The sequence below is a fragment of the Micromys minutus genome, assembly GCF_963924665.1.
Source record: "Micromys minutus genome assembly, chromosome: 9".
In the NCBI taxonomy this organism is placed as follows: Eukaryota; Metazoa; Chordata; class Mammalia; order Rodentia; family Muridae; genus Micromys; species Micromys minutus.
Genome location: NC_137978.1, coordinates 17,595,934 through 17,668,022, shown reverse-complemented (window position 1 = coordinate 17,668,022; position 72,089 = coordinate 17,595,934).

Here is a 72,089-nt window from a genome sequence, read left to right as displayed (position 1 = left end):
CTCCAGGCCTAGAATGGCTTCCAGGGATTTGACAACTGATAAAAATTAAAGCCAGATGAACCTTGATTACAATCTCTTTAGTCTATAGATTTTCCTTGCTGCCCCCCCCCCCCTCCGTAAATCCTCCTATTAGCTTAAGGCTTTTATTTTTGTTTATTTTTTAATCCTTTGCTCACATTTTTACCTTTTGTTGTTGTTGTTTTGGTTTTTTTGGTTCCTTGTCTGCCTGAGGTGATGTTTCCTCCCCTTCATGCTCTCGTTCTAAGCCCCACCAAGGTTCCCCAGTCAACACTGCTAGGGCCTGTGTTTTTATTTTTATTTTTCTTTATATTAGGGAACTTTCCTTTAAGATTAAATGTTTTCTTTTAGAAAAACATCTTTTTGTATTAAGCATTATTTACATATATTTAAAAGTCATTTTAACAACTAAGAGGATTCCTTCAGGTCATAAAAACAACTAAGTAGAAATGTTTACCTATCTTTAGAAAAACAGTGACTAGAAAAAATAAGGAACATTCTTCTCAATAAGTATTGAGTTCAAACCCCAGTTCCGTCTCTTCCAGGGATAGAGATTTCCACCGAGCCTCTGCTGCCTTTTTTCATAACCCCTTTAGCATTTGCGAGAGTTCTGGGGTTTTTTAATAATCGAAAGGAAGGTCTTTGTTTCAGCTGCTGACAACTTGAAATAAGGATATTCGTTATCAGAGAAAGGGATTGACTGGAAGGACCGGAAACCCCCACAGCAGCCATCCTTCTCTGGAGGAAGGAGGAGGAGTTGCTGTAGTGTACGGGCCTGAGGATGAACAGGCCAATCACAATCAGCTTTGCTTCCACAGCAACGGAAAGAGTACTGCCTCACAGATGTCTAACACTTCCCCTCAAACCGCTCATTTCTCAATGATGGCTGCCATGCTTTTAGGAGAGCCAAGTGAAGCCCCATGGTGCTTCATGCAGGAACTCACATTCATTCTGTTTTTTTAATCTTTTATTTTTATATAAAGTCCCCAAAATGTCATCACTAAGACGATACTCAAAGCATATGCACTCAATGGGAAATCTAATAGTTGTACCCAAAATGATCTGGTTCCATCTATCAAATCTTACCATCCTTTTATTGTTCTTATTGTTGTTGTTGTTAATTCGTTATTTTATTTATTTACATTTCAAATGTTGTCCCCCACTTCCTGGTCTTCCCCTCCTATTTGCTTCTAAGAAGGTGCTCACTCACCCACCCACCCACTCCTGGCTTAATTAATTAACCCCTTAATGCTGTTTTTAAAATATGAATTAATATTAAATTGATTTTAAAAGGAAACTAGTTGTGAGATGTAGATTTTAAACTTATCCTAATGGTGGAATTAAGTAGAGGAACCAAATTCCATACCTGGCTTTGCCAGACAGAGGTCTGGCCTTGAGCAAGTCCTAAACAGAGCACAACTATTGCCAAACAACCAACACAGTAAACCTGTTCTTCTCCATAAACTAGCAATGAAATGATAGCCAAAAAGGACATGACACAAAGCTAGGACCATAATAACATTAGACAACATTAACACAAAATTCTCAATAAATGTCCCAAGTGGGCATGATATTTTTCTCATGCATTGAACACCAAATCACTCATTTAACCAACAAACATTTGTTGAGCTCAAAACTTCTGAGCAATGAAAATGTAACAGTGGAGTGGCAGAGGACTATGGTCTCAAGGTGATGATGGTGGAACATGGACACCCTAGAAGGATTACTGTCTTAATCAGTGTTCATGTGAGGAGACACCATCACCAATGTAATGCTTAAGGGAAAAAAAAGCATTTAATTGGGGCCTTGCTTACAGTTTCTGGAGTTTAGTTTATTACCTCATCATAGCAGAAACCATGGTGGCACACAGGCACACATGGTTCTGGAGAGGTAGCTGAGAGTTCTACATCCAGATGTAGCAGGAGGAGAGAAAGAGAGAACCACTGTGTCTGGTTTAGGCTTCTGGAACCTCAAAACCTGCTCCCAGTGTCAAGCCTCCTCTAACAAGGGCACACCCACTCCAATAAGGCCAGACCTCTAATCTCTTCAAACAGTGGTACTCTCTGCTGATCAGGCATTCAACTCTAGATCCGTGGGGGTCATTCTTATTCAAACCACCATATCCTGCTTCCTGTAGGCTTGTAGCCATACCATAATGCAGAAGTGCATTCAGTTCAACTTGAAAAGTCCTCATAGTCTATAATAGTCTCAATACTGTTTAAAAGTCCAAAGTTCAAAGTCTTTCCTGAGACTCATGGAAATCTACCCACTAAGAATGCAAGTTTCACTTTTACTTCAACAAGGGGATCCAATGCCCACTTAGGAGCTTCCTGCACTACAGATATACATGTGTTGTGTAGACATATATGCAGGCAAAACACCCAAACATATAAAGTTAAATAAATATTTTTTGAATCAAAATTTAAAGCTAGGTCTTGTGGCACTTGTAGAATTAAAGCAGGAGTCACTAGAGTTTGAAGCTAACCAAATAATAAAACCCTGCGATACACACACACATACACACATACCAAGTCATATAGTCTTCAATATGCAACACATCTTGGCAAGCAAATCACATCTTTCTTTTTTCTAAGTGAAAAGCTGCAAATCTAACAGTAATTAAACATTATGAATTATAACTGCAAAGCCAGCATGAAGTTTCACTAAATTATCCATTTGTCTTAATATTTCAAATGCTTAAGATAACAAACAGGGTTGTAAAATTATCTTAATTTTTTCCTCAAAACATAAGAATTCAATTATGTTTCCTTTACTTCCATATGTCTTTGTATATAGTTGAATGCATTGCCAAAGTTACATCACTCCCCTACATCATAACAGTCAACTCGACTCTTAGGTGGATTTGTAACCCACACCAATGGATCAAATGGTAGAATACTATTTCAACCCACAAATACCAGCTCAAGAGACTGTAGATCACAAATGGGTCAGAGGGCATATATAAAAAGAAACATTTGTGAGGATAATCTAAATGTGTATATTACTCTTACTTACCATAATGAGTTCCTATTTGAATATCTCCTGTTTCAAAGGGAAACTGTCCAGACAAGGTGTGAGTGTTTGAGGTGAAAAGAGCAGAGGTCAGTAAATGGAATCACAAGACCATGGAGGCCAAAGTCCATACAAGCAGAAAGAACACCACAGCACTAAGAAGACTGCAGTGCTCCTATGAAAGCTAAAAGCTCTGAGGCCAGAATCAGAATAGCAACCAGAGCAAGGAACTTCTAACACAAAAGTTGCCGGTCCTTTTGAAGCCTCAGAAAGACTCTGCTCTAAGCTGAGGAGGAAAGTTTGAGGCTAATGAGTGAATTATAAACATTGCAACCCTCTTCAGAGAATATTCAGTTACACTCAGGATTGTACAAGTTCCCTTAGCAAAACCTTTCTAGGAGAATTACTGTTTACACACACACACACACACACACACACACACACACACACACACACACACACACACACACACACCACATGCACGCAGGCACGCACGCACACAGTGAGAGAGTGTGGACCAGTGTGATAGAGACCAAAGACTCACAGCCCAGAGTTCCTGCAGCAAATTCTTACAGAAGATAGCTTCAGGGATTTCAAAATGAGACCCTCAGGTTAAAAAGGCCTTAGAGTGTTACATAAAGTTTTGAGAATGGAGATCTAGAGATTAATGGAGGTGAGAATAGCTCAGCAGAGATGAAAAACCAGAAGAGTCTTATCAATAGTGTGACTAGATTCCTTTCCAGTCCCTTTGGATTTTTCCAGTAAGCCCAGAACTACACATTAATTTTGCTTGCTGGACTCCAAGCCTGTGAGAGCTGGGGTTATTCAGAAGTCAGGCTTTCCAAAGCGATTCACCGAGTTCTTATCTATAGAAAGGAGCTTTTCTGTTGCTTACACAAGTGCAGACATTAACTGTTTCCCCAACAGTCTGTCTGCCCTCCAAAAACTCATCATCTCCTTATATTCTTGGATGAGAAACCATCTGCCTTTTGTAAGTTTGCAAGCATCGTACAATGTGGGTTTCAAAGGAAAGCTAAAATGCCATCAACTGTATCCATTTATCTGATAATCCATTCATCAGACATCTGTTCGAAAGCCCCCATATGCCTAGCCCTGGAGGCCAAGGTCGGGAAGATAAAACTCAGATGCTTTCAAGAAACACAGCCAAATAGGAAAGATTACCTACATAGTATTCATCTTTGGAAATTTTAATTTAGCAAGGATTATCAATTACAAATTCTAGCAAGTTTGTTCTAAGAAATGCGACCCAATGAAATACTTAACTTAAAATCTGAACTCTCAATTACTCTGCTAAATGTCAGTGTAAATGTTCTTTCTGCCACTTGATAAACTATCACTTTGCTTATCTTGGATTTTGTTATCTGCAACACAGAGATAGCAGTTTTAGCAGACCATGAAGTCATTTATTTGTTAGCTGAAATAACAGAGAGAGGACTTGTCACTGTGTCTGGAACACAGAAGCAGCTTAATAAACAATGATGTATCCTCTTAAGTGAGAACCATAGAAAGGCTGCAATTGCCCCAAACCTGTAAGTACACGAATGAGGCTGAAAACGGTGTGCTCTGACTAAGTGGTTTTGTTAAGAGATATGAACATCAGATGGCATTTGTATTCTTAAACTTTTTAACCTAGTAAAGTGTTTCTCTGTGGATAAAGCACCATGCTTCAAATTCTAAAATACATTCATATTTTTATATGCCCTGAGCATGTGTTTGTTTGCTTTTTCCAGAAGCAAGGCATATTTTGAAATATCCTAAGAGAAGAACACTGTTTTTCTTTTCTTTTCTTTTGTCCATTAATAAATGAGATGAGTATTTAGTAACACTACTTTCTACTCTGCTATGAACTGAACATTTAATTGTCAAGGTTCTCCTATGATCCAAACTCTGGGATAAGGGTTTACAGAGAGGAGTGGGATATGTGATCCTGTATCCAAGAAGTTCTTTTTGCTTTTTATGGACAAATTAATTCATATCATAAGACAAGGAAATCCAAAGTGTTATGTTTCATGTTGCTCGGAAAGCTGGGAACAGAGGCATCTAAGGTCAGTTAGCAAAAGTTTCTGGAGGCTGCAGTGATCAACTAGGCGGCATCTAGGAATAGGAGGGGTAGACACGAAATAGCTGTATCCTCCCAAGCAGCAGGAAAAGGTCTGCGTGGTGGGTTAAATGGGAAAAATCCTTCACAAGCTCACATGTTTGAACCATGGTTTGAGGAGACTGATTGATTACAGGGTGGCACAGCCTTGCTAGAGAAAGGTGTCTTCTAGGGACAGTTTCTACAGTTGCAGCCCACTTTCAGTCACCTTTTACTGCTTCTCGCTTGCAGGTGAAGACTTCCTGGCTGTTTCCCATGCCCACCGCTTGCCACGCCTTCCTCGCCTTTACCGACTCTCACTCTAGAACCATTAGTCAAAATAAACTCCTCCTTTTATTTATAAGTGGTCATGGTATTCCACTCTCCGGAACTGACCTCTAAATTCATTAAGACGACTTCTTATTCATTTGTTTTTTGTTTGTGTCACAGCATCGTGCTCTTCCTGATTTAAGAACACATTAATTAGTGAAGAGCTCATATTCATGGTCATCATCTGACATCATTTTCCCATCAACCCCTTCACCATACGTCCTGCACCCCACCCTTTGTATCCCTCTGCAGTAAAGGAAGCATTTTAATCCCTCAAATGTCAGTGTTCCAGGCTCCACAGTTTCTTCATCTGCCTCCTTCCCTTCCCATTTGCCGCTCATCCCTAGGTGGGACTGGCTCCTCAGTTTGAATGCATGGAAAAGCCCAGAGCAGTCACAGGAAGAGGAAAAGGAGTCACTCTCTAGAAAGAGGACTGGTGAGCAGAGGATAATATAAGTGGGGTTTCCTGTGACCTGGGACAAACCAAAAAAAAAAAAAAAAAAAGAGGAACACTGATGAAAGACCAGAACATCCCTCACCTCCAGGAGAGGAGACCCTGAAGGCTCATACTCTCAGGAAACAATCAATCGCTGATCTTTGCCCTTCTGGCACCATTACAGGACCACCATGGGACCACACCCACCCTGGGCCCAAGCTGCTCTGAAATGGGATTGATGTGCTGGAGGGTGACTTTGAAGCCAGGAGTACATGGAGAACGCAGACATCTAAGGCAGAAAGGTGGTTTGTTGGAAGGAGAGCACACCATGGGGGTGCTAAACAGCTCTCTAGAACACGTTTTCTTAATTCTCCAGATTTTCTCCCATTTGGGGGAGGGGTAAATTTGACCCTGAAATTACTGCAAAGTAGCCACCATTTTGCTCACCCATTCCAGCCTCTCTCCAAAGGATCCAGAGTTAAGAAATGTAGGGAATTGGGGCGCTGCCAATGGCTATCTTACCGAGGCAAAAAGACAGATATCCCTGGGGTTTAAGGCACTGGTGACTAACTCCAGCTATAGTGCGTTCCTGCCCATCCTATATTTTTACCTTCTAACAAACTTCTTCACAGCCTTATGGGTTAGCAAGGGATATGGACTAATTGGGTATGCCTGATAAAGGGGTATGCTTCTGTAACTAAGAGGGATGCTCTGGTTTGAATGGAGAAATGTCCTACATGAGCTTATTGTTCAAACATTACCCCTACTTGATAGTGCTATTTGGGAAGGACCCTGAACCTTTAGGAGGTACGGATTTGCCATGGGAAGTATTTCACTGGGAGTGGACTTTGGAGATTTATAGCTCACTCTCTCCTTCTTGTGTGCTTATAAAATGTGGCAAGCTAGATGCCAGCTCCTGCCCACAAGCCATGGCTTTCCCTACCGCATCAGACTATCCTTCTGGATCCATAACACAGAACCAGCTTCCTCTTCCTAATTTGCTTAAGGTAATGTATCACAGCAGCAGCAACAACAACAACAATTACTATAAGACATGTCACTCTGACTAATAAATTCGAGGCTAAATGGAGTTACTTACCACACTGGATACAGGCCTGGTGTTGGGGTATAGAGCAGACAATGAGCATGTCAGAAATACCCTTGAATATCCTACAGGCCACCCACAAAGAATAACATATATGTTTTGTGTTAATAACCCCATTAGTTACTGTGTATCTATAAATGAATAATACATCAAGTAATGAAACCTATAATAAAAGGCTCACAGGTGAAGTAAAATGCAGGCATTGTCATCATGGTGGCTTTCAGATGTTAAGTATATGGTGTTTCTGCATCATAAACTTCACCTGGTTGTGTAATACAATCAAGAAGTCTGGGGCTTTTATAGACTGAAGACACAGATTCTGGCAAAGAAGGCATTAGGTTTGGAATTAGAAGACCTGGGTTCAGATCCTGCCACTGGCAAAGAATGCCTAAACATTTCTAAATCTCTAGTGATATCTTTGGCACCCAACACCTCATAATAGTATTTGTTAAGAATTCCAAAAATAGTCTTGAAATTTTGTTCTGTCTATACTTGGGATTTGATGTGTTCTAGCAGAGTTGGGAATCAGAGTCTTGGGTCACTTGGTCATCAGTCAGTCACTGGTTACAACCTTCAATCCTTTTGTTATATTTAACAGTAATATCCATAAAGAATCTCTGAATTCAAGGTCAGCCAGGGGTACACAGAGAAACCTGTTTTCATAAACAAAAACAAACACCCAGGAGCTTTCCATTCCCCTTAGCTACCTCCCCTTATTATCCGCTATTCAATAAAACATTTTTAGAGCTGACTATATTTAAGCAGTAAGGAGTGCTTGGTACCTAGCTGGTGGACTGTTAGGAAGAACTAGAGGTGTGGCCTTGTTGGAGAAGCTATGTTAATGGAGGTAGGCTTTGAGGTTTCAAATTAGAAAGCGCAGCCTCAGTCCCTTTCTGTCTGTGAGTGTCGATAAAATGTAAGCTACTGCTCCAGCACTATGCTTGCCTGGTGCCACAGTCCCCACGTGATCATCAAGGACTAACCCTCTGAAACTGTAAGCAAGCTCCTAATTACGTGCTTTCTTTTATAAGTTGCCTCAGCCACGGTGTCTCTTCACCACAATAGAACAATAACTAAGACATTCAAAACCAACAATAACTGAACCCAAACCTAAGGAACGGGGTAAAGAGCCAAGACTTTAGCCCATCTGTCAAAATTTATACTAAAATCAATCAAGAAAGAAAAAGACAGAGGGCCAAAGGACCAGGAGTCCCCCTGAGCTGTACAACCTGGAAGCTGCAGGAAGCCTGTGTGTAATCATTTTGGGGACCCACTCATCTGGGAAGCTTCCAGGATGCAGGAAAACCAGGAAACATTACTTTTCACCCTGGCTTCCGTCTGTGTTAAGAAAAGCCATCTTTTGTTTTGTTTTTTTTCTATAAATAGCAAAATTTCATTCTCCAAAGATAGTTGGTAAACTCTGCCCCGTTTGGGACTTCTGAGATATTCCGGGACTGTTTTTCAAATAACAGGCTCAGTAAAACTGTCAAACGTGCTCTGTCATTTGACTTCTTTTCAAATATGAGTAACTTAATCCATATGGTGCTCACTCATAAAAACCCCCACTCTACAGCTTCAGGTTTAACAGCCACTTGTCATTCCAGGAGGCGCTAGTCTCACTTAAGACTTTCCTAGGAACTGTCATAAATCCAGTTTTCAAATGGGCAGCTGTCTTTTCCCTGTGAACTCTGAATCCTGAGATGTGAGGTTGAGTTTGAGATGGGTCCCAAAATATTGCACTTGAGTTTTACCTGTGGGCTCTTTGGTGTTGGGCTCAGTGTTTGTGACAGTCCATCTCTATAAGGAACCGAAGGTCACGTGTTGGGGAAGACAATCTGGAGAACACAAGCAAGACGCATCCCAACGCATGGGAGTTTAAGAACCAGCCATCCTGGTCTATGATGGGGGCCCCTTTGTCCCATGGGAGAGTCCTCAGGGCAATGGGGTTCACCTACAAAATTTCTTCTTCTGGATTCTCTTTATTCTACTGTTCTAAACACTTACCTAACCTCTTGAAGACATCGTGGAACATGTCTATGTCCACAAGAAGAGTCTGCCCTGAATGGCTGAGGTTTCAGAGCAGGAGGTAGACGACCTTCTCCACGGCGCCTTTCTTTTTCTCCTTCTTTCTGTTTTCACTTCAGAACTTTTTTTTTATAAAATCTGCTTCAAGAACAGCATGGGAATCTGTCCTCACCCCCGAGGTTCCTGCCTCACACTCTCCGCTCTCTCCAGCCTGAAACCAATTGTATGAAGGAATGTATTGCTGCATGTTTACTTGCTATAGAAGCTGAGAATTCAGAGGCGGGGAAAACATCTTTGTGGGCCATGTCTCTTTTGGAAGTACAGTCAGTCTTTTAACAGACTTGGGGAGTGGATGTCGAAGCCCTCTAGGACTCAGAGGAAAGTAGCCTGAAACATGTGAAAGCCGGGCAAGCAGGTGGCATACATCACAGTCCCTGTACTACCTGGATGACCAGTCTGCCTGTGACAATACCCCCCTTAAGAGAGCATTGTAGCAGCGAATGAAACAGAGTCAGTGCAGGCGTTGGCATCCTAGAAAGCAGCAGAAAATGTCTCTTTACCACAACCTCTCCCTTCTGCCTAGCGTCCTTCTGGACTATCAGAAGTTCCTCAGATAATTCACAAACACTTGCCCCGAGAGACATCTGTGTATCTCTACCCGCTGTTTATTGCACAAATATCTGTGGAGCTCACTGTGTGCCAGGTACCGGACTAAGACAGAATTATTATTTCCTTCTCCCTAACACTGGCTTTTATCAGTTAACAACAAAGGAAACAGCAGCGCAGGAAGCCAAACGCCTCTGGCCCTGTGCAACTCTCCTCTAAAGCAGTGTGCTGAGGTTGGAGCCAAATTTGTCCCAAATGGTTCTCGCACACCAGAGAACCGTTAAATTAAAAGGCAGTGGCGCTTCTGGGAGAAACAGACTGGAGGCTTGGCTCTTGGCATGAACAGCTCCTCTTGGCAGGCCTAGCTCCTGACCCATCTAAGAAGCCCATTCAGCACAGAAAGCCCGAGATGCTGCGCAGAGCCACGTGGTGCCTTCCTCGCAGGCGCCCTGGGACCGACTGGAGCTGCTCATTAGTGGTAAATGGTAGCTGCGTGTGGAAATCCCAGCACATTGCAAAGAGAATGCAGCCCTAAGGAACCGTAAATCACCTGCATTGATTCGGAACTGACTGAGATGCGGCTAGAGAGTTGTTTGTTCAGAATTTAATTTGATTCACCAGCCATTGAGCAGGCCTTTATTCGGTGTTAAACTGCTACATTTCTAGCTACGGAAGCTGACTCAGGTGTTCCTGGACACTTTCGTCCTTTTTTCCCCCCTAGAATTATAGGCAAAGAGAGTGAATGCTTTCCACCCAACCCCTGCTCCATGCGATGAAGGCATTCAAACAAAGAGTGCGATGTGCTGACCCAGGAATGTGGGAGAGGGTGACATGACGCCAGCTGTAATTGACAAAGCCACAGCTGGACATAGCTGGGTAAGGGTTAGATTTAACATCTAGTGATGACCTTTCTATTCCCTTATAAATGCCAAGGCACAATGACAAATATAGGCCGAACGTTAGCAGTTATCAAGTAAGAATTCCATCTAGTAGGCGTATGATAACAACAGTAACAACCCTAGTGAATCTATTTATTCAGAATGTCTGGTCCTCCTGACTTTCCCACATCTCCTTCCGGGTTAACTATTCTCTTGCCGGTGTCAGCCTGAGATGCTCCACCTCTCTACCCTCCGCCTTGCCCTAAAACATTTCCCAGCTCCCTCAGAGATCATCCTTGTCCTGTTTCTCCACCCCCTGCCTCTACAGCCCAAGGCAAGCTTCTGGTTGCTTTTTGGCCTCCTGACCCAGCTTGAGCTCTCGGGTCAGCCGCCTTCAAGCAGCTTCATAAACTGTGCTCGTTCATTCCAATTCCAAGTTCATTTCCAAGACACGTTGGTGGTTGGATAGCAGCTCAGTGATGGAGCAGTTGTATGTACAAGTCTGGGTTCCACCCTCACTACCTCAAACAAACAAACAAAACTTCGTGTCTCTTCTGAGTCTGTTCTTGAATGCTGGAAGGAGGGCCTTGACTTAAATATCACCAATTATGAGCACACTCAGTCAGCCACTCCCAGGCTCTTCTCCAAAGCCTCCTTCTTAATGTCTGCTTAACTCAGTCTGATATGATTTCTTTCATCGATATGTTGCTATTTTTTCCATTTCATGGACCGAATAGTATTATTTACCTGCAAGATTATGACTCTCTTAAAGCAATGTCTGGTTATTTCAAGCTAACACCATTGCTTTGTGCCATGTTCTATGTGATTCTGTTGATTTAATTGAGACTGAGCAATCAGATTTTCATTTGGCAATTCTGCTAAGTTGTAGCGTTTATGCATTAGGCATTTATAAGCCAGTAATTGTATACATTGTATTTATGAGAGTTTATTCTACAATGCTCCCCAACATTATGGCTAAATTACACAGTCAAGGATGAAGAGGACAAACTCAAGGAACGTTCTAACAAGAAAAGGAATAGTAGTCTGGTAGCAAAGTTGAGAAGTCAATGAAGTTGGAGAAGGAAAATAAAAAATGTGAGAATTCACATGCCTCTAGGATGCAATTGGTTTGGGGGCAAGTCAGTAACAAGCTGGGGAATATAGGTGGGTTGAAAGAAGAGAAGAAGAGAATTTCTAGGGTTGTACCAGAAACTCCAGTTTTCTCATCAGATGACATGGATCCGAGGCAGTCCCATAGCCCACGTGTAGCAGTGTTAACCTTGTGGCTCTAGGTAGAAGGAAAAAGCCTGGAGTGACAAGCGGGCACCCCTTATTCTTTTCGTACCTAAAGAGGGGATCTATATATTCCCTCCTGTTTTAAGAGGAGGCTAAGCAGAGAGTTAGAGATGCAGCCCAGTGCAAGCTAAAGGGAAGCCCCTGTGTTCAGATCCAGAGATGAGACGAACTAACCCTTCTCACACATTTGACAACACTAGGTTGTAGGCAAACACATATGCAGTCATACCGAGACACGTAGATATAAAGTATACAAATAGTCCTGCAGGGAAAAGATTGATTTATTTTTCATTGCAGCTCGGATGCATGAACATGAAAAGACAGTGTAGACTGAAGGAACACGGATTAGACACACTGCTGGCTTGCGGAAGATGCTTGGGGCCTCTGTTTTAGTCCCCAGGAAAACCAATGACACCACTCTGACCATCACTGGTCCCTGTCAATCAAAAGCCTCGCCCTTTTACCAAATTGCCCAAGTTCAAGAAGTATTTACACAGGATTATAATAACGAAGTTGTTTAGTGGGATGCTGCAGAGGGTAAGATTTATCCTAGCAGTTTCTAACTGTTGCCCAGGTACCCCATCTTCCTCATTGTTACCTTTGTGCTCAAAATGTTCTATAGTTATCTATTACTGTGCTTATAATACAAAAGTTTCTCATTGCTGTGCAATACATCTTTAGTATTTTTTTAACCCGTGGAGGCCTTGCCATTCTAAAATTAAAAATGCCAAACCTTTCCTTCGACCCTAAGGTTGCCTTCTCTCTGCCACCACTCACAAAATCCCCTAACGGCTGTTCACATCCCCAATTCCTCTGTGTACTTCCTGGCTTTGCAGATATAGAAGCGAGAACAAAGCAAGCCAAACACCATGCTATGTGATAGCTGTGTGAACCTGGACCACATCTACAAATCAAATCATTTCGGTGGTACAGCACTGGTTGAAAATCAGCCTGGCTTGGCACACTGCAGGCAGTGATAAAAAGCCAGAGTCCCATACACATCTTTCCTCTGTCTTCTCTATGTCTTCCCTGGCTACCTTCTGCCTATATCCTCTCTCTTTTCTGTTGTTTCTAAATACTTGACTCCATAATTTTCTTCCTTCCCTCGGGGCGAATTTATACGCCTCCCTCAACATTTCCTCTGGATTATCTCCTGCCCTGATCTCTCCTACATTCAGTACATCTTCTTGGGCGATAACCATCTTAGCTTGTTCTATGCCTCAGCCTCAGCTTCCTATAACCTGGATAGCATCCTCACCATCTTCACATGGGAATTTTTTTTCACCCTTTTCCCCCCCTCTCACCAAGCAACACTTAAAACATCATGTCCTGTGCCCCACCCTAAGTGGACACCTAAGCTTCCACTTTTATCTCCATAGATCAATATATATATATATATATATATATATGTATATATCTTTTGATGATTTCACCCTACTAGCTATGAGCTCTGTAGCCACAGAAAATGGAATTAATATTATAGACATATCTGCTGCCACATCAAAGGCAACAGTCTCTAATGAATAAGGTCATCTTTAGCTGCCTTCTGATTCTGTGTGTGTCCATGAGCACAGAACAGTGGGGAGCAACTTACTCTGTAAGGACAGTGCCCACATAAGTATAGCTCTTCGGGGGGGATGCAGCTCCAGGCTTATGTGTGCCAACCTAGCAATGTGGCAAGACAGGTTTTTTGGAATGGGCATGGAGATGTGGTTCCCGTGGAGTCTGAGCTTGGTGAACTGAGAGCAGTGACTTATGGCAGGCAGAACAGCTGTTAGAAGGAAGTCTCCAATGCAACACCCCTCCAAGTCCATGGTCATAGGTGTAGAGCAACTCCCTCTCTAGCAGAACTCAGAGGTTCCCTAGGGTATATAATGTTCACCATGACACCACTCAGGTTCAGTACAAGCTGATAGATGCTCAGACATGGGGACAAATAGGTGATGTCTGATCCTGAGAACTAGCAATAGTTATTAAGGGGGACACCAAGGGTATTCCAGTATCTGGTTCAACTGACCTTAAAGAAAGTGGCTACCATTCATACAGAGCTGCCAGAGGCAGTCCTATTTCCAGGACTGTAAAATGATTGTGATCATGAGTTCTTCATTGTGCTATGGAGAAATACTTTCAGATACCAAGATTGGAAGAGAAGGCATTTGTAAATATTTCTTATCTGACCCATGTAAGGAACACATATTTATAGGGTAGATGAACTCTAGGAGCAGTTCACGGCCAGCTCGTGGCTATCCAGGAGCTCCGGTGACTCTAGGACTTCACTAACCCTGGGGATGCTCAGAGTACTATTTTCCTTTAGCATGGCTGTGCAACCTCTTTCCTCTGTTGGACTCACTGAAGAAGCAGATTTGGAGTTCATCCAGTGTGCTGTGTTAGAGATAAATGTTTGCCAACACCTTGCAAGGACGTCTTGCTCTTGGCCCTGGATGGGTCTCCACTGTTTCATTCTTATTCATGGCCCATGATAAGCAGCTTTGAGACGTGTTTTAGCCCATAAATTCTGGACGTTCGGTCACACATTCCTCAAGTCAAGCACTTTACGTTTCTACCTCTTGGGTTCAGATCTGGTCTCCACACTGGGTCTGCAGCATCCGCTAAAGCTGTCTTTCTGCCTCACCTATCTGAACCAGAGGTATGATGCTCCATGTAAGCGTGTGCTTACATGTAAGCATGTGTTCATATGCTAGCTCCATAACCCTATCAAGTTCAGGTCTATTGCTTCTAAAACTCTTGCTTTATTTTCACACACACACACACACACACACACACACACACACACACACACACACACCCCTAAAAGGCAGTTTTTATCAACAGTGCAATAGATGAAAAGAGACATGCCAATATGATGGATAAAGAAGGAAGGAACCCAAGAAAAGACAACCAGTCAATGGCCTGGATGTGAACCCTTTGTCAAACTCATTCTAAGTGACCTGGACTATAGCTACTGCCTGCCATACTCAAATCTGAGGCAACACAGGACAAAAACACAACAAAGAGAAAGAAAGCTGAACAAAGAATCACTAATATGCTCAAATTGCCTAGCTGTTACAAATAATTTCCCTGGGGGGGGGGTGGATAAAGCTCCTTTCTGTTTTTGTTTTCCTTGCCTTGCCCTGGTATTGGTCACCAGTATCTTGAGAGTTAATTATGCCAACCAGCTTGTCTTCCACAGGAGCTAGGAGAAGAATAGCCCAGCATCATTTGTTATAGCTATGGACTGCCAATTTTACTATTCTACCATTACAATTCCCACACATCACTAGCTGCATACATGATTATTTTCTGAATGCTATTCAAATAAATTAGTTTCCGAATTAGTAAGTGAACAGAGAAATCCCTCTATTCATTTCTATTCCTTTTTAAAGAACAGAAGTAGAGTCTGAATAAAGTAAAATGAGCTCAAAGTTGGTATTCTGAGAAGCAGAAATATATCAACATGGCCTGTGAATGACTTAGTGCAATGGCCATCAAAATGTCAGTATTTCTGCATACAACTGTGTGGATTGGTATATGATTCTGTGTGCACTATCCTGTCCCATCTATAAAATCAGAGCTACGTTGACTGTGAGTTCTCCTGATGAAAATACCATCTGCAGACTCTCCATGACACATGTCACAGCCCTTCTCTGCCACATAAGAAAGGAAAACAGAATCACGGGATAAAGTAGCACTTCACTGGATGTTAAAACAATATGACCAATCTATCTTTAAAAAAGCAAAGTCCTTGATTCTTTCTGCTTTTCACAAAGGGTCCTCGGAACTTCTCTGAAAACACAGTTCTCCAATGCCTTTGCTGTGAAGTTCCTGGCAGATAATCCGTGTCAAGGCTTCTGCCAGAAATGTAAACTGTACAATAATTCTTTTATGTCTTTAGACACCTTCAACAGAAACCTTAAACACCCAAGTGTCAAAATAAGACAGATAACCCAATAAATTTGCTAGTGTAGGGACAGGGAAAACAAACACAACCTTCTGTTACACGGATGTCTGTTAACTCGCTCTGACCACTAGCCTGAAACCTTAGTCTGCCACACATCTTTCCTGCCTGGCTGTTTATTTAGACTCCTGTAAAACCTCCTGGCACCCATTTTTAATTTTCAGCTTGGTTCTTGTCAGCTTTCTGAAAAGTATAGCAAGACACACTTTTTAACAAAACACACACAAATCAGGGAAGGACGAGATGGATGGTGGAGGGGTCTCCCAGCAAACTATGCATGGACCACATTCCTCATCCCATTTGTTTGTAACAGAGTGCAAGGGTTGCCAATGGGGTCGTTCCATCTTTCATGCTTGGGCTTAATATACTGCTGTCCTCATAGGCAAGGTTCTGCCTCTTTCAATGTTATTGTCTACAACCACTCATAAAACTCTGTGTAAATACTCTTTGGAAATTCTGAGAGGGTAAAGGGGTGGGGAAGAGGAGAGGAAAGAAAGAGTCTTTAGTTGTAGCTCATTTTATTCTGGTAGCTTCCTGTTCTTGATCCAACAACTTGAAAAGGCCTCAAGAAATCAAGCTTGTCCCTCCAAAGATGAAGATGTAGATTCAAGTTCAAAGATTATGATCAGATAATATTGCCTCACTTAAATCAACCCCAGTCATTCATCAGATGAATTATTTGTCCACTATGTAAAGTGCTAAGGCTGGATCAGTACCTATATGGACATATTCTGTGAATCAGTAACTGGAATTTGTGATTTTCTGTGAAATAGCTGGTAAGTTCTGACTCCAGAGGCCTTTGGAAGAGGGGGTGGGTGTTTCCAATCCTAGAGTTTAAGGTGTCTTGATAATATTGCAGAGGGGTAGACAGGGTTTGCTAAGGATGACTAAAGTGGGTTTGCTACTTTCCAGAGAAAGCTTACTCACTAGAGCAACATAACATTTCCCCCTCACACTTTCCTATTCTCATCCTCATGAAGTCAAGAGTAATGTTGTTTCTTCAGAGCCCATTAGATAATTATACTTTCATATTCATCAATTCCTACAGCGAATATTAATATATGATAAGATACAGTGACTTTAATAATAATGACAATAATAATAATAACAATTTGCTTTGTTGATTTCACTCAGAATGTATATGATTTATGTGTGTGTGTGTGTGTGTGTGTGTGTGTGTGTGTGTGTATAAAGGAAGAGGTGAAAAACCCATGTTGGTTAGCGAGAAGGTTCAGTGAATAAAAGCACTTGCCTGACAACTGGACCTTAATCCTTGGTTCTCATACTAGAAAAAGTGAGACTCAGTCTCCAAAAGTTGTCTTCTGACTATCCTGTCATTATATTAAATTTTTTTGATATTATTTTCTTGATAATTTTTGTATTTATATCTGAGCACATAAACGTATATATATATATAGTATATGAATAAATTCATTTGGTTTATATATATAATTCAAATATATTATATATGTTTAATATATCACTAAATATGTGCATTTTTATAAAGAAAGGCTCTCTTGAAAGAGCCAGAGCCAGCCCCCCCCGCCATCAGGACTCACAGCCTGCCTGCAGAATACTGAGTACTCAGAGGACCCTCAGGAGCACACTCCCTCTTAAGTGGGGTGTGTCCCCACTTTCTCTCCACTGACTATGTGGCGAGAGACTGCTGGAAACTATCGGGGCACAGGTAGCATGGTGCTGCCAGAAAACAAACTGTTCTGGCCTCCATCTGTGCCCAGAAGCAGAGCTGGCTAACCTCCATTGAAACTCACCGCCTACCCACAGAGAGATGAACACCCAGGAACAGTCTCCATCCTGAGCCCACAGGCCCACAGACACACAGGAGAGACAAGCTCCAGTCAGAGACAAGATCATCTAACATCACAGATAACAAGATGGCAAGAGACAAGCACAAGAACTTAAGCAACAAAAACCAAGACAACCTGGCAACATCAGAACCCAGTTCTCCAACCACACACAAGTAGTGGGTATCCCAACATAACAGCAAAACAAAATATGGACTTAGAATCATACCTCATGTTGGTGATGGAGTGCCTAAGGAAGTGCTTGAATAACTCCCTTAAGGAAATACAGGAAAACCAGGAGAACACATGAAAATAAGTAGAAGCCCTTAAAGAGGAAACAAAAAAAAAATCACTTAAAGAGCTATAGGAAAACACAACAAAACATGTGAAGGAATTGAAAACAGAAGTAGAAACAATAAAGAAATCACAAAAGGAGACAACTCTGAAAATAGAAAACCTAAGAAAGAAATCAGGAGTCATGAACAGAATACAAGAGATGGAAGAGAGAATCTCAGGGCCAGAAGATACCACAGAAAACATTGACACAACAGTTAGAGAAAATACAAAAAGCAAAAAAGCTTCTAAGCCAAAACATCCAGGAAATCCAGGACACAATGAGAAGACCAAATGTAAGAATAATAGGTATAGAAGAGAGCAAAAACTCCCAACTAGAATGTCCAGTAAATAACATCAACAAAATTATAGAAGAAAATTTTCCTAAACTAAAGAAAGAGATGACCATGAACAAACAAGAAGTGTACAGAACTGTTTATAAATTGAACCAGAAAAGAAATTCCACATATCACATATTAGTCAAGACAGCAAATATTTAAAACAAAGACAAAATAATAAAAGAAGTAAGGGAAAAAGGACAAGTAACATATAAAGACAGTCTGATAAGAATTACACAACATTTCTCAACAGAGACTATGAAAGCTAGAAGATCCTGGACAGACATCATACAGACCCTAAGAGGACACAAATGCCATCCCAGGTTACTATATCCAGCAAAACTCTCAATTACCATAGATGGAGAAACCAAGACATTCCAGGACAAAACCAAATTTACACAACAAATGTTCACAAACCCAGCACTACAAAGGATAATAGATGAAAAACTCCAACACAAGGAGAGAAAATACACCTTAGGAGAAGCAAAATAAATAAATTAATAAATAATAATAATAATAATAATAATAATAATAATAATAATCTTGCAACAAAACCAAAAGAAAACCATAAAAACATAATTCTACTTCTAACAACAAAAGTAACAGAAAACAAAAATCACTATTCTTTAATATCTCAACATTAATGGACTCAATTCCCTAATAAAAAGATATAGACTATCTAACTGGATATGTAAACAGGATCTAGCTTTTTGCTGCATACAGGAAACTCATTAGAACGGCAATGACCGACACTACCTCAGAATTATAGGTTGGGAGAAAACTTTACAAGCAAATGGTCCCAAGAAACAAGGCGGAGTAGCCATTCTAATATTGAATAAAATAGATTTTCAACCAAAAGTTATCAAAAAGAAGATAAGAAAGAACACTTTTTACTTATAAAAGGAAAAAAAATTCTATCAAGATGACTCCTCAATTCTGAACATCTATGTTCCAAATACAAGGGCATTCATATTCATAAAAGAAACTTTACTGATGCTGAAGGCATACACCACACACAATAATAGTGGGAGACTTCAACACCCCACTTTCATCAATGGACAGATCAATTATGCAGAAACTGAATAGAGACGCAGTGAAAGTAACAGAAGTTATGAAGCAAATGCACTTAACAGACATGTATAGAACATTTTAACCTAAAACAAAAGAATACATCTTCTTCTCAGCCCTTCATGATACCGTCTCTGAAATTGACCATATAATGGTCACAAAACAGGCCTCAAGAGATACAAGAACATCGAAATAATACTATGCATTCTATCAGATTATGGTGGACTAAGGCCAGTCTTAATAACAACAAAAAGCCCACATTCACATAGAAACTGAACAATTCTCCACTCAGTGATAATTTGGTCAAGGAAGAAAGTAATTAAAATATTTTTTTTTAGAATTTAATGAAAATGAAGACACAGCATACACAAACTTATGGTACACAATGAAAGCAGTGCTATGAGGAAAACTCAAAGACATGAGAGCGTCCAAAAAGAAACTGGAGAGAGCATACATTAACAGCTTGAGAGCACACCTCAAAACTCAAGAACAAAAAGGGGCAGATATACCCAAGAGAAGTAGAAGGCAGGAAAAGTCAAAGTCAGAGCTGATATCAACCAAGTAGAAACAAAAAGAACTATACAAAGAATCAACAAAACCAGGAGCTGATTCTTAGAGAAAATCAACAAAATTGATAAACCCTTATCGAGACTAACTAGAGGGCACAGAGAGAGTATCCAAATTACCAAAATCAGAAATGAAAGGGGAGAAATAACAACAGAAAATGAGGAAAGTCAAGAAATCACCAGATCATACTACAAAAGCCTATACACAACAAAACTGGAAAATCTAAAGGAAATGGACAATATTTCTAGACAGATACCAGGCAAGAATGTAAATCAGAATCAGATAAACCATCTAAACAGGTCCATAACACCTAAAGAAATAGAAGCAGTAAACAAAAGTCTCCCAACAAAAAAGAGCCCAGAACCAGATGTATTCAGTGCAGAATTCTATCTTCATAGAAGATCTGATACCAACACTTTCCAAACTATTCCACAAAATAGAAACAGAAGAAAAACTACCCACTACCCAACTAATTCTTTGAAGCCACATTACACTCATATCCAAACCACGCAAAGACCCTACAAAAAAAGAGAACTTTAGACCAAACATCCTCATAAATATTGATGCCAAAATACACAGTAAAATTGTTGTAAACTGAATCCAAGAATGCATCAAAATGATCCTTTACCATGACCAAGTAGGCTTCATCACAGGGATGCAGGAATGGTTCAATATACAGAAATTCATCAACATAATCCACTATATAAACAAACTCAAAGCAAAAGATCATCTCATGAGATGCTGAGAAAGCATTTGACAAATATAACACACCTTCATGATAAAAGTCTTGGAAATATCAGGTATTCAAGGCTTATACTTAAACATAGTAAAAGCAATATACAGCAAACCAGTAGCGAACATCAAAGTAAATTGTGAGGCACTTGAAGCAATCTCATTAAAATAAGGGACTAGACAAGTATGCCCACTCTTCCTCTACCTATTCAATATAGTACTCAAAGTACTAGACAGAGCAATTAGGCAGCAAAAAGACGTTAAAAAGATACAAATTGGAAAGGAAGAAGTCAAAATATCACTATTTGCAGATGATATGATAATATACTTAAATGACCCCAAAAACTTCACCAGAGACCTTCTACAGCTGAAAAACAACTTCAGCAAAGTGGCTTGATATAAAAAATAACTCCAACAAATCTGTAGCCTTCAAAGGAAAAGCAAGCTGAGAAAGAAATTAGTGAAACCATGCCCTTCACAATAGTCAGAAACAATAGGAAATACCTTGGAGTGACCTAACCAAGCAAGTGAAATATCTGTATGACAAGAACTTCAGGTCACTGAAGAAAGAAATTGAAGATCTCAGAAGATGGAAAGATCACCCGTGCTCATGGATTGGAAGGATCAACATTGTAAAAATGGCCATCTTTCTTAAGGCAATCTACAAATTCAATGCAATCCTCGTGGATATCAAGAAATGCCATTTGGGTTGTCTAAGGAGAATAGAGTTTTACCTTGGTTGGAATATATCTATATGATGCATTGTATCACTGGGTCAACACGCTACCTCAGGAGTCCTCATTTTAGCACAAGCAATATGTTGACAATAAATGAACCCATGTTTCTCAAATACCCCACACAGCACAGCCAGTGAGTGTGCCAGAAAGCCAGCTCCATTTACATACATATGGATCCTCTCTACGAGAAACATATCTTTTTTGAAAATCAGAGTTGATAGGGAAATACTCCCAGCAACAATGTGCTGTGAAAGTATATTGTGAAATCTGGTGTTCTTTCTCCCTAGTTGAAGAATTAATCTTCCCTTTTATTTTGTTATATATGTATACGTGTGTGTGTGTGTGTGTGTGTGTGTGTGTGTGTGTGTGTGTGTGTGTTATCAGCAGTCACTGAAGGCTTGTGTTTAAATCCATGTTAATTCTAAACTATTGAACAGATTTGCATATCTTCAAGGGGCTTATATGTCTAGTGGCTAAGTCATCTAGATCTAGCCCAGCATGTGAATGAAGCTTCTATTTCAAGGAAACCCCCTCCTCCCAGTAATTCCAGTGTGGTTTTTTTCTTCTTCTTTTGTCTGCTCCCAGCCAAGGCTAGCTCTTGGAACTCCATCCTCAACATTCTTCTATTCTCTTTGTAACCCTGCACAACCGTATAACTATGTACAACTGTACAAAAGATGCAATGCACACACACACACACACACACACACACACACATACATATATATGTATATATATATACATATATATATATATATGTATGTATATATATACACTTCCATCTAGTTGAATGTAAAACGTCTAGACAATAAACACTTCCCAGGGAGTGATGATGTGGAGGACAGCCATGTCTAAGATCAGGGTTTAGGTTCTCAGGCCACAGGTTTCATGTTCACACTATATTCTCTATTTTCACACTGTATCTTAGAACCAGTCATAGGTAATAGACAATACATAGTGAAGGGCATATGGCTGTATTCCAATACGACTATTTATGAGCACCCATTTGAATTTCATAATTCTCAGGCTTTACTCAATGATAATGTTATTTTTATTAAGGTTACTTTAAAAATGAAAAATAAAAAAGAGTTCCTACCTAGGAGATCATACAAAAACAAGCAGGCAGCCTAAGCTCAAAGTTTGTTGACCCTTTTCTTAGAAGCTCAGCAGAGAAAATAATACCAAGAGATGCTCCTAGGGCCATTCCAGAGAAGTTACCCATGGGTGTGGCCCCTGATGCAGAGTAGAGGCAGACAGATTATAGTATCATTAGTCCTGTCCATTGAATGTCTCTACCATACTCTCCTTTCCTACTCCCTTGTACTCAATGTGGCTATGCATACCACTAGCAAGGGCCAGAGAGATGTGTGCAAAGATGGTATATAGCCTTTCTATATAAAAACTTAAGAAGAAATTAAAAAAAAAGAAAGGAAGGAAGAAAGGAAAAGAGGAAGGAAGGAAGGAAGGAAGGAAGGAAGGAAGGAAGAAAGAAAGAAAGAAAGAAAGAAAGAAAGAAAGAAAGAAGTAAATATGATTTTCTATCTTCCCCTCAAGCGTTATGATGAGCGACAAACTTAAAACAGTCAGTACCTAAGGCCTGAGAAGGAACTAGAATTCTGTTACACTAAGTCACTGAGATTTATGATGGTTTGTTCATGGTTTAGCACAGCTTGTACTAAACATGACTGGCTAACCCCACACAGCCATCAGAGATTGCCAACAGTTGCTTGAAATAAAATATTTATACCCACTTCAGCAGGAGACAGCCATTTTGCCAACTGAAAATAGGTTGCCAAAATATCATGAATTTATTGTCCTTGAGACTTTGACACATGATAAAAGTAGTATAGTTTTTGTTAATGCTGCTGTTCAGTTTTGATAAAAAATATTACATGCTTTCATAGTCAGCAGGTAAGAAAGTTAAGTACAGTAATTGTTGAGAAGGACTAGTTTTCACACACAAACACACACACAAATGTTTTTTTATTTTAATTTTTCATACTTTTTAACATCTGGCCCTAAAATAACTGAGAACCCAGATAGATACTTAAGAATGATACCTAATCTTATCAAAATGATAACAAAATTTCCAGGAGATACCTGTATCTAACCCTATGGAGAAAGGACAAAAATCTGTTGTGCTCCTCACATATTGAAAGGCTAGGGGGACCTAAGGGTGTGAATAAAGCAAATACAGTATATTTACGAATGAAACCCCAATCACAAAGTTATGCTATCCCTTCAAACTCACATCTAAACAGTAGCCCATTGTAATGGCTTTGGTTGTTACCTCAGCCCTTAAGGGGCTGAAGCAGGAAGATTGTGAGTTTCAGGTCAGGCTGTTCTGTATAAAGAAATCAGTTCCTCTCTCAAGAAAACAAAACACAACAGAACAGAAAAGAAAATTAATCACATAAAACAGATCATATCCGTAAGCATACATGTTTCGTATTGTATGATTAAGCCAACCATGCAGTGGGAGCCTTGTGTCTATGCAACATTACACACAGAGACACAAGAATGACTACTTTGAAAGCTATTACAGAAACATAGAATTATAAATAGTTATTGCTTTATTAGTTGGCTTTTTAATATTTCCCATTTTAACTAAAATAGACATGTATTGCCATTATTGGTTTTAAGAAGGTAGAAATAATATAATTATATTTCAAATAAAAAATGTTAAGATCCATTTTAGATATATTAGTTCAAACAGAATTTATAATAAAGAATTCACGTATTTATGTGGTATATTTATGAAATCTACTTTGAAGTTTAAACATCTTTATTTTGCTTAACTAAAACAAATAAATATATTGGCATTGAAAAGTTAAATTATCAGTGATGCTAGGTGATCTTGTCGTCTAAGACAGGAGTTTGTCTCTCCTGTGTGTTGGTAGGCCTGTGGTCTCTGGGGAAGAGATTGCTCCTGGGAGTTCAGCTCTTTGAATAAGTTGTGAGTTCCAATGCCAGTGCTCAGTCCTGATGCAAATGGGCTGGTTCTGTTCATGGGCCAGAAGTGTCTGTTCCAAGCCAGCAACACTACCTGAGACCTGTGAGTTCCAGGTGGCCTCTCCCAGAATAGTCAGTACAGAGGGAATATGGACTCACCCCTGGGCTCAGGAGTGAGAAAATTCCTGTGGCTCTTCCAGGTACCCAGTAACCTGCTAGTCCTTGTCAGATAAACCATCTAAATAGCCACATAACCCCTAAAGAAATAGAAGCAGTCATCAAAAGCCTCCCTAGCAAAAAAGAAAAAAAAAAAAGGCCAAGACCATTAGGTGCAGAATTCTATCAGACTTAGATAGAAGACATAAGAGCAATACCCTCCAAATTATTCCACAATACAGAAACAGAAGGAACACTACCCAACTCATTCTTTAGAGCAACAATTACATTCATTCCTAAACCACACAAATACTCTATAAAGAAAGAGAACTTTAGACCAATTTTCCTCATAAACATTGATGCAAAAATAATAAAATTCTTGCAAACCAAAAACACATCAAAATGATCATTCATCTTGATCAAGTAGGGTTCATCCCAGGGATGCAAGGATGGTTCAATATATGGAAATCCATCAATGTCATCTACTATATAAATAAACTTTTAAAAAAACCACCTGATCATCTCTTTAGTTCTGGAGAGAACATTAGACAAAATTCAGCACCCTTTCAAGTTAAATGTCTTGGAAAGACCAGGAATTCAAGGGTCATGTCTAAACATAGTAAAAGCAATATAAAAAAACCCAGTAGCCAACATCAAACTAAATGGTGAGAAACTTGAAGCAATCCCACTGAAATCAGAGACTAGACAAGGTTGCCCACTCTCTCCCTACCTATTCAATATAGTACTGGAAGTACTAGCCAGAGCCATCAGACAGCAAAAAAGAGGTCAAAGGGACACAAATTGGAAAGGAAGAGTCAAATATCACAATTTGCAGATGATATGATAGTATACTTAAGTGACCACAAAAATTCCATTAGAGAACTTTTACAGCTGATCAACAACTTCAACAAAGTGGCTGGAGATAAAATTAACTCGAAAAAATCAGTATTCTTTCTCTACTCAAAGGATTAAACAGGTTGAGAAAGAAATTAGAGAATCGACATCCTTCACAATAATCACAAAGAATGTAGAATACATTGGTATGACCCTAACCAAGCAAGTAAAAGGTTTGTACAATAAGAACTTCATGTCTCTGAAGAAGCAAACTGAAGAAGGCCTCAGAAAGTGGAAAATTCTCTCATGCTCATGGATTGGAAGGATCAACATTAAAAAAAAAAAAAAAGTAGCCATCTTGCTTAAGGCAATCTACAGATTCAATGCAATTCCCATCAAAACTTCAACTCAATTCTTCATAGAGTTAGAAAGAGAAATTTGCAAATTCATTTGGAATAATAGAAAACCCAGGATAGCAAAAACTATTCTCAACAATAAAAAAAAACCCTCTGCAGGAATTACCATGATAAAAACTGCATGGTATTGGTATGGAGATAGGTAGGTAGATCAATAGAATAAAATAGAAGACCCAGAAATGAACCCACACACCTATGGTCACTAGATCTTTGACAAAGGAGCTAAAAACATTCAATGGAAAAAGGATAGCATCTGCAGCAAATGGTGCTGGTTCAACTGTAAGTCAGCATGCAGAAAAATGCAAATCGATCCTTTCTTATCTCCTCTACAAAGCTCAAGATCAAGTGGATCAAAGACCTCCACATAAAAACAGGTATCCTGAAACTATTAGAGGAGAAATTGTGGAAGATCTTGGAACACATAGGCACAGGGGAATTTTCCTGAGCAGAACACCAATGGCTTATGCTCTAAGATCAAGATTAGACAAATGAGAACTCATAAAATTGCAAAGTTTCTGTAAGGCAAAAGACACTGTCATTAGGACAAAATGGCAACCTGCAGTATGGAAAAAGATCTTTGCCGATCCTATATCTGATAGAGGGCTACTATCCAATACATACAGAGAACTCAAGAAGTTAGACTTCAGAGAATCAAATAATCCTATTAAAAATGGGGTACAGAACTAAACAAAGAATTCTCAACTGATTAATATCTAATGGCTGAGAAGCACCTAAGGAAATGTTCAATATCCCTAGTCATCAGGGAAATGCAAATCAAAACAACCTTAAGATTCCACCTTATACCAATCAGAATGGCTAAGATCAAAAACTCAGGTGACAGCAGATGCTGGCAGGATGTGGAGAAAAAGGAACACATCTCCACTGTTGGTGGGATTGTAAGCTCTTACAAGCACTCTGAAAATCAGTCTGGTGGTTCCTCAGAAAATTGGACATAGAGAACCCAGCTATACCACTCCTGGGCATATACCCAAAAGAAGTTCCAACATCTAACAAGGACACATGTTCCACCATGTTCATAGCAGTGTTATTTATAATAGTCAGAAGCTAGAAAGAACACAGATGTCCTTCAACAGAGGAATGGATACAGAAATTGTGGTACATTTACACAATGGAGTACTACTCAGCTATTAATAACAATGACTTTATGAAATCCTAGCCAAATAGATGTAACTTGAAGCTATCATCTTGAGTGAGTTAATACAGTTACAAAAGAACACTTATGGTATGTATTCACTTATAAGTGGATAATAGCCCCCCCCAAAAAACTCAGAATACCCAAGAAACAATTCACAGAACTTATGAAGCTCAAAGAGTAGGAAGGCCAGCAGGTGGATGCCTCAGTCTTTCTTAGAAGGGAGAACAAAACATTCATGGGAGGAAATAAAGGGACAAATAGAGGAGTAGGGATTGGAGAAAAGATCATCCAGAGACTGCTTCATCTGGGGATTCACCCCATATGCAGCCACCAAATCCATGTACTATTGCTGATGCCAAGTTATGCTTGCTGTCAGGAACCTGATTTGGATGCCTCTTCAGAGGCTCTGCCAGAGACATACTGATACAGAGGAGGATGCTTGCAGCTAACTGTCAAACTGAACACAAGGACCCCAAGGAAGGAGCTAGAGAAAGAACTGAAGGAGCTGAAAGAGTCAGCAACCCCATGGGAAGAACAAAATGATCAACTAACCAAACCCATCACAGCTCCCAGGGATTAAAATACCAACCAATGAGTTCACATGGAGATACCCGTGGCCCAAGGTGCATATACAACAGAGAATAGCATTTTTGGCATCAATGGTTGGAGAGTCCAACAAAGGATCATTTTCCCAGTGTAGGTGAATGCCAAGGTGCCAGGATGGGAGAGGGTTGTTGGGAGAGGGGAACACCTTCATGGAGGTAATGGGAGAGGAAGGGGAAATGGGATTGGGAGAAGAGGATAAAATCTAAAATGTAAATACAGAGAGTATCCGATTTTAAAAAGTTACATTATGATTTAAAATAAATATAAAACTTGGTTTTGGTGTGATGGCCCACACCTTTAATCCCAGAATTCAGGAGGCAAAGGTAAGCTAGCCTGGTCTATATAGCAAATTCTGGGCTACTTATGGTTACACAGTGGGATCTTGTCTCAAAAAGGACTCAGGTGGTATTCCTTAACCTGAAAGCTTGAGATCTCCCTCCCAGCACAATCCTCCTCCTTTCCTGTAAGCTATAAAATGTCTGAGAACACTGCTTGGCAGAGGAAGCCTACTTCATTGCTTCTCACTTTTACTTACAACCCCAAGTTAAGTTACTGCATAAATTTGACCCTGTGCTTCAAATGGCTCAAAGATGAAAGGGTCTTACCTTCTTCCTAGCCCTGACATCTACTAAATTGAGCCGTCTTGCTATTTAATATGACTATTACCTATTCTTGCAAATGACTCTTTCCTGGAGATTTCCAAGATTTGCCAGACACACTTTTGCAGTGCTCCATCCTCAGGACTGCCACAGCACGTAGGAGTGGCTCACCCATAGTGCTTGCTCCCTGACCAGGCACTTGTGGTTCCAGCATCCTGACTCTTTCCATTTGATAGGATAACCATCTGGAAAGTTCTCTCAGGCATTTGTTGGATCCTCTGCATTAGATTAGCCAAACGAACCCAAGAATCTTAGAAAAAAGACATATATCACTTAACTTCCATCCCATTTGCCAGAACTCTGCTTAACTCCTAGGCAAGATGGGAATGCCACCTTTCTGTATGTTCAGGTAAAGAAAGTCCAGGGGGAAGCCCATGTGCGGCTCTGACTTCTCCATTCTATAGAATCTGATTTACCTTAAACCTTCTAGAAAGTACTCTCCAATCCGTTAATTTTACTCCTTCTGGGTTCTACAAATAGGCTTTGAATCACAGCACCAATGAGTTTTTCAAAATGCCCCAGTTCAAACGAGTTCATTCCCTTCCTCCATGATGCTGCTGTATAAAACTTATAAGTCCCCCCAGAGTCTCACAGGATAGCGTATGCATGTCCTCCACCAGAGAAGGGGCAGAGCCATTATCATTCACAGTGTCCAGCATTGTGTGTTCACAAAGCACAGGCTCAGCAATTGCAAATCATCTTCCAGACATTTTGAATCAACATTTGTTAATCATAGCAGAGTAGAAATGCCCAGCCTGGCATGATACAGAAAAGAGAGCTGGTTTTAGCTCCTGATTAACAGATTTTGTACAAAGGGCATTTACAGGATGGTTTGGAATGACCATCGATGAAGCACATGGACTTTAGAAGACCTCTGGAGATTTCATCTAAGAACCAAAGGCTCTCATATAAGGTTTCTTTTCCCTTTTATAATCCTGTCATATTTTGCAGGTTTTTAAAACTCTCTGTGGATATTTCTGTTTCTTGCAAACTCCACATACTGTTCAGTAAATCAACTTTTCAGCCCACGGGGTGTAAAAACAGCCTGTGTTTCAACTGTGCTTCCGTTTTGTTGAGTTTTCAGGCAAATGGAAAGAAAAACAAAGAAACAACTTGAAAGTGAGAAACATGGGCCTCCCTGCCGTCCATCTTAAGCTGACCGCTAGCCTTCCTGCCTCAATATGACAGCTTGAATTCTAGAACTATTAAACAATGAGCTGAAATCCAAACACACAGTCTAGAAATGAAATCCCCTTGAGAAAGGACAGCTGTGTCCAGTTTCCACCACAATTCAGGCTTAAGAAAGTAAACACATCCAACATACTAGTTGGGGCTGTCAGTTTCAGGTTATAGAAATTACTCACTCTTCCCTGAAAGGCTAGTCTCTCAAAGGGTGCATGGGATGCAAAGCTGTGGCCTTGTCTTCAGGGATGACCCCTCAAGCAGGAGGAACCAATTAATCATATAATGACCATCATTTGTCAATAGTATCTTAAAACTGATGGGGGTTTTGTGATTGCCAGTCTCAGCATTTGGAGTGACTGTCTGCTGTCCATAACTGAGCATTAAAGAGAGAACAAGACAGAGAGATGGCCACCAAAATCTAGACATATGTGGTCCAAACAAAGAAAGCATGTGAGTTTAACGGGCTTTGGAGTGGGCCAAAGCCTTGGGGTTGATCACCAATGCATTCTTCTCGACAGCTACACATTTACAAATAAAAGGATTCCAACTGGGATGCTTTCAAGTCCTGTCAGCTGTGAACTAGTCATCCAGGATTCCCCATCTGTGCCAGCCTAGACAAATTGTCTCACCTGTCTGAAGTAGGAGTGTTTCCCAGTGTTCCATGATTCCTAGAAAGTCAGCCATTTCGTGGAAGCTTTCCTCAGCATCTTCTTCCTCCTGCTTCTACAGTCTCAGTTCTGACTGCCAACAGACAGACAAACATTCTCACCAAAGCCTCTGTAGAAGAAAGGAATTGCATAATACACAACGCTTGATAATACTGTTTTGGAATATGGGGACTTGAGACCTTTTTGCTTAAGTCTCTCTGTTGGCACTTTCCAAATTTCCTATATAAGCACGTTAATTTTAAAGGTCTTAAATATTTTTGACTGGAAAAAAAAAACCAGTAACTACGCCACAATGTGTGATCAGCCGGGTAGTTATTAAGCAGCTCTTTGCAGATTGCTGTACATAAATCATGCAGCCATATACATTGGATTCCATGGGAGAGCTGTAATATGTACTTCTATTCCATTTGTTTAAGTACATGGTTACAGTATATTATTATATCAGTTGTTTAATTTAGTCCCATATATATGGTTACTTAATAAATGTGAGTATATGCAATTTCAGAAAATACACATGATCTGAGAGCTTAGGCCATAAGAAAGTTCTGGGTATATTTTAAAAAATAATAAAACTAAACCACATGGTGTCTAAGCAGAGAGAAAGTTCATATAGGAAGATGGTAAGTAGGGAAGCCATACTGGGCACTGCAGCACCCTGTTTAGACAGAGAAAACTTCCAAACCCAGCAGAGGACTTCATGTTAAGGGACACAAAATATGACAGATGAGAGAACATGAAAAAGAGAAGGGAAACAGCTACAGAATCTTACTAGAGATGAAAGGGATGCAGGGGGAGGCAGAGTCTAAAGAGAAGAAGTTCTGGTTTAAACATCCTGTGCCTCAGGATGACAAAAAAAAACAAAACATATGACTAAGAAACTTGACCAACCAATTACCCATGGTGGACTATAACCACAATAACTTGCCTTGTATTTTTTAACAATAAAAAAAATGGACAGATCATTTAAATAGTCCAGCTACATAAGAGAAAATATATAACTGTGTTAGTTCTTTATCACTATAACCAGAATTACTGACAAAACCAACTTAAGGAGAGAAAAAAAAAATCATTAAACTGGGTTTCAAGTAAGTCCCCCTGGCTCTGCTCTTCCGATGGTGATGATATTAAACTTTGGAGTGATAATCTATATCCCAAACCAAGTTTGGCTATTCATCCTAAAAAAAAGCCTGTTAGAACCAAATTAATAGTAAATGAGCAAATAAAGGAAGAAGAAGTGTTGGGATTCTGTAAACCCCATTCCACAGTTACCTGGCAACAGCAAGGTATGCTCCGCCCCAGTTCCCTGACACTATAAAAGGAGACTGCTTGCCCCTTCTAATGTTCTTACTCTCTTGGCGCCTCTCTCTCTCTCCTCTCTCTCTCTCTCTCTCTCTTCCCCATCCCTCCTTTCCCCATTTTCCCCACTTTCATGTGCTAATGGCCAGCCTCTACTCCTCTACCCCTCCTCTTCTCTCTCTCTGCCTCTACTACCCTCTTAACTCCCCTCCCCATGCCCTGAGTAAACTCTACTCTGTACTATACCATAGTATAGCTGGTCCCTCAGGGGGAAGGGATTCCCAACATGGGTCCTCCAGAGGCATCCTCTTACCCCCATATCTCATCAAACCTCCATGGAGCATATCCCCCCACTCTCTTCATCTTTTTCCTAACATTGGTGCCGAAACCCGGGACATCACCTTTTTCCTAACATTCTCTTTTCTTCCATTGGTACACAATGTGAGGAGATTAGATTTCCTCACAATCGGACATCTCTTTTCCTTCAAGGAGAAACACTGGGGAAAGGCAGGAAGAGATACAGTGCCTCCTCCATGCCCTCTTCAGGGTCCTAAAATGATTAAAGTTTAAACAGAAGCCCAAGGATGTGCATGTCCAAGCAATCCTGGTCAGTGCCACACACCATTGCCCAGTGTTTTCTGGGCTTCAGCTTTATCCTGTAGTGTTCTGACAGGTGGCTGTAACTATTTGAAATCTCTTTCAGGAGGCCCTTTCCTTCATCCAGCATGAGATTCCTGGGGACTCTAATTTCTTAAGTGTCTTTCCAGAATGTCCTCATTTGTGTAGACCTTCAAGGTAGCAGGAGCATGTGGTAGAAGTGACTTTACTCATGGTGAACAGGAAGCAACGAAAGGAAACACAGGTCAAGAAAGGGACTAGGTCAAGAGCTCCCATAGACCCCATCACAATGGGCTATTTCCTTCACCTAGGAATCTACTGTTCCCTTCACATTGTTAGTCCATGATTTAGATGAATGAAATTACTAAGAGTGGGGCAGTAAATTGACTGACTGGCTGCTTCAAATTCTTTGCCCTAGCTTCTTGACTGTCTTTGGAACTAGGAGCTGAAACAAAGCCTTTCTTCTTTAAACTGCTGTTGTCAGAATATTTTATCATAGGAACAGGAAAAAAGTCAAAAACACCATCAGTGTTGTGGAGAGTATTTTCTATTAGTTCCTTCCAGCCAATTCCCCCACGCCTACCAATAATCATAACAGAGTCAAGCAGAGAGTCCCACCACGGTTGGGGGTTGGAGAGGGAAGCAGCATTTCGTTTTTTGTTTTTGTTTTTATTGGATATTCTCTGTATTTACATTTCAAATGTTATCCCCTTTCCCCTACTTCATCTCCCTCCCTCTCCACTTGCTTTCATGAAGGTGCTCCCTCTTCCAACCTCTGTCTCCACCCCATTGCCTTGGCATTCCCCTACACTGGGAAAGCACACCTTTACTGGACCAAAAGCTTCTTCTCTCCCATTGATGCCAGACAATGCCATCCTCTGCTGCATATGCAACTAGAGCCATGGGTCTCTCCTTGTGTGCTCATTGGTTGGTGTTTTAGTCCCTGGGAGTTCTAAAGGGTTTGTTTGGTTGATAATGTTGCTCTTCCCATGGGGTTGCAGACCCTTTCAGTTCCTTCAGTTCTTTCTCTAGCTCCTTCACTGGGGACCCCAGGATCAGCATTTTAATTTCTAATTTGGGTACAGTTTCTCCCTGCCCCCCCCCAAAAAAGGTAACAATTTTCTGGATGTGCAGAATGAACATGTGAAATGCCTTCTTCCTGGAAATCCACTCCCACACTCTGTCCCTGCAGAACAAAGTGATTGCACAAAGTGATTCTATTGAGCTAATAATTTAATTTTACCAAGTATTGCTTCAAGTACAAGAGGCTGCACTGTTCATATCAGAGTACACCCTATACTCACCTGACAGGCACAGCAGGGGAAGTGCTGTAAGAATCACTTCCTGTCTCACCTTTTTCTCTTTACTCTTCTCACATTCGTTTAAGGTCAAATTTGCAGAACATGGTCTGGGAAATATGAAAGAGAAAATGTTTGCATTTCAACTTTTAAGAATGTACATGGGTTTCTGCCCAAACATGTCCTTGCACCAAAGAACTAGAAGAGGGCATCAGATTGCTAGGAACTTGAGCTACCGATGGTTGTGAGTCACGCTGTGTGTGCTTGAAATGGAACCCAGGTCCTCCGGAAGAGCAGTCAGTAGTTTTAACCACTGAGTCATCTCTCCAACTCCAAACTGTTGCATTTTCAATTTCTGTAGGCTTTGCTTTTTATTTCAGATGTAATACAAAAACAAAATAAAAGCCAGGAGCGCATGGTTTCTGTACTGTTTACACTGTTCTGAAGAGGTTCAAAGAAATATTTAATAAACAGCTTTAAAATCACAGCGTAAGTGATGAGCATTGTGTGTCTTTAGGCAGGGAGGGAATTTTAACCAAAATAGGCTCTGCACAAAACACAGGGTCTGATGGAAGAAACTTCTACTAGTCAGCAGCATGGTTTTAAGACTCAGAGGTGAATATGCATTCGTTACCAGTTAATTTTCAAAGAAATTAAAGTTGTTTGTGAATAGTACTTAGAGGTAAACCTGACAGCCCATCAAGATGACTAAGAAATAATTAACAGTGGAAGCAGAAGTAGACCAGTTCTTATATGTTTGCTTTGCTTTCCAATAAAAACTAAACATCACACAAAATAAGGAAGAGAATTAAAAACTGCCATGCATTATAATAATCGCTTTGTAATTAGACCACTCCATGCTTTATAAAAGCTTATTATTTGTGTAGTACATCCATCTGCATGAAGTTCTCTGAATCCCCTCAGGTAATTAGTTTGCAAAATATCGCCGGATGGCATATTCTCCCTCACCAGTCCTCTTGAGATTTTATAAAATACAAGTGCTCTCACCACAATGTTATGTGGAAAAATCTAATTAACAGAAAATATTGTATGATGCTCATATCAAACTTTACTTGGGCAAATGCACACAAACCCCATGTATTCCTAGGTGACCTAATTAGTCAAAACAAATTTATCTCACAAATCTTAACACTAAGAATTCTTCGGAGCAAGTATCCAAAGGCTTGGGAAACATCTGATTCTCTGCTGGAATCTCATAGCTTCCCAATATTCCATATCACACAGTGAATCTATAACATGTCCCCGGATATTTTCTGTCAGCTCTGTTGGATGGAGTTCTCATCTCTCTGGCCCTCTGGGACCAGCCCCACCTCCCCTCTGGCTCATCTTGCAGCATCTTTATCTCTTGTTTTCTTGGAAGCCACAAGACCACCCCCAATCTTTTATTCATCAGCACTTCATTCCAGGCACATGTGTTACTTCTTCCATAATTCAGAAGGAGAGAAATTTTCTTTTCCTTTTCTGATCATTCTGAATTCTGTTCAAGGGATGTTTGGTTTGAGTTTTTCTTTTTCCTTTCCCTATTGAATGTTCTACCAATGTCTAGATAATATTTGTGTATTAGTCTTATCCCGTTCTCTTAATATTAAGTATAGAAAAGTCACTTTGTTCTAATTATATATATTAGTATATAACTATAAATAATTATATGTATACACACACACACACACACACACACACACACACACACACATTGTTATCCTAACATTTGGGAGGCTGAGGCCAGAGAATTGCCATGAACTTGAGGTTAACCTGAGCTACATACACCTTGTATCAAACAGAACAAAACATCTCCTTCCCTTTCTTTATGACATATCTTCCCTCCACTCTTGGCTGATATTCCAGCTTTTGTCATTGCTGGACCACGATGTATGGTATTAATGGCAAAAGGAAGCTGGTTGGCTGGAGCCTTTGGTTATGGAAGAATAAACCCTACAATTGGAGTTGTAGTCCACCAGCAAACATGAAAGGCTGTGAAGTGTAGGAAGGGGACAGACACACGTGTGGTGAGAGTATGTACTGGCTACAACCAGCCTGTGGTGGGCCTAGTGTGAATGTGAAAGAGCCTTGGAGAAGGGAAATTCCATCTCTCAGATCTACAGTACACCATCAAACAGGGATTAATTAGCCCAGATAGTCAGGAGGAATACCTTTGCGGTGGTGGGTATCCAAACTGCTATATGTTTGGCACGATTCATGAATGGTAAACTGGTTCTTCCCATATGGCTCATGTTTAAATGTGACCTCTGCTTGTCACAAGAGGGAATAAGGGCTTTTGGCTTTCCTGCCTCTGAGTCTTTTAAGAGAATCACCATGGAATGATGACAATTATTTGAAATATTAACTTCTTTGAATTCCTATCCTTTCCCTGAGGAATCACATGGCCAAAGAACCTTAGGTATCCAGCCCAAACTTCCCTAGGCTTTGAAGTGATACTAGAAGTGAATACTTTCCGAGCTTTCCTAGTAAATTCCTCTTCTCTGTTCCGGGAGCCAACAGAAACATGCAGAGAGTGCTAGGAGTGGTGGCGAATTCATTTAACAGGATCAAGGTGTGTTTTAGGGGCCAGTCTCAGTAGAGGTGAAAAACAGGCTGGAGGCACTGGCTCTGTCATGCTCCTAATTATATACTTTGTTCTCTGTTTTCCCTGATTTCCAGTGTGTGTTAGTCACTGTTATGTTGCTGTGACACAACACCATGACTGAGGCAATGTATGAAAAAGTCACTACTTGGGTTTGTGGATTAGAATCCATAATGGCACAAGCATGGTAGCAAGAGCATCTGAGAGCTCACTCCCTGGCCCACAAGAAGAAAGCAGGAAGAGATAATTGCGAATGCCATGTGTTACTTGAAACTGTGAATTCCACTCCCAATGATACATCTCCTCCAACAAGGCCACACCTCCTAATCTTTCCCAAGTAGTGACACCAACAGGTGGTCAAGTATTTGAACATGAACCTGTGGGAGACAGTCTCATTCAATCCAACACACAGTGCCTCTATGTATTCATGAATAAAACAAATTATGCAAATTATTTGAAAATCATGTAAGGTACTTTCTGAATATAGTATTTTTAGCCAATAAATTATTTTTACAGTAAAAATAAGAGAGCAAGATTTATTATTATTATTATTATTATTATTAATCATTCTATTAGTTTACATCTCAAATGATATCCTCCTTCCCAGTTACTTCTCCACAACCCATCATTCCATCTGCCCTCTCCCCCTCCACTTTGCCTTTATGCAGATGTTTCCCCATCCACCCACCCACTTTTACCCCACCGCTTCACCATCCCCTCATGCTGGGACATCAAACCTCCACTGAACCAAAGGCCTCCCCTCCTATAGATGTCAGACAAGGCCATCCTCTGCTACCTATGTATCTGAAGCCTTGGATTCCTCTCTATATATTTCTTGGTTGGTGGTCTATCTAGTCTCTGGGAACACTGTGTGGTCCGGCCAGCCAACATAGTTATTCCTATAGGGTTACAATCATCCTCCACTCCTCCAGTTCGTCTGCCAGCTCCCCTACTAGGGTGCCAGAGTTCAATCTAATGGTTGACTGTGAGCATCCACATCTGCATTAGTCAGGTGCTGGCAGAACCTCCCAGGAAACAGTCACACCAGGTTCCTTTCAGCAAGTACCTCTTGGCAACAGTAACAGTGTCAGGGTTTGGTGTCTAAAGACAGGAAGAATCCCCAGGTGGGGCAGTCCCTGGATGGCTCTTCCTTCTGTCTCTGAGAGCAAGATATTTATAAAGCCTTTATTAGTTCTTCTTAAGGCAAGAAGACAGGGAAAAATGTTATAGTATGATTTATTCTAATTTTCTTAGATGGAATCACTCATTGTAATCCATTAACTTATCTCTTATAAATGACTTGGAAAAGGCATAAAAGAAATACAAAAAATAATAACCCTCATTAACTTAGTATCTTCTATGAAAGATAATTATGGTGAGTTAAATCAAATACATATACACACTACATGATCAATAAATGGAAATAAACAAGTCAATAGTTGAAATATATGAAGTAGGAATTTCTGGTGGTTTTGGAGACGACAAGAAGACATGTTGTTGTGCCATGTGATGTTTTTCTGTCTGGTGAAAGGGTATGTGAAATTTTGCTGAAGTAGATGCTTGAGAGAACATGTGATGCATTGAAAGAATACATGTATGACTCACTAGACAGTGGACAACGCTCTGGCTTTGGTTTGCTTTTCTTTCCTTGATGATCTTCATATGTCATGACATTGTAGAGAGAAATGCACCAAAGAACTTCTGCTGGTGTTCTTGTTGTTTCCTGCCACATCAATGGACTCGTGCTGATCAGTGGAGCCTTGTGGTTTCTTCTGGATGAAGTGCTGCTGCTGATTTGACTGGACTACTAAAAACAAAGATAGGAATTGCCCCCCAAACTACTTCTAAACAGCTCCACTTTCCCCTTGTCCTATTAACCATCTTTCCCCCCCTACCTTTGATTGGTGGGCTATAACGGAGATTGAAGCATTTAAGAATCTTTATCAAAGTAGGTTTTAAAAAATCTAAGCCTACACACACACATTTAGGATTACCTGGAATGCAGTAAATTTCATATGTCCCATGAGAACCAATTTTTAAATTCCTACAGAGCTGTATTGTTCCCACAGTCTGTGACTGGCAGGAGGAATGAGGCGACATGAACAGCTCTGGAGGAATGAAAAGAGAGCTCAGGAGAAGCACGCTCCAGAAGATAAAGGCAGCATTAGCTGCCAAAATGCTCAACAAAGACCTGGGACTTAACATTTTACAAGTCCATCTATAGGGAAAAGCTTGAAAACAAAATACATTGAAAGTAGAAACCTCACGAAAGCATTATTTTTTTCTAAAGAAAAATATAGAAAATATGGTGCCCTTTGGAGATATGGCAGTTAAATGAAAGAGATAAATAAAGGGAAACAATATAATCCTATTTTTGAAGAAGATGCTGCTCTCCCATCTCCAGCACTGTTAGCAAATCTGCACAGCCTAGTGCTACGAATGGAGTTCTTGGAACAAGGACCCCCATCCACCAAATGCTAGGGAACAAAATCCAGCAAAGCAACAAAGTTCAGTTTCAAACCCTACAAAAAGAATACGTGAACAAAAATTAATTTCTCTTGAAAGATGTTTCATGCAGAAATGGGGTGGAGGAAAATATTATAATTAACATCCAAAGTGAATTAAATATTCTTATGCATAGAAAGATTTCCTTTAATGTATATGATTAAGAATTTGAGAACTAGACTCTACTCCCACTTCTTCTTTACCTCCATCAGACTCCTGAGCCATATAGACAGGAGCATGTTGTCCTCTGAGAGGCTCCACCCAGCCACTAGCACAGACAGATACGAACACCCACAGCCAAACAGTGGGTAGAACCTAGGGACTCTTATGGAAGATATGGAAGGAAGGATTGCTGGCCATGAAGTGGATAGGAGCTCCTCAGAAAGACCAAGAGTCAACTAACCTGGACCCTTCCTTGGGACAATCAGAGTCTAAACCACCACCTAAAGACATACACAGGCTGGACCTAGGGTTCCTGCTTATATGTAGCAGATGTGCAGCTTGGCCTTCATGTGGATCCCAAACAACTGGAACAGGGCCTATCCCCAAAACTGCTGCCTTCCCAGAGGATGTGTTTTTTTAGCTGGGCTGCCTTGCCTGGTCTCAATGGGAGAGGAAGCACCTAGCCTCAGAGAGACTAAGTACTGGGGCTGGGGAATATTCTGGGAGGCACCACCTGCTCAGAGGAGAAGGAGAGGAGTAGTGGGGAAGGGTTGGGGGTGATTGGGAGGTGGCAGTGGACAGGATGTAAAGTGAATAAGTAAACAAAAATTAAATTAAAAAAAACATTTAAAAATGTTACATCGATCCCAAACTGATTTCTAGGAACTAGAAATCCCATTGACAGCTCTATGTTCCTTGTCACAGCTAGTTCATTATGATGAGAGTATTGACATAAATTAAATTTCTACTATTTCCACTTTCCACTTCCTTCTGTTTTATTGTTTGGATTTTCATGTGTGTTTGAATTAATTTCTGTCTTTGCTCCTCCCCAAACTGAACAACAAATCAAATCATTTTTCTTCAACAGCTAGAATAGATTTTGCTTAACATTATCATAATTTCTTATCTTTGACTAATTTTTATTTCTCCTTATTTAATAGAAACATAAATTCACCATCCTTTAACAGTTTTTAAAAAAAGAATTTGAGAACCAAAACTAAAAACAGCAAAATGTTCAAGACACTCAACATGATTGAAGTTACAGTTGGACTCCATTGTGTTGAAGTTAGGAAATTTTTGAGGAAAAAGAGAAGGCTATCTTAGAAATGTAGAAGAAATTAAAAGCTGCACGGGGGTAGATTAAGATGAAATTTATGGCATGTTGCTGCATGGTCACTTTTGGGTCTCCACATCGCATATGTTGACAACAGAATGTGAGCATTAGTAACAAGAGCTGGGATTCTTGGAACCCTGGGCTCTGCATTAGAGTGAGATTCTGCCTTGTTAGTACATTATGAATGCATTCTTTGTCTGCATGTCCCTTGTACCACCTGCAGGAACACAGACTTTGGGCTGTTAATAACAGGACCTTTACTGGGTACCAAAACCAAGCCAGCCCATTGATCTGGGACTTATCTGTCCTAAAAAAAAAAGTGTGAGAGGTGTGTATCTATTTATAATTACCCAGCATTTTATGTAAATGCGTGCACGTGTTTGGCCTGTATGTTTGAGTGACATGTGTGTATAAGGCCAGTAGAGGCCAGAGAAATGAACCTCTGACACTGTAGTTACATTTACCTGTGAAACACTGTGTAGGAATTGAGGGGTGAACTTGGTCCACTGGGGTAGCTAGTGTTTTAAATGATGAGCCTGCTCCTCAGACCCCAACTTCTTTCTAGACCAGTCTGAAGAGACTTAGAACACGTATTAAAAATAACTGAGAAAAAGTGAATGAAGAAAGAAGGAAAGAAATGAGAGAGAACAGATGATGAAGAAGATCGAGCTTTCAAATAATTGAAGTCTTTAAAGAAGGCAAGTGATTATTTCTGCTTACTCAAACTGTAATCATGAAAAACCTTCTAGGAATAATAGCACATTTAAATCTAGATGTTGAAAGGTCCTTCATGCACACAATGATATAGCAAAAACTATACCTCAAAAAGAAGCAAACATATATAGCATACAGTGTGTATAGTATATATAGTATAATATATAGTATAATGTATAATAAATATTATATATGTGTATATTAGTGGCAGAAGAATTTAATGTCACTTCACACTGACCCTTTGCATAAAATGGGCAAAAAATAATTGTAAGGATTGTGAATATAATGACTTCTTTATGTGTTTTATTATGACCTCATCAAACTCCATGTTCTTACAATAGAAAATGTACCTTCTTACGTACATGTTCAACAATTCATGAAAATTGCTCATTTTAGTTTACAGAAGAATCTTTAAAAAATTGTAAACATTTTAAATAAATTCTGCTTGCAATTCTGAGGTAATAGATTATTAATAAAACAGAGACCATTTCTCTGAGAATTATAAAATGTCCTATTAAATAAGTTATGAGTGAAAGAAAAACAAAACAAGAATTAAGAGCTTTCTAGCTCAGTGTATTGGCACATGCTGGCAATTCTATTCAGGAAATGGGCAGGAATGTTGAAAATTTAAAGAGGACATTGGATTCCCTGGGACTGGAGTTAGAAGGCTGCAAGCCATCATGTGGATGCTGGGAACAAACCCAGATCCTCTGGAAAAATACTTGGTCTTCTTAACCGCTGAGCTATTTCTCCAACCTTGGAATTTAATTCTTAATACAAGGAAAGCTTTAAAAGGCTGCTTTTATATAAAAATGAAAGATAGCATTCCTATATCATATATAATAAATTAATATCCAAAATATATGAAAATTCCTCTAATTATATATAATAGAATATTCAAACAATTCAATGCAAAAAAAACAGATAAAGGCATTTTCCCAAGATATACAGTCAATCAGCATAAGAAAAAATAATCAGCATCATTATTCACTCTGAAAGTGCACAAACAAGATGAGACTATCTCACACTTCCTGGAATGACTAAGATTTTAAAAGAAAAATAACATGCTGCCAGGGACGTGGGAAAATTATGTCTTCCCTGCATCATTAGTAGAAGTGTAGGGGTTGTTTTCATCGTGTTTATAATAGCCCAAAGATAGGCATTGTTCATGTCTCTCTATAGGTGAATGGACAAGTTTTATGTGTTAGATGTGTTCTAATAAAGTGGAATATAACTCAACCATAAGAAAGGGTTGAGGTTTGAAGAATAGCACAATGATGTGGAATATCTCAGATATAGAAAAGCAAAGATTGTGATATTGCAAATTATATGGTGTAATATTATATATTTTATTATATATAATTATATTATTATGATATTATATTATTAATGAGCAAATGTATAGAGATAGGAAATAGGAAGAGATTATCAGGATCTCAGGTATGAGTAGTAGGAAGTTGATGCTTAATGGAAACAGTGTCTATACTGAAGTTTACACAGAGATAATAAAAAACTTTGGGCATCAGTTATGGCAATGGCTGCCTAATATTACAAATTTATTTATTGCTACTGAATTACATCATAATAAAAGTTATGCTGTAAATATTTTTTTCTACAACCTTAAGAGTCAAAAAGGAGAAAAGTATTCTCTGACTTTAAAGGCATTAGAAAACACACGAGAGCCCTCAAACTGTTCTCTATATCTTGAATCCAAAGATCCAAAGAATCCAGCACAAGCTTTATTGAAACTAAGAAAGCAGGAAGACTGGCAGCAGGAGAAAAAAAAGGGCTTACTTCCTTACCAAGCTGTAAAGCTTGAGAACCACAATAATTATTCACCTAGCAAGATATATGCTTTGGTGCAGTAGTTACCCCAGTGTCTTGGGGGATAACCAATAGCTGTCTCCCTAGTTTTAAGGCTCACTCAGCAGAAAGAAACTCATACCTGGTACTCTCAGCCTGGCCAAGAACCCAAGACTGTGGAGGTCACAGACCTCAGTTAAGATGGAACCTTACACTGTCATTTTACTAATCTGATACAGCATCTAACTGCCTTCCAGCTACTTTTCCTTATGCCTGTCCATCTCTGATCCTCCATCAGAGAAGCTGTTTTGTACAGTGAACAAAGATTGACATAGAGAATCACACATAATCAAAATACAAGGAAGAACTGACCTAGAGTGTGCATCCTTAAACACAGGTACCTATATTACACTCTCTTCAAGAAGGTTCAAGAAGCATTGCAGAAGAAGGCACAGAGAGATTGTAAGAGCCAGGGAGCAGGAGGGACAGCCCAGAAAGTCTCTTTTGGAGAAGACAGGCAACTGAACTTACGATTTCTCAACAGCTGTGGATGGACATACAAGACCTACACAAGATCAATCTTGTTTTACATTCAAGGAAAGTCCCCACTCTGAGTTGAGAAACCACAGGAAGTCAATGGCTGCTGTGAGAAAGTCTGCTTTCCTTAGGGGCGGGCCCTTGTCAGATTGTTCATTGTATAGTAGAAAGAATGACATCAATATGCATGTGAACAAAACTATTTAGTCTCAGTAGATCTGTGAGTGTGTGCACACGTATATACATATACACACATGCACACATGTATGAGGTGAAGTTGGAAGGAGGATGTGTAGGAGGGCTTAGGGAAGACTGGAGTCAGGAGTTAGAGTGAATTTGATAAAAACAAATAAAATATATTCATGCAGCAATGATGATGTCTGAGCTTTATGGGGAAAATATATATTCATGTATGATGGAATGAAATAAAATTAAAATTTAAAAATGAAGAATAAAATTAGCAAGCAGCCAAACAAACCTATTTTGGGAAAGAATTTGTGATTGTTGTTGCTGCTGTTTTTCTGTTTTAGACAGGTTCTTACTATTTAACCAGGGCTGATCCTAAACTCAGGAGCCGTTTGCCCCTACCACCTGAATGCTGGTGTTAGGCATGAATTACCATACTTGTGTTACTACTTTTTTTTTGGTAATCTAATTAAAGTGTAAATAACTTTAGTTTGCAAATCATTTTGTTTACCTTTGTAATACAAGAATGTTACTCTATAAATAACTAAATGGTAGATGTATGGATTAACCGGACTAGGAATTCCAGGAGCTTTTATGATTTAAAGAGAAGCAAGAATGGGACTTAAGAGATGCTCAAAAAAAAAAAAAAAAAAGCATTTATTTCTCCTCCAGAGGACTCAAGCTCTTCTACAAGTACCAGTACTGAGCAGCTCACAAACACATAGTCACAACTCCAGCACACAGAATGTAACACCCTCTACTGGCCTAGGAGGGCAGTGGTCCACACGTGGAATATCTACACTTATAAATAAAGTAAAACTTTTAATGAGGAGGGGGTTGGTAAAGTCAGAGAAGTTCAGGGGAGAGTTCAGGAGATCACTGTAAGCTGAACTGAGAAGGACATTTGAAGATATTTAATGATAAAATGGCAAAGCAAGAACATAATTTGGAGAAAGGAGGGGGATTGAGAGTTCTCATGTTTTTCTATCTCTCTCCATATTTTCTTCCCCCATATAAGAAGAACTGAGGCATCCACACTTTGGTCATTCTTCTTGAGCTCCGTGTGGTCTGTGAATTATATCTTGGGTATTCTGAGCTTTTCTAATATCAACTTATCAGTGAGTGCACAGCATGGGTGTATTTTTCTGATTGGGTTACCACACACAGAGTAATATTTTCTAGATCCATCCATTTGTGCAAAAATTTCATGAACCCATTATTCTTAATAACTGAGTAGTACTCCATTGTGTAAATGCATCACATTTTCTGCATCCATTCCTCTGCTGAAGGACACGTGGGTTCTTTTCAGATTCTGGCTATTATAAATAAGGCTGCTATGAACATGGTGAAAATTGTGTTCTTGTTGTATGTTGGAGCATTTGTGGATATATGCCATAGAGTAGTACAGCTGGGTCTTCTTTGTCCACTTTTCGAAAGAACCACCACACGAATTTCCAGAGTGGTTGTAACAGCTTGGTATTCCACCATCAATGGAGGACTGTTCCTATTTCTCCACATCCTCTTCAGTATCTGCTGTCACCTGAGTTTTTCATCTTATCCATTTTGAATGGTGTGAGGTAAAATCTCGGGGTTGTTTTGACTTTTATTTCCCTGCTGATTAAGGATGTCGAACATTTTTTGGGTGCTTCTCAGCCATTCAGTACTTGTCAGCTGAAAATTTTTTGTTTAGCTCTGCACCCAATTTCTTATTAGTTTTTTTTTATTCTTGGAGTCTAACTTCTTGAGTTCTTTGTATATATTGCATATTAGCCCTCTATCAGATGTAGGATTGGCAAATATATTTTCCCATTCTGTTGGTTACCATATTGTCCAAATGAAGTGTCCTTTGCCTTACAGAGCTTTGCAATTTTATGAAGTCCCATCTGTCAATTCTTGATCTTAGAGCATAAGCCATTGGTGTTCTATTCAGCAAATATTCCATAGTGCCCATGTGTTCAAGGTTCTTTTCCACTTTCTCTTTTATTAGTTTGAGTGTATCTGGTTTTATGTGGAGATCCTTGACCCACTTAAATATGAGCATTTTACAGGGAGATAAGTATGAACAGATTGGCATTCTACATGCTGACAACCACTTGGACCAGCACCAGTTGTTGAAAATGCTGTTTTTTTTCTACTGGGTGATTTTAGCTCCTTTGTCAAAAATCAAGTGACCATATGTGTGTGGGTTTATTTTTGGATCTTCAATTCTATTCCACTGATCTACTTCCTGTCTCTGTAAATATACCATACAGTTTTTAAGACTATTACTCTATAATACAGCTTGAGGTGAGGAATGGTGATTTCCTGGGAAGTTCTTTTATTGTTGAATATAGTTTTGAATATCCTAGGTATTTCATTATTACAAATGAATTTGCAAATTGCTCTTTTTGACTCTATGAAGAAATGAGTTGGAATATTGCTGGGGATTGTATTGAGTCTGTAGATTACTTTTGGCAAGATGGCCATTTCTAGTATATTAACACTAGTATATATAATCATGAGCATGGAAGATCTTTCCATCTTCTGAGATCTGCTTCAATTTCTCTTTTTAGAGACTTGAAGGTCTTGACATACAAGACATTTTGTTTTTCACTTGCATGGTGAGAATCACACCAAAGCATTTTATATTATTTGTGACTATTGTGAAGGGTGCCATTTCCTTGATTTCTTTCTCAGCTTGTTTGTCCACTGAGTAGAAGACTACTTATTTGCTTGAGTTAATTTTATATCCAAACACTTTGCTGAAGTTGTTTATCAGCTGTAGGAGTTCTCTGGTAGAATTTCGAGGTCACTTAAGTATACTATCATATCATCTGCAAATAGTGATATTTAGATGTCTTACTTTCTAATTTGTATCCCTTGACTTTCTTTTGTTGTCTAATTGCCACAGTAGGACTTTGAGTACTATATTGAATAGGTAGGGGGAGAGTGGGCAGCTTTGTCTAGTTCCTGATTTTAGTGGGATTGCTTCAAGTTTCTCTTCATTTCGTTTGATGTTGGCTACTGGTTTGCTATATACTGCTTTTACTATGTTACTTGAATTTCTGATCTTTCCAAGACTTTAAACATGAAGGAGTATTGAATTTAGTCAAATGCTTTCTCAGCATATAATGAGATGATCAAGCTATTTTTTTTTAGTTTGTTCATATAGTGGATTTCAGCATATAGAACCATTCCTGCATCCCTGGGATAAAGTCTACTTGATCCTGATGGATGATCATTTTGATGTGTTCTTGGATTCAGTTTGCAAGAATTTTATTGAATATTTTGCATCGATATTCACATTAGAATTGGAAATTGATCTACAGTTTTCTTTCTTTGTTGGGCCTTTGTGTGGTTTAGGTATAAGTATAATTGTGACTTCATAGAATGAAACAGTGTCCCTTCTGTTTCTATTTTGTGGAATAGTTTGGAGATTATTGGTATTGGGTCTTCTATGAAGGTCTGATAGAATTCTAAACTAAACCCATCTTGACCTGAGATTTTTGTGGTTAGAAGACTTTTGATGACTGGTTCTATTTCTTTAGGGATTATGGAACTGTTTACATGGTTTATCTACCCCTGATTTAACTTTGGTACGTGGTTCTGTCTAGAAAATTGTCCATTTCCTGTAAATTTTTCAGTTTTGTTGAGTATATGCTTTTGTAGTAGAATCTGATGATTTTCTGAATTTTCTCAGTTTTTGTTATTATGTCTCCCTTTTCAATTTTTATGTTGTTGATTTGAATACTATCTCTTTGCTCTCTGGTTAGTCTGGCCAAGGGTTTATCTATCTTGTTGATTTTCTCAAAGAACCAGTTCATGGTTTTTGTTGATTCTTTGTATAGTTCTTTTTGTTTCTATGTGGTTGATTTCAGCCCTGATTTTGATTATTTCCTGCTGGCTACCTCTTTTCAGTGCATTTGCTTCTTTTTGTTCTAAAGGTTTTAGGTGTTCTGTCAAGCTGTTAGTGTTTGCTCTCTCTAGTTTCTTTATGGACACACTCAGAGTTATAAGTTTTCTTCTTCGCATTGCTTCCATTGTGTCTCATAAGTTTGAGTATGTTGTCCCCACATTTTCATTAAGTTCTTAAAAGTCTTTAATTTCTTTCTTTATTTCTTCCTTGGCCAAGTTATCACTGAGTAGAGCATTGTTTGGCTTCCATGTCTAAATGGGTTTTCTGTCGTTTTTGTTGTTGTTGAAGACCAGTCTTAGTCCATGGTGATCTGATAAGAATCATGGGATTATTTCAATCTTGTTCTAAATGTTGAGGCATGTTTTGTTACCGATTATATGGTCAATTTTGGAGAAGGTACCATGAGGTACTGAGAAGACTGCATATTGTTTTATTTTAGGATGAAATATTCTATAAATGTCTGTTAAATCCACTTGGTTCATAACTTCTGTTACTTTTACTTTGTCTCTGTTTTGTTTCTGTTTTCATGATCTGTCCATTAATAAAAGTGATGTGTTGAAGTCTCCCACTATTATTGTGTGAGGTGCAATGTGTCCTTTGAGATTTAGTGAGGTTTCTTTTATGATTGTACATACTTTTGCATTTGGAGCATAGATATTCAGAATTAAGATTTCATCTTGCTTGATTATTTTCTTTGGGAAGTATAAAGTGTCCTTCCTTCTCTTTTCTGATAACTTTTGGTTGAAAGTCTATTTTATTTGATATTAGAATGACTACTCCAGCTTTTTTCTTGAGAGTATTTGCTTGGAAAACTGTTTTCCATTCTTTTACACTGAGGCAGTGAGGTGTGTTTCCTGTACACGGCAACATGCTAGGTCTTCCTTATGTATCCAGTCTGTTAGTCTGTGTTTTTTAATTAGGAAGTTGAATTCATTGCTATTGATAGTTATTAAGGCCAAGTCATTGTTGTTTCCTGTTTCTGTTGTTGTTATTGTTGTTGTTGTTGTTATTGTAAATAGCGGTAGAAATATGTTTGTGTGGCTATCTTCTTTTGGGTTAGTTGAAAGATTACTTCCTTGCTTTTTCTAGGGTTTGGTTTTTCTCTTTGTGTTAAAATTCTATCTATTATCCTTTGTAGGGCTGGATTTGTGGAAAGATATTGTGCAAATTTGGTTATGTCATAGAATATCTTAGTTTCTTAAAGCTTTGAGAGTTTTGATGCATATAGTATCCTGAACTGGCATTTTTATTTTTAAGATCTGTAGGACATTTGCCTAGGATCTTCTGTGTTTCATAGCTTCTGTTGAGAAATCTGGTGTGATTTTGATAGGTCTGCCTTTGTATGTTATTTGACTTTTTCCCTTCTTTTCATATCATTTCTTTATTTTTTGCATTTGGAGTTTTGACTATTAAGTGACATGAAGAATTTCTTTACTAGTCCAATCTATTTGAGTTCTGTTGACTTCTTGTATTTTTATGGGCATTCTGTTCATTAGGTTAGGAACGTTTTCTTTTATGATTTTGTTAAAGGTGTTTACTGGCCCTTTAATTTGGGAATCGTAGCTCTCTTCTGTACCTGTTATCCTCAGGTTTCATCTTCCCATTGTTCCCATGATTTCCTAGATATTTTGAGTTAGGGGCTTTTTGCATTTTGCAAATTTTTGACTGTTGTGTCAATGTTTTCTATGGTATCTTCTGCCCCTGAAATTTTCTCTTCCATCTCTTATGTTTTGTTAGTGATGCTTGCATCTATGACTTCTGATCTCTTTCCTATGTATTCAGTCTCCAGGTTTGTCTCCCTTTATGATTTCTTAGTTGTTTTTATTTACATTTTTAGATCCTGGATGGTTTTGCTCAATTTCTTCACCTGTTTTCTCATGTTTCTTCTGTAATTCTCTAAAGGATTTTTGTGTTCTTTGTGTTTCTGCTTTAAGGGCTTCTACCTGTTTACCTGCTTTGTATTTCTTTAAGAAAGTTATTTATTACCTTCTTAAAGGCCTTGCTGCGGTGGGGGAACGAGGTTCTGATGATGCCATGTGGCCTTGGCTTTTGTTGCTTAGATTCTTGAACTTGTCTCTTGCCATCTGCTTCTATCTGGTGTTAGATGGTATTGCTGATTCTGACCCTCCTGTAAGTCTGTTTCTCAGCACTACTTTGGAACCAGTTCTCTTTCTTCAGTGTCGGGGTAGAGAGAGCTGTAGCACAGGGTACACTCCAGGCACAGGCAGGAACCAGAAGGATCCTGTTTTAGACTGTTCCTCTGTTCTTGTGTCCTGATGGCTTTAGGTGATATACAGAGCAGAAGTGGTGGTCTTACGTGTGTCCTCAGGTGTTTTAGCACTTCTGGTGGACCAGCTCTCTCCCAGCTGTGTCTGAATATAGAGATCTATAGCACAGGGTCAGCTCCAGGTGAAATCAGGAAGTAGAAGGATGCTGTCCCAGACTGCTTCTTGGTTCCAACATCCTGAGTTCTCTCTATGGGTTCCTTTTGGGACAGGAATTTGAGCAGGGGTGGTGGTCTCCCCTGTGCTCTCATATGTGTCAATCCTCCTGTGAGATAGGTTCTCTCCTAGCAAGGTCTGGGTCCAGAGTGCTCTGGCACCAGGTCAGCTCCTGGTGCAGGTAGGAACCAGAAGCTATTCCAGAGTGCTCTTTGGTTCCTATGTCCTGAGGACTCTGGGTAAGACCCACAGAGCAGAAACGGTGGTCTTACCTGTACTCTCAGGTATTTCAGCACTTTGGGGAATCAGCTCTCTTAGTTGGGTCTGGGTATAGAGATCTATAACACAGGGTCAGCTCCACGTGCAGACAGAAACCAGAAGTGAGTTAATTTGTTTATATCTATAAAATCAAAGCTGAGGTTTTAATTAAGAAAAATCAGGTGGTTAAAACATAACTACAGAGAAACAACCAATACTCTGGAGATTAACCAGAGGCTATTTAAACTAAAATCTCAATATAAAATGAGACAGGCAGTGGAGGTTTTAGAGAATAATCAGGAATGTCTTCTAGGACTGCATTCATTAAAATAACTTTTGTAATCTCTGCTAGATACCACCTCCATTGGAACAGGCATAGCTGGAGAGGAACTGCTCAGAACACTATGTCCCATCTTAGAGATGAAAAATGTTAGCCATGGCTGCTGATGGAAGTGCATAAATTCTACTTCCAGGAATTTAGTCAGGGAAATAAATGAGAACGTTAGACAGTGCTAATGACCACCAGTTCTATCTCCACTGTGTATAAACATCTACTGGCACATCTGTTGTGTCCACTAGTTTGAGAAAAATCATGAGTCTTGACTTATGATATGGCTAAAGTTGAATGATACTGGGGCAGGGGAAAGCTACAAAACCATGAACGAACCTATTAAATATATACTTATGGATATAAGCTGTAAAATTGAAGGCACCAGATGTCAAACTTTCAACATCTTTCCCAAGTGTATAGAGAGATGGAGAAACTGTTCTTCATGTGTCAGTGGTAACTTTTTATTTTTCTATGTATTTAGAAATAATGCAAATGGAAGCTAAGACCTCACTCATGCTGAGGCAGTGCCTAGAACTGAGCTCCATTTCCAGCGATGGTGGAATAATATTCATTCACATTGAACAGGTACTAAACCTTCTTCTGAGTGTGTTTGAGAGCTAATAATTCTTCATCTAAACCTCAGGAGGTAAGTAATCTTATTTACCCTCATTTCATAAGCAACACTGGATGATGCTAAATACCTTGCTGAAAGTCACACACCTTACACCTACAAGTGGACAACTTAAAAGAAAAAGGGCTGTTTCTCCAAAATGGTGGGCAATGCCTATACCCCTGCTGAAAGATGCCTCTTTATGTATGAAACCAGAGATATCTTATAAGGTGGATGACACTGTGGAAAAAAAATCTAGTTTCTGTAGGTGGAAGAAAAAGCTTTTCAAAGCAAAAGAGAAAGTGGACAAATCTAGAGTCCATTCCAGATGGCACAGCACCAGCTGGGGAGTGCTGTTCTCCTAGCATAAGTAGATGCAACTGCAGGGGGTCAGAAATTAAGACTAATGGCAAGACTCAGAAAATTCATACTATACTTTCTTTGACAGGTAATTTTAAGGGAGGGGGAAAATTATGAAAGCCACACAGAGCCGTTGCATGGGCAGATGGGGGGAGTGTCTGGAAAAGCCTGTCACCTGCATTCAGCCAGAGCAATGGTTGAATAGCATCAGGGAGCAAGAACACTTACAATGAGAAAGAGCCATTTGATTGGACTCTGAGACTTGGGCCGACCATGATTTCCAGTTAGAAGGGAGAAACTTTGTGAGTCTGAGTTGCATGAACTGAGCAATGTAGAGAAAAGTAAAAATTTGGCCTGAGCTACAATCTGAAATGGAAGGAAATCATAGGCCAATCACCCAAACCAACATCTGGAACAGTACAGAAGCAAGCTCCCATGCCAGAGGACATGAATAAACTTCTGAATAGGTTCAAACCCAAACTAACAACTGGGTTAAATAAGGACATCAATGCATAACATAAAAGACAATTTAATTAATAGATGATTGAAATACTAAAGAAAAAAATCAAATTTAAAACTGAAAGTCTTAATAAGTCAAATTAAAATCCCAGTGGAAAGACTACCCCAATAGAATGGATCAACTTAAGACAGAATATTTAAGTTTTAAGACAAGTAAATGAATTTAGATATTCCAACAATGGTAAAGACAATAATCAGAAAGTGTGGTTACAATATATGAGATCTATGAGATGTGATCAAAAGACAAACAAAAATCATAGGCAGATAGGAAAAGTTCAAGTCAAAGGCATAGAAAATGCATTCAATGAACTCCAAGCATAAAACTCTTCTAGGGAAGATAAATCTGTCCACACATAGAAGTCATTCAGAACACTAAGCCAACAGAAACCTGAACAGAATTCCCCAACACCATATTACACTTAAAATGGTACCCATTTAGAACAAAGGAAGAATGTTGAAATCTACAACCTAAAGGCCCAAATCACTTATAAAGACAAATCATCAGAATAATGGCAGACTTCTCAATAGAAATTCTATAGTTCTGGAGGGCACAAAATGGCCTGTTTTAAACTCTGAAAAACAATGGCTGGCTACAGTTCCACATGACTAGAGCCAGCAAGGATGCTCACATGGCAACATGGAATCAAAGAAAGAGAGGAATCAAGGACTCAGAGACAATATAAACTATTCAAGGTCATACCACAGTCACCTCCTTTCTCAACTTAAGCACTGCCTACTAATTTTTACCTCCTCTCATACCTCTTTAAGCCATAAATTCATCAGTGAATTAACTTATTTATGAGATTAAAGCTCCACAGTTTCCTTAAAGGACTCACATCTGAACATTGTTGAATGGCTCCAATCTTTTAACAGATGGAAACCATAGCAGTAACCAAGGAGGCAGGTTTCACATCTAGGCAGACTGGTTCTGTCTTGTCCCTTCAGCAGCACCAATAGTCTGAAGTTCAGAAGAGAAACAAAATTGTCACTTCCCACTAAGGAGTTGTTAAATATGGATTGCATGCCTTTTAAGTCTTTTGTAAAGAATAACTTCCCCCTGGATGCTGCAGTTCTGTTTCCTAACCCTGGTCATGGTTAAGTGTCCCTATGTAGGGTAGGAGATGTCAGTAGAGTGTGAAGGAGCACCCAACCCAAAGCAGTCCACCAGACCTACTTTTCCAGATAGCTTCAGCCAGACCAGTGTCAGCTCCCAATGTGGTTGTATGCTTGTGAAACTCTGACTGTGCCATAACAACCATGTTTTCCACCTCATGGAGGATGCACATAGGAAGTGAGAAACAAGTCAAGAAGCAGGAAAGGAGCCAGCATAGAGAGTTTGCGGTAGTGATCCATGTGAGTATGCAACAATGCTTGCATCCTGTCTTAGTTTGGATTTCTATTGCTGAGAAGAGATACCATGACCATGACAACTCCTATAAAGAAAAACATTTAATTGGGGCTAACATACAGCTTCAGATATTTTGACTATTATAATGATTGGAAACATGGCAGAATGCAAGCATACATGATGCTAGAGAAGGAGCTGAGAGTTCTACATCTTGATCAGCAAGCAGCAGAAGACCGTATGTCACAATGGGTGTGGCTTCATCATATGAGACCTCAAAGGCTGCCCTACAGTGACACACTTCCTCCAACAAGGCCATATCTGCTCCAACGAGGCCATACCTCCTAATAGCACCATTCCCCAAGGGCTAAGCATTCAAACACTGTGGAGGCTCTACTCATTCTGACACTTCTTCTGCTCCATATTCCTTTATTCTGTCACATAGAAAGGGAACTCCATTATCATTCCTGGACATTTTTCTTCTAGGTTATGCCATTTGGCCTGAACTTTAAAGGCTTCAACATATACAAGTTTTATCTGCTTATTTCAAGTAACAGCAACAAATTCATGTTAATCATGGAGAAAGAAAACAAGGTGATTATTTTGTTTAAGAGAAAAAAATTCCAACTTTTAATACTAAATAGGTTTCATTCAGTGTTCTCACAGAACAACAAAAAAGTGTATGCCTACTTTAAAGAAATAAATATACCATTAAAAGAGTCATTGGCTCATGGAAGTAACTTTTTTAAAACAGTAGCAAGCTTGTTGACCATGTATCTCCACAGGGGGAAATAGTTAAATCAGCTGGTCCTTATCTTTAACCACTTATTTGACGTGCTTTACTTTTATTTGCCATTATTCTTCATCTGTTAATATATGGACTTATTTATTTTGTAGTTTATAAATTATATTTAAGCTTTCAAAACTAAAAAAAGACCTTATCTGACCAGGGTATACCTGACTGACTTGCTTATGGTCAACCTTGACTCACAGAACATCTTCCTGACAAAATCGCATTGGCTTCCAGCAGGAACAAAGGGAGGAAAGGCTTCCCCCCAAATAGGAAGTCATCCCCAGATCCAGTTGCCCATCAGCTGTAACTATCCTTTGTACCTTCTGTCCTGGGGTGCTGTCAAAAGGCTTTGTTATTATCTGAGAGTCAAGGAAGCTGCAGGACACATTGTCCCACTTTCTATGGTTATCCTTTGTAACATGGCAAGGTCCATACAAGAAACTGCTAATTACTGAAGAATATCCCTATGGGCATAGGGTAGATTCAGCAGCATTTCCTAGCCTCTCTGAGACTGACCTTGTCTCCACCTTTCTTTTTTTTAATAAAAAATTATACTAACTTAGAAGCATTTGGAATTTCAACAAAATATTCCCATTTTTTTTTTTTTTTGCAATTACAGAGTAGTATTCAGTTAACAGAACAACAATTATCCTTGTATTAGCTGAATCAAAGATAACTGAAGATGGAAAAAGCATAAAACAAAATAAAACCAAAACAAAACAAACAAGAAAACCCCAACCAAACTACTGTCCCCATATATAACTAATTTGTGCTGTGCACCAACAAGAACCTGCTTTAAATTTCCATGTCAATTTACAACCACCCCCCCCCCAGACTGTACTAGGCAAGGTTAGTGGCTATTAAAAATACCACCAGGACAGGGCTGTCTAAAGACACATTCATTAGTGTGTTAACTATACAAAAAAGATACTGTACAGTTTTAAAAACAAATCTTACATAGCTTTACATTTCTATTTTTTTCTTTAATAGGAGTGAGTTATGTACAGGGGAGTGAAATGCTTTATAGACAAGAAAAAAAAATACAGCACTAGAACCAACTTCTTCTTCTTCTTCTTCTTCTTCTTCTTCTTCTTCTTCTTCTTCTTCTTCTTCTTCTTCTTCTTCTTCTTCTTCTTCTTCTTCTTCCTCTTTTTCTTCTTTCTCTTCTTCCTCTTTTTCTTCTTTCTCTTCTTCCTCTTTGTCTTCCTCTTTTTCCTCCTTTCTCTTCCTCTTCATCCTTCTCCTCCTCTTCCTGTTCCTTCTTTATCTTCCTCTTTTTATCCTTGACCACCCTGTTTTTCACTGCATCAGGTTTTTCTTTAGCTCTGTTGGCAGCAATATTCTTCTCGTACTTCTCCTTCAGCTTGGCAGTCTTCTTCTCATAGGGCTGCTTGTCATCGGTGGCAGTGTTGTTCCACATTTCTCCTAGTTTCTTTGCGACATCACCAATGGATAATCCAGGATGCCTACCTTTGATTTGGGGTGTACTTAGAACAGAACAACAAAAAAAAAAGGCTGAAGGAGGCCTCTTGGGTGCATTGGGGTCCTCGAACTTCTTTTTGGTCTTCGCTCTGGGGGGGGGATGTAGGTTTTTATTTCTCTTTCATAACAAGCCCTGTCAGCCTTCGCCTCCACCTTTCAATACTTACAAAGCACAATGGTCACATCTGGAAACATAGATAACACATTATTGACTAAAAGAATGGCTGGAGATGCAGCTCAGTGGTAGAACACTTGTCTGACATGTGTATGGTGCTGGATTTGATTTCTTGGCATTTCAAAAAACAAAAAGAAGAAGCAATAATTAAAACAACAAACAATAAACCCAAACAAAATAACAGCTAGTGCTTCAAGATCCTGCCTTTGTACTCAAGACAGTTAGAAGATGATCTAGTACACGTGAGTTATCTAGAAACATTCAAGGCTCCACAGGGAAGCTCAGCCAAAGTAGCAGATGTGCTCTCAACTCAAATGCCTACAAGCGTGCGCAGAACCACTACCATTCACTGAGCATTATCTTAGTTTGCCCTTTGTTGCTGTAATAAACACCATGGCCAAAATCAACATAGTGGAAGAAAGGGTTTGTTTCATTTTAAGGTTAAAGTTCCTCACTGAGGGAAGTCAGGACAGGAGTTCAAGGCAGGAACCTGGAGGCATGAACTGAAGCAGAGAGCACAGAGAATATCTGCTTAATGACTTGCTTCCCCAACTTGTTCAGCTTGAGTTCTTATGTAACCCTGGCCCTTTTGCCCAGGGATGGCATCACCCACAGTGTATCAGTTGTAACCAAGAAAATGCATAGACAAGCCTACAAGGCTTGTGATAGAGACAATTCCTGAATTAAGGATTTCCCCCCTCAGGTGATTCTAGTTTGTGTTAAGTTGACAAAAAGATAACAACACAAACACCACCTAATTATGACACTCATGCCTTTACAATGAGACAGCATTGTGAACAGTGCTGTTTCTATTGCATGAGGAACCTCCCTGAAACTTTTAGAAAATTATTTTCCTTAGGCAGACATACAGAGAGGTTATAACCACCTTCATCTCCTGCAATTTTTTATCATCTCAATTTATGAGTTCAGGGCAGCTAGAACAGAAAAACACTGAAATTCTGAGTCCTGGAGGAAGCCTCAGAGCCCAGGGAAATTGTGGCTTACTTGCCTGGAAAACAATAATTCACAAATCACCCTGTGGTGTGGGAACATTGTGCCCTACAAACTTGATCAGTGTGCAGGAGACCCAGAAGGTGAGGCTACCCTAGTGAATCTATGGTGGGATTTCCTAGTGGGAAATAACGGGCACTACTCAGTGGCCAGATAGAACCTAGTTCATCTCCAACAGATTTAGGGGCCAGAGAGCCCTACTCCCACAACTATGATGCTTTCTCTGTGAGTTTCCCTTTGTGTGCATGTCTTCCATGAGAAGAAAGGGAGTGGAGAGGAATGGGTTCTGAAAGACCACACTTTACTTGAAAGTTAATAAAAAGGCAATGGGATAGACTAGAGGTGAAAAACCAAGATAGACTAGGTCGTTGGCTTGGTATGGTTGCCTTACAAACATAAGGACTTGAGCTCCATCCCCCAGCCTGCATGTGAAGAAAATGGGCTTGGGGTATAAACTCCAGTACTGGGGAACTGGAGAAGGGAGGATCCTAGGAGTCCTACTTAGCAAGTTCTAAGTCAGGGAGAGACCCGATCTCAGCAACAATTACAAAAACAAAAAGGTAGGTAGATCCCAAATGACCTATACCCAAAGTCCTATGGACTCTGAATTTCAGCACACATTCCAGCACACAAAACATCAGCATAATAAAATGGGTTAAAATATTTAACAGCAAGACTAAAAATTACAGTGCATGCTGATATTACTTGATATGCAGGTTGTTCATACTTCTTATCTAAGAATTGTTTTAAAAAACTATTAAATAAAACTGAACAAGAAGAGATTTGGAGACATACACGACCAACAGATTTTTTTGAATATTATCAAACCATAAATCAATATCCATTGTTTATGTTGATTCAGCCAATCACAACATCATAATATTCTTATATAATCCCATCCTTTCCATGAGGGCATCAATGATGATTTGGCTATGCTAATCACCCATAAGACAGAATGAATTCTGTAACTAAGTGTAAATTCTTGCTAGCACATATAAGACACACACAATCTAAGTATTATATTTACAAGCTCTAAGCCTGGGGAGGGCAAGTTTTGGAGCAATTTTAACTTATATCCCAGTCATGTATTCCCTTATTGCTTGCTGTTTCTCCCGATCACATGCTTGTGATCCATCTCCTCTCATGGTTGCCTCCTTCTTTGAATACCCCCTTTTATTCTCAACTTCCACTTCCCTTACCTAATAAAGAATAGACAAAGAAAAGGAAATCCCTGATCCATGTCCTAGACCTTAAGCATTTATAGGCCTTTGAAATGACAACAAATATCCAACATCCAATGAATGACTAAAGTTTCTCCACCCCATCTCTTTGGGAAAAAAAAACAGAGTTTTCTTAAAATTGTTCCCTGGTGATTTGGGGGTGTAGTTTTCTTTTGGGAACTGAAGAAAAAATGGGGAAATGATCTTAAGAAAGCCAGCTGTAGCATTTGTTGTCCAGTCTCTGTATGCTGAGAAAGCTCAGGTTTAAGTGAAGTTCTGACTGAATCCGTCTCTAGGGTTGTATGAAGTGAGGTTATCTGGGATCAGCAAGCAACCTTGAACAAGCCATTCTGGAACAAGTCTCCATAGGAAATGGCATCAAAACAGTCTGAGGCAGGATCTGGTGACTCAGCATCCTTGAGGGTAAATTTTGCCAGGGCTGCTTCCTTGGTTGTCATTTTCTGTGAACATAGCTTTTCACAAGTAGTACATAATTCTGTACCAATGATGTATGGAATATGCAAAGTGCACAGTCTAGCAAATATGACCTTCTCCTCTCTGTTAGGATTGAAATCAAAACTGTAATATAAACTCTTATCTATGCCATATGAAAGGATGACGTGATAAGTCTCTAGGACCCTCTATTGGTTATGTATAGACATTTTTTTCATGTCTCAGCCAATCTCACTGATGTTCCAAGTAGCAGGATTGGTACCTATGTTTCCTGTCTTGTGCATCTTGCCAATCTCCCTCTTCTGTCTGTAGCCAAGATCTTCAGGAGGTCTCCCCTGGCCAAATCTTATTTCCAATGATTTGGATGGAAGACATAGTTTTATTTTTTTCCTTTTGGAACAAATGTATAATCTCCCCAATGGAACATATATTTTCTTCCATTCTGTAATTAGAGCCTCTATAGTTTGATCTAATTCAGCAGTCCTTTCTAAAATGCGTCGGTTTATAAGAGTTGTCTTATCTGTAATATTGATTTTTAAAATATTCAATATCCACAAAACATCATTTAATCTATCCCATGGATATTTATTCTCCTCCTCTTCTATAAGAATCTCTGTTAAACTCCTGTTAGATTTTTACATGGCATGGGCCTATAGGACTGTAAACCATACTTGGACTAAGCTTCATGCCATTTTGTTCATAAAATTGTTATATTCCAATGGACAAATATGCCTGAGAAGCATCAGCTTTGATCATCAAAGATATCCCCAAAACAGTCACCATCTCAATTAATGTGTAATCTCAGAATCATCTCCTTCAGAATTTGTTATTGGATATATTTTACTTGCATTTCAAATGTTATCCCCTTTGCAGATTCTCCTCCATAACGCTATCCTTTCACCTCTCCTCCTTCGTCTATGAGAGGTTCAACCAACCCCTAACCCCCTCTCACCTCCCCACCCTGACATTTTTCTACACTGAAGCATCAATCCTTGACAGGACCAAGGGCCTCTCCTCCCACTGATGGGCAACAAGGCCATCCTCTGCTACATGTGCAGCTGGAGCCATGGGTCCATCCATGTGTACTATTTGGATAGTGGTTTAAAATCTGGGAGCTCTGGTTAATTGGTATTGCTCTTATGGGGTTGCAACCCCCTTCAACTCCTTCAATTTCTCCTCTAACTTCTCCATTAAGGACCCTGTTCTGAGTTCTATGGTTGGCTGCAAGCATCTGCCTCTGTATTTGTTATGCTCTACAGAGCCTCTTGGGAGACAGCTATGTCAGACTCCTGTCAGCATGCACTTCTTGGCATCAGCAATACTGTTTGCGATTAGTGGCTAAATATGACCTGGGTTCCCCAGGTGGGGCAGTCTCTGGATGGCCTTTGCTTCAGTTTTGGCTCCAAGGTTTGTATCTGTTTCCTCCTGAGAATATTTTTCTTCCCCTTTTAAGAAGGACTGAAGCATCCACACTTTGGTTATCCATCTTCTTGAGATTTCTGTGGTCAGTTCCTTGGGTATTCTGAGCTTTTGGGCTAATATTCACTTATCACTGAATGCATACCATGGGTGTATTTTTGAGATTGGGTTACCTCACTCAGAATGATATTTTCCAGATCCATCTATTTGAATAGCAATTTCATAAACTCATTATTTTTAATAGCTAAGTAGTACTCCATCATGTAAATGTACCACATTTTCTGTATCCATTCCTCTCTTGAAGGACATCTAGTCTTTTTCCAGCTTCTGGCTATTATAAATAAGACTACAGTGAGCATAGTGAAGAATGTGTCCTTATTTAATGTTGTAGCGATCTTTTGAGTATATGCCATGGAGTGGTATAACTGGGTCCTCAGGTAGTACCATGTACAAATTTCTGAGTAACCACCAGAGTGACTCCCAGAGTTATTGTACCAGCTTGCAATCTCACCTACAATGGAGGAATGTTTCTCTTTCTCCACATTCTTACCAGCATCTGCTGTCAGTTGAGCTTTTTATCTTAGCCATTCTGACTGATGTAAGGTAGAATCTCAGAGTTATTTTGACTTAAATTTTCCTGATGACTAAAAATGTTGAACATTTCTTTAGGTGCTTCTCACATATTTGAGAATTTTTTTGTGTAGCTTTGTACCTGATTTGTTAATAGGGTTATTTGATTCTCTGGAGTCTAACTTCTTGAGTTCTTTGTATATATTGGATAATAGCCCTCTATCAGATGTAGGATTGGCAAATATCTTTTCCCATTCTGTTGGTTGCCGTTTTGTCCTAATGAGAGTGTCCTTTATCTTACAGAGCTTTGCAATTTTATGAGTGCCCGTTTGTTGATTCTTAATCTTAGAGCATAAGCCACTGGTTTTCTGTTCAGCAAATTTTCCCAAGTGCCCATGTGTTCAAGGCTCTTTCCCACTTTCTCTTCTGTTAGTTTTAGTGTATCTTGTTTTATGTGGAAGTGATTGATCCACTTGAACTTGAGCTTTGTACAGGGATATAAGAGTTGATTGATTTGCATTCTTTTACATGATGACTGCCAGTTGGACCAGCACCATTTGTTGAAAATGCTGTCTTTTATCCACTGGATGGTTTTAGCTTCTTTGTCAAAGATCAAGTGACCATATGTGTGTGGGTTCATTTCTGGATATTCAACTCTGTTCAACTGATCTACCTTCCTGTCTCTGTACCAATACCATACAGTTTTTATGACTACTGCTCTGTAATACAGCTTGAAGTGAGGAATGGTGATTCCCCCAGAAGTTTTTTGTTGGTTAGGATACTTTTTGCTATTCTGGCTTTTTGTTATTCCAAATGTATTTGCAAATTGCTCTTTCTAACTCGATGAAATATTTAGTTGGAATATTGATGAGAACTGTATTGAATCTGTAGATTGCTTTTGGCAGGATGGCCATTTTTAACTATATTAACCCTGCCAATCCATGAGCATGGAAGACCTTTCCATCTTCTGACATCTTCTTCAATTTATTTCTTCAGAGACTTGAAATTCTTGTCATAGAGAACTTTCACCTGCTGAGTTAGAGTCATACTGAGGCATTTTATATTATTTGGGATTATTGTAAAGGGTATCATTTTCCTAATTTCTTTCTCAGCCTGTTTATCCTTTGAGTAGAGGAAGGCTACTGATTTGTTTGAGTTGATTTTCTATCCAGCCACTTTGGTGAAGTTCTTTATCAGCTGTAGGAGTTCTCTGGTGGAATTTTTGGGGTCACTTAAATATGCTATCATTCCATCTGCAAATACTGATATTTTAACTTGTTACTTTCCAGTTAATATCCCTTTGACCTCCTTTTGTTGTCTAATTGCTCTGGCTAGGACTTTGAGTTGGGGGATAGTGGGCATCCTTGTCCAGTGCCTGATTTTAGTGGGATTGCTTCAAGTTTCTCTCCATTTAGTTTGATGTTAGCTACTGGTTTGCTGTACATTTCTTGTCCTATGTTTAGGTATGGGCCTTAGGATCCTGGTCTTTCCAAGACTTTTAACATGAAGGGGTGTTGAATTTAGTCAAATGCTTTTTCAACATCTAATGAGATCATCATGTGGTTTTTTGTTTTTTTATTTTTTTGGTTTGGTTTGGTTTTGAATTTCTTTATATAGTGAATTACATTGATGGATTTTGGTATATTGAACCATTCCTGCACCCCTGGGATGAAGCCTACTTTGTTGTAATGGATGATCATTGTGATGTGTTCTTGGATTTTGTTTGCAAGAATTTTATTGAGTATTTTGCACTGATATTCATACAGGAAATTGGTCTGAAGCTTTTTATGTTGTGTCTTTGTGTGGTTTAGGTATAAGTGTAATTGTGGCTTGGAAGAATGAGTTGGGTAGTGTTCCTTTTGTTTCTATTTTGTGTAATAGTTTGGAAAGTATTGGTATCAGGTCTTTTATAAAGGTCTGAGTGAATTCTAAACTAAACCCATGTGATCCTTGGCTTTGTGTTTCGGGGACTTTTGATGACTGCTTCTATTTCTTTAGGGGTTATGGGACTATTTAGATGGCTTATATGATCCTGATTTAACCTTGGTACCTGGTGTCTGTCTAGAAACTTGTCCATATAATCCAGATTTTCTAGGCTTTTGTAGTAGAATCTGGTGATTTTTTAAATTTCCCCAGTTTCTATTATGTCTCCCTTTTTAGTGTGTGTGTGTGTGTGTGTGTGTGTGTGTGTGTGTGTGTGTGTGTGTCCTCTGGTTAGTCTGTCTAAGGGTTTATCTATCTTGTTGTTTTTCTCAAAGAACCAGCCTCTGGTTTTGTTGATTCTTTGTATAGCTCTGTTTGTTTCTATTTGGTGATTTCAACCCTGTGTTTGATTATTTCCTACCAGCTAATCCTTTTGGGTACATTTGCTTCTTTTTGTTCTTGAGTTTTTAGGGGAGCTGTGAGTGCGTGCTGGTTTAAGTTTCCTTTTGGACACACTCAGAGCTCTAAGTTTTCCTCTTAGCACTGCTTTCGTTGTGTCCCGTAAATTTGAGTATGTTGTCCCTTCATTTTCATTAAGTTCTGAAGAGTCCTGAATTTTTTTTATTATTTCTACCTGGATCAAGTTATCATTGAGTAGAGCATTGTTCAGCTTCCATGTGTATGTGCAATTACTATTATTATTTTTCTTATTGAAGACCAACCTTAGTTCTCTGTGATGTGATAGGATGCACGGGATTATTTCAATCCTCTTGTATGTGTTGAGTCATGTTTTTTGACTTTTTGTCAATTTTGGAGAAGGTACTGTGAGGTGCTGAGAAGGTATATTCTTTTGTTTTAGAATGAAATGTTCTATAGATGTCTGTTAAATTCATTTGATTAATAACTTCTGTTAGTTTTACTATGTCTCTGTTTAGTTTCTATTTTCATGACCTGTTCATTGATAAAAGTGGTGTGTTGAAGTCTCCCTCTATTACTGTGTGAGGTGCAATGTGTGCTCTGAGTTTCAGTAAGGCTTCTTTTATGAATGTATGTACTTTTGCATTTGGAGCATAGATATTCAGAACTGAGATTTTGTGTTGGTGGATTTTTCCTTTGGGGAGTATGAAGTGTCCTTCTTATCTTTTTTGATAACTTTTGTTGGAAGTAGATTTTATTTGGTATTAGAATGGCTACTCCAGCTTGTTTCTTGGGACCATTTGCTTGAAAATTGTTTTCCATCCTTTTACTTTGAAATAGTGTCTGTCTTAGTCAGTTAGGTGTGTTTCCTGTATGCAGCAAAATGTTAGGTGTTCCTTGCATATCCAGTCTATTAGTCTGGTTCTTTTTACAGGGGAATTGAGTCCATTGATGTTGACAGTTATTAAGGAACATCAATTGTTTTTTTCCTGGGAGATTTTATTTTGTTTTGTTTTGTTTGTTGTTGTTGTTTTTCTTTTTTGTTTTTTTGTTAGAGGTAGAATTATGTTTGTGTTCCTGTCTTTTTTGGGTTAGTTGAAAGATTACTTTCTTGCTTTTTCTAGGGTTTGGTTTTCCTCCTTGTGCTGAAGTTTTTCATCTATTATTCTCTGTAGGGCTTGATCTTCTCATCCTGTCCTGGATTTCCTGAATGTTCTGGGTTAGAAGCTTTTTGCCTTTTGCATTTTCTTTGACTGTTGTGTCAATGTTTTCTATGGTATCTTCAGCCCCTGTAATTCTCTCCTTCATCTTTTGTATTCTGTTGGTGATGCTTGTGTCTATGACTCCTGGTCTCTTTCCTAGGTTTTCTGTCCTGGATTGTCTCCCTTTGTGATTTTTTTTTTAATTGTTTCTATTTCTGTTTTAGATCCTGGATAGTTTTGTTCAATCCCTTCAACTGTTTGCTAGTATTTTTCTATAATCCTGTAAGGCTTTCTACCTATTTACCTGTGTTCTTTTGTATTTCTTTAAGGGAGTAATTTATGATCTTCTTAAATCCTCTAACAAGATCATGAGTTGTGATTCTAAATCAGAAACTTACTTTTCCGGTGTGATGGGGTATCCAGGACTTGCTGTGGAGGGGGAACTGGGTTCTAATGATGCCAAGTGGATTTTATTTTTGTTGCTTAGATTCTTGGACTTGCCACTTGCCATCTTCTTACCTCTCATGTTAGCTTGCCTTACTAATTCTGACAGTGCCTTGACTGTCCTAAAATCCCGTTTGTTAGCACTACTCGGGGACAAGTTTTCTTCCAGCAGGGTCTGGATAGAGATAGCTGTGGCACAGGGTCAGCACAGGGTGCAGACAGAAACCTGAAGAATCCCATCTCAGACTGCTCTTTTATTCCTGTGTCCTGAGGTCTCCTGTGCCCCTCCCACTGCAGCTTTATTCACGGGTCATGATATAGAATTAACCTAAATGCTTGTTGACTGATGGGTAGGTAAAGAACAAGCACACTCACACACTCACACACACACACACACACACACACACACACACAGAGAGAGAGAGAGAGAGAGAGAGAGACAGAGACAGAGACAGAGAAAGAGACAGACAGAGACAGAGACACAGAGAGAGAAACAGAGAGAGATTCTTCAGTCTGTAAAAATAAGTTATGTCATTTGTGACCACAGAGACAAACCACAATATTACGGTATGTAACACAAATCAAAGAAAGACAAATGCTGCATAATTTCTCTTGCATATTGAAACTTAAACAATTGAGCCCATAGAAGCAAGAATAGAAGTTAACAGGGTCAGAGGGTAGAAATATTGGTCTGAGGATATAAAATTTCAGTTAAACAGAATGAATAAGCTCAAAAATCTATTGCACAACATGATGACTGTAGCTAATGCCAGTGTGTTTAATTCTTAAAAACAGAAAAGAGACACATTTTAAATGTTTTCATCACCAAAAAAATCAAGAGAGATAAAACATATGTTCCAAGAGACATACAAATTTTAAAAACATCATGCTATATATATATAATAAATATATACAAGTTTTATTAAATAAAAGTTTAAAGCAAAGTTACTCAATACCAATCAGCTCTATAGAATAAGTGTCCAAAGATTTTTTTTTTTCTAAAATATCTCTCTGGAGATGAATTCCACTTGATGAATGCACTGAACAGGGCTGGCTGTTTAGTTTCTTGGTTTGGATGAGATGGGGGCATTCCAGACAGTAGAACATCAGTACTAAGGTCATGTGCAAGCACTCTAGATTATACTCTACAAACTAAAATGCAGAAAAGAAGATAAATGTGACAGGAAAATACAATTGCAAAAGCAGATCCGATGCATACTCTCCTGCAGTCATTTGTCTGATGCCTAGGTTCACTTGGGTTGGATTCAAGGTTGCCTGGATCCAGTGATGGCAACAGAGGATCATTTATACCCTTAATTAAGACAGTTGTCTGCCTCTGATCACTTGACCATTTTTAGAACTGTGACTCCTACATTATCTTTGAGATATATCTCCACTTATTGCCTCTGTTGGGATTCTGTAAACCCCACCCCTCAGTTACCTGGCAACATCCAGGTATGCCCCGCCCCAGTTACCTGACACTATAGAAGGGGCTGCTCACCCCCTCTTCTCTCTCTTGCTCTCTTGTTCTCTCTTACCCTCTTACTCTCCCACCTTTGCCCCTCCTCTCCCCCTTCCCTTCTCCCCTCTCTCTCCATGTGTTCATAGCTGGTCTCTACTCCTCTACTTCTCTCTCTCTCTCTGTCTCTCTCTCTGTCTCTCTCTGTCTCTCTCTCTGTCTCTCTCTGTCTCTCTCTGTCTCTCTCTCTGTCTCTCTCTGTGTCTCTCTCTGTGTCTCTCTCTGTCTCTCTCTGTCTCTCTCTCTGTCTGTCTCTCTGTCTCTGTCTCTGTCTCTCTCTCTGTCTCTCTCTGTGTCTCTCTCTGTCTCTCTCTGTGTCTCTCTCTGTGTCTCTCTCTGTCTCTCTCTCTGTCTCTCTCTGTCTCTCTCTGTCTCTCTCTGTCTCTCTCTGTGTCTCTCTCTGTCTCTCTCTCTGTCTCTCTCTCTGTCTGTGTCTCTGTCTGTGTCTCTGTCTCTCTCTCTCTCTCTCTCTCTCTCTCTCTCTCTCTCTCTCTCTCTCTCTCTGACTCTGCTACTACCCCCATGACTTGAATAAGCTCTATTCTGTACTATACCATCGTGTGGCTGGTCCCTCAGGGGGAAGGGATGCCCTACATGGGCCCCCCCCCAGAGGCATCTTCCTTGCCTCCAGGCCCCACCACACCTCCATGGGTCATATCCGCCTGCCCATTCCTTACTCTTTTCATCCTTTTCCTAACATTGGTGCTGAAACCCGGGACATCATCTTTTAACAACAGTCCCTACTTGCAGATACATAGTTTCTGGTTTATTATGTTGCCCTTTCTAACTACTGACAGCTTTCTCACCACCCATCTGTAATGGTTTTGTATTTTGTCCACTCTGAACAGAGCATTCTAATTGGCCAGCTGAACTTTCTAATACAGACTGCTCTCCACGTACCTTCACAGAGCCTGATATGTGGTACTTCCTGATTGTAGTCCCCATGCCTGGACCACATCACTGCCCTACATGTTGAATATTTACCACCTCCCTGGCTGAATTAGAACCTATTTTGGCTGTTGGTTCAGATGATTCTATATAGTCAGCTTTAGAGTCAAATAGCCATGATCTCTATTCCTGGCTATACCACCTTGAAAAACAGCATACGCTTTCTGAGTCTTACTTTTCTCATCAGTAAATGTTAAAAGGAGATGGAGAATGAAACACTTATATGTCAAACTCCTAGTGCCAAGTCTGACATATATGAACCAACAATTCATTGAAAGACATGTGTATTTAACTTAGATATCTCCATACTGTCCTGGGACTGTAATTTTCTTCTAGCCCCCTAGTCAGTCTCTACAACTTCTGTTCCAGCAGTGAGATGGCAGTGGGAATGGGAGTGGAGAACGGGACTGCAAAGAAACAGCTTCCCAACAACTTCCAAGGTTCTATACTGACCAGTCACTGTCCAGAGTAAGGCGAGAGGCAGGAAGGGAGGCATACTGAGGGCAGAAACCAGACAGGACTTTCATCTGCAGCCTATCCAGACACCAGTATTTCCAAAGGAGCCAAAATTTGGCTTATGTCATCGCTACCGAAGAGTAGAGTTCAGCTGATTTTAAATATGCATTGCCTTGGCATATCCATGACTTTAAACAACACCTTCACATCAGTACCTATATACATCTTTTAAGGCATGATATCACTTTGTTGCACAAGCTGTCTGTGGACTCATAGCAATCCTCCTGTTTCAGCCAACGCATGTGAGCCATTTTACGTGGCAAAAACCTTCATTTTCGAAGTACATCACCTGCCATTCCTTTAAATACCCGCCATTTACCAGTGAAAAAAACATCTGTAGTTGTTTGCCAGAATGGGTAGCAACAGAAGCCACTCTCTAGCTCCAGTTTCCTGTCCCTTGCTCTGCCAAGTCCAAACTTCTACGCTCAGAGAACATCCGATGTTATCTGATTCACGTTACTTTGCCCAATGGCCTCGGTCATGCTACCCTCTCAACCATACACTCTGCCATAGTCCTATTTCTACTTCTGCCCTTGGGATCTTTTCTCCATCCCATTCCACATCCTGTTCCGTCTCTCTCTCTCCCTTCCCACACCCCAGCACTTTGCCTGGCCAGCTGTTATTCTGGAAAAAAAAAAAAGACTGTTCATTTCCCCTAGGATTCACCCTTTCTCTTTTCAAGCCTTGGCTAGATACATTCCCCTGCTTTCCCATCTGTGGCCATATTATAAATGAACCACCTGTGGATGTTTGCCCTCTCCAGACCCTTGCTACTTGAGATGTTAGGCACACAGAATCTCCAGCCCACCTCACACCTATTGGACCAAGCTTTCACTTTAACAAGCTCCCAGGTGATTCCAATGCCTGCTGGAGTGTGAGGAGCCTGATTTAATAGGTAGAGTGTCAGAAGCTTTTAAGAGCTGTGGCTGCCTTTCATCTCTGAACCTCCAGCAGCGACATGGTGCCTGCATAACGGAACGAAACGCAGGCACTGTGCCAGCACCTGATCACCCCTTGGCCTGGTGCATTGGGTTCTTCTCCCTGAGAAAGATCAGAACCTGTTCTCAGAGGAGGCCTTGTAGAAGTCCTGCCCGTGTGGCAATGCATAGGCCCAGGTCAGACAGAATTATTGGCTCTACTCCTGTCCAGATCCCAGCAGTCCTGGTTCGTGAAGCCCTGGGGTCTGACCTCGGCTACGTTTTTGAAAAATGAGCTTCCTTCAGATGATCCATTGTGAACATGTATGGAAACATCTCAGCAGTAACTACAGGACTGAAAGGCCTGACGAGCCAATGGCAGAAGAATAGCACGGGGAGGCGTGGTAATGGACATAGCTTTGCTTCATTCTAATCCTGAAGTCCATAAGTAGCATCTCATATGCTAACATGTTAAGAATGCAGGACTCTCTCCCTCTCCAAACCTCCCTCCCACCTCATGTGTGTGTGTGTGTGTGTGTGTGTGTGTGTGTGTGTGTGATCTCTTTTGAGATAATCTCGTACTACAGAGACCAGGCTGGCCAGAATGAAGAGAAAACAGGGAGGGTCAGAATCTAAAAAGCAAACAACATGAATGCAGACACAGATGTCAGAACAATATGAGAAGAGACCATGATCCCAAAGATGATGGCAGCCCCCAGAAGCTTCAAATAGTGAAGAAACATTCTCCCCTGGAGTCTCCTTGAAAGGCCCAGGCCTGCCAGCGCCTAGGGATGAGCGTCTGCCCTCCAGAACTATAAGAGAACAAATTTAAGTTATTTTAAGCCATTAAACTTGTAGTAATTTGTTACAGCAATTTTGGAAAATTCATGGGTTTTTCACATTAATGCAAAATTCCTTTCCACAAGCCAAAATATGTGATAACATCGGCCGGCCCACAGCCCCATACAACCTGAACAGATTTTATTTCCATCTGTTTTTTTTTTTTTTTTTTTTTTTTTTTTTTTTTTTTTAGAAAGTTCCAGCAAGGTACATACTTTCTTATGGGTAAAAGAGAACAAGAAATGGGTTCTATCTGAACTTTCAAAAGATGCAGCATTTTTCGAGCAGACTTCCTACTCTACACAAGAATACTTTTCCAAAGGCATCTTGCAGTCTGACACCCTGAGAGCTTCTGAAAAGCCAGAGTTTCCAAAGAACAACAATGAAGTTGTCATCCTTGGTTGATAAATTGAAGGCTGGGAGCTCTGGAGGCTTGGTGGGGAGAGCCAGGCATAGCAACCATACAGTGAAAGTCCCGGGGGCCATCAGTGCAGAAAACCAGTAGCTCCTATTAATAAATCAATATCTTCCCAGAAGAATTTTAAATTATTTTTATTACCATTTGTGTGTGTGTGTGAGAGTGAGAGAGAGAGAGAGAGAGAGAGAGAGAGAGAGAGAGAGAGAGAGTCAGATCTGTGTAGAGCATGAAATCCACCTGACATTATGATTCTGACAGACCATTTAGGCTGATCCCTTTGAAAGATCTCATTAAAAGTGGCGCCCACAGCAGCTTTGATTTTCACAGGGCATGAGCCTCCCTCTGGAGAGCTAACAATGGTCTAGATGCCAGAGCATCCCAAACAGCCCAAGTTTCCTTGGTGTGCACAGCTAAAGCTACTTTCTCAAGGCCTCTGCAAATCGCATTACTTTGATATGGGTAGCTGCAGCTACCCATGGGAGAGGTTTCTACTGAGTTTTCAATCCTGCAGATAAGTGGCAGGGGCTGGGATATTCTGCCCCCAGAAAGGGAATGCCATATTACCTGCTTGGAGCAGTGCTCTCAGTCTAAGGGCAACCCAAGGGGAGAAGAGCTGCTTGTTCACTCAGAGGCTGAGCCAACCAAAGCAGGCCTGATCCAAGCATCCAAGTGGGATGACAGCTTAATTCCTGCCCTGCAGCTGGGAAGCCTTGGCAGGGGTTAATTAATTTCCTCTCCAGAAGTTTTCTGCAAGAGTTAACACTGGTTCTTAGCTTTGTGAACCCACAACACTCCCTGCATGAAGCCGAGGAAAGGGACGAAGTGAGTTGGTTTCAGATGGCTTCCACCATATCTTATTCTCTCCATCTTCAGAGATCAGGCAGGTAACCAGCAGACTCCTCGGGGATACCCCAAATAAATCAGGTTTGCCTTTGATTTGTCAAAGCAATCATTCCAGTGTCCCTTCCTCTTAAACACATGCCCCCGTGCATTTTAGATCTTGGACCTACTGAGAACTAAGGGAAATTTTGGTGATAACTGAAGACCTTTAGACCAATATTGCATTCATTCAGTAGATATAATAATCCCTAACCCATACTTGAAGTAGAAGGAAAAGCTCTATAAAGGAAGGGACGTTTACAAAGCCTCCAACATATGTCGCATAGTGGGCCCATTTTCACCCATGTCTTTATAGATAGATACCTGGCATGTTCAGTAATTTTCCCATCGAGGGACAGCTTGTAAGACAGAGACAAAGCAAGAAGTTCCACTTGGCCCACACAATTCTAAGCATTCGTTTCTTTCTGCACTAGTTATAAGCCAAATATCCAGCACTTAAAACATCACAATAAGCTATTTGGTTCAAGTACTAGCTTTGCTACTTGTTAGTTGCACGATTTGCGGTTTAATTGCTCAAATTCTCTATGCCTTGGCATTGCTGCTGGAAAGATCTGGATGGGGTGTGTGTACTGTGTAGTACAGTACTTACATGATAGAACGCTCAAGGGTAACAAGGACATTATTTATCTAGGCTGGTTTTAAGGACCTCACTCTCCAATAAGCATTCTTGCCCAGCACACCCCTCCTCTCTGTAGTCTTCGTATTGACTTTAGAATGTTGTTCTACAGCAGAGAAAATCTCCATCTGAGGGCTCAGTGGTGTTTGTTGGGCTTTCTGCTCTGTCTAGTGACCTGGGTTCCACCCCTGGGGCTCATATGGAGGAAGGGGAGAACCGACTCTTGCAAGTTGTCTACGTGTGTGCCGTGGCATGTGTCCATCTGTAGGAAATGTGCAAACACACTCTCACAAATAGTAAATAAGATTTTTTTAACTTCCTACTGAGTACTTTTAAGGTCACAAAGTTGGCTTAGTCAGTCTTAGGCATCATGTTTCCTACACCCCTTATTTTCTTATACCAAATAAACCTTTGGCTCTCTCAATCCACTTGCAAAAATATCTATTGTTGCAAACTCTTGGTAAACTCCTCAGTGTGTAAATTAATTTTACACACATTATTCTGGTGGATAGATGGATATCTCAAAGCAGTTTTGAATCTCTTACAACCCCAATATCCTGACATATTACTGTAACGTGTTGAATCAAAACCTTTGTTTTCCCTTGCCAGAGCAATTTAAGGGAGCCCAGTTCCTCCCAAGGTCTCCCAAGTTATAGGAGGTGAGCACCTGAGACCAAAAGGGAGGTCAGACGACACAGCCAGCCAGAGAACATGTCCGATACCAAGGGATTCCAGTGTGCTGGTGTGTACTTCGGGGGGGAATCACTTAAATCAATCAGTAGTCATGTAAGAGAATATCCAGTGTGCTCTCCCGTGACAGGTGAGAGTTATGGGCAAACTGGACATTCATGCAAAGAGAACCAGATGGGTAAGATGTACTGATAAATAGAACCTAAGCAATACCCTGTGACAGACAGAAGCAATGGATTCGATTTAATTTCATCAACACACAGAGATGACAAACAAGGTGAGGAGGGAAAGAAAGCACATAGCAAACCACAGAAGCATTTACATAAAGTTAAAGTGTGGCCATGTGAGGCAGCAAGACTAACGTTTTATCATTTTTCTTTTGCTTCGTGTGACTGGGTGTTCTGCCTTCATGTGTATGTACTACGTGCATGTGTGATAGCCCGTGAGTCCAGCAGGGGTGTGGCTCACCTAAAACTGGAGTTGTAGACTGCTATGTGCAGATACTCTGGTTTTTAACTGTCAGACCATCTCTCCAGAGCCAAGAATGTTCTGCTGTAAAAGAAGGCGGCCCTTGACTGTGACCAAACTCATGATAGGAACAACTTAAAAGAAGGAAAAATTTATTTTTGCTCATAACCTCAGAAGTATTCCATTCCATAGGGGGTAGAACAGAGCAGTTCCCTCAAGCTAGCAGGAGCCTGGGGCGAAGGGGCTGTTTATGTCATGGCTGACCTAGAAGCAAAGTGTACAGGGAGGAACCAGAGGCAGACACAACCTTCAAAGGTCCACTCAGTTCCTAAAGGCTCCACAGCTTTTAAATTAGCATCAGATACTCAGACCACGAGCCTGTAGGGTATCTAAGGATTCAAACTGAAAGAGTACACGTAGATCCATCTAAGTATGTTAGAGGAGTATGATATCAATCAGTGGCGACAGTGTGTGCCATTTATACAGAAATATGATTGGTTCAGCTTTCTATGCCTCAGAATCCATCAAACCAAGCAAAATGTGAGTAAGATGCAAAGTGTGATGAGGCACACAGGGGAACCAT